The sequence below is a fragment of the Myxine glutinosa genome, chromosome 7, assembly GCF_964187855.1.
Source record: "Myxine glutinosa chromosome 7, kmMyxGlut1.1, whole genome shotgun sequence".
Classification (NCBI taxonomy): Eukaryota; Metazoa; Chordata; class Myxini; order Myxiniformes; family Myxinidae; genus Myxine; species Myxine glutinosa.
Genome location: NC_136267.1, coordinates 185,633,687 through 185,705,775, shown reverse-complemented (window position 1 = coordinate 185,705,775; position 72,089 = coordinate 185,633,687). Strand labels below are relative to the sequence as shown.

The 72,089-nt window shown below is 43.8% G+C and overlaps 1 protein-coding gene across 3 annotated transcripts; it reads left to right on the top strand.

Moving 5' to 3' along the window:
- Window positions 1-35,729: 35,729 nt before the first annotated feature.
- TMEM101 (transmembrane protein 101) lies at window positions 35,730-63,969 on the top strand. 3 transcript variants are annotated; one of them, XM_068123724.2, is made up of 4 exons: window positions 35,730-35,882; window positions 43,025-43,205; window positions 43,403-43,549; window positions 63,389-63,969. In XM_068123724.2, the coding sequence occupies exons 2-4, from the start codon at window positions 43,062-43,064 to the stop codon at window positions 63,692-63,694; spliced, it is 597 nt and encodes a 198-aa protein (XP_067979825.1). In that variant the 5' UTR covers window positions 35,730-35,882; window positions 43,025-43,061; the 3' UTR covers window positions 63,695-63,969. The 3 variants fall into 3 exon arrangements, with proteins under 3 accessions (XP_067979825.1, XP_067979823.1, XP_067979824.1); XM_068123722.2 differs by lacking the exon at window positions 35,730-35,882 and adding an exon at window positions 36,249-36,436; XM_068123723.2 differs by lacking the exon at window positions 35,730-35,882 and adding an exon at window positions 41,336-41,457.
- Window positions 63,970-72,089: the final 8,120 nt, after the last annotated feature.

Sequence of the window (72,089 nt, the reverse complement as noted above, 5' to 3'; positions counted from 1 at the left end):
TCGAACACAAATGACATATCGCTTCCCGAGCCGGACACACCGACTTGGGATGTTGTAGATTCCCGCAGAAGTAACACGTAGCATTTCGTCCAGGCTTTGGTCCTGCCGCTGCGGCTGTCGCCAAGCCGGAATCAGGGTCCTCCTCGGGAGAGGCCAGGGGTTCCGGCAGTGAGGTCGAGTCCGCTCCCGCGTCCTTGTCGGTAGCTCTCTCCGGTCGGGCTTGTTGAGAAGTCCCCGCAGTAACACGTGTGTGGTCATAGGCGTTAGATTGTTCCCAAGCCTCAGTGTATACGTGCGCCAGCCGTAAAGCTTCCGGGAACGTCAAGTCCGCAGTTTCCAAAAGTCTTTGTCTAATGGTTGAAGAGCTGATCCCAGAGACAAAAGAATCACGTACAAGATCATCTTGTACTTGCTCATGTGTGCGTACCTCTGGAGTACTATATGCAAGTAGACGTCGCAGCTCTTGGGTGAAATGGTCCAGCGTCTCAGTGGGCTGTTGACTCCACGTTGCGAGCAGATGCTGTGAATAAACCACACTTCGTTTCTTAATGTAAATTCGTTTCAGCTCCGTCACAGCTGCATTGAATGTCGTACACTGTTCGATTCCCCTGTAGACGCTATGGTGTACTTTAGTCTGAAGTATGTCTAGTTTCGTTTCATCAGTGACAGCGGTGTCCTGGGCTTTGAACTGATTGTCCAGTGTCTTGAGCCAATGCGTCAGCTCCGAGCCAGAATCCGCTGCTTGTGGGTCGGCTGCAAATAGCGGCACCTGAATCATCCTGTGTCCCGCCATGTCGTGCGCCTCTCGTTCTCGAGTGGATGGCGAGACTGATTGTTATTAAGTGTTGTAGAAATCAATCAAGTCCACAACTTTGTCCCATAGGTAGGTTTAATAACAATCAGATCTCTGGCATCATCCTGTAGAATACAATCATGCAATATATATCAGGATCCTGGCATCTTATAGAAAGGTTCGATAATATTAGCCAATGCAAGCAAGCCTAGAATATCTGCATATACGTACCATCCGAGTCTACATGTCATAGAGTAAATGTCGCAGGAGTGGCCCGGAGTCGCGGATGTCCGAGGTCTTATAGATGCCTCTCAGTGGTTTAAGTGAGCATCACACCTGGGTTCAACTTTGATACATTTTCACTACAAACACTTTTACTCTACCCGGGGTCTTTCCCTGCAAAACCATTGGCAAACTTACTCTATGCGGTTCTAAAAACCAATTCCCACTGACCATCTGTGGCGCTCACCAATTTGGGGTCTCACTCCCCCGATTCAACTCCTTGTGCCTTTGCACAATTTCCGGGCTGGGTCGTGTGGCTCACCAGCAGGTCTACTCACCTGCACCCCTCTGCCACTGTAGTTGCCTCCGAGCTTACCTGCTCCTTACCCGAACCAATCTACCTGGGGAAGGCCCTCTGGCGCTCTCCCCACTCGGTGCCCTCTCTGGCACTGGGCTACCCGGGTCCATCCTCCGGATCCTCGGGCCCCACTGAACAACTCCACTGGCTCCCAGAGCCCACCTGCGGCCTCACCTGGCCGACATCCTGACAGTTTTTTTTTTGTTTTTGTTTTGGGGGGGGGGGGGTCTCACCCCCAAAAGTTTTTTGGGGGCCACAGTTGCAGAGTGCCCATTCAACTACACTCACTAACAGGCCACATGCCCAGCCATTTCCACTTCACTAATGCACCCATCCAAACACCATTCTACCACACGCACCACAGATGCCAATATCCACCACAATTTACCTACTCCCTCTACCTACTTTTAAACTACCCTCCCCGGGTATTCGTGAAAGGGGTCCATCCTCCCCATCCACTCCTTTCGCACCAACCACTCCACTCCACATATTCCACACTACTCACTCCACACCATCCATTCCATACTCCATATATTCCATACCAGCTATTTCACACAACCATTCTCCATACACTCCATGCTCCATTCACTCCAGACCATCTATTCCATTCAACCATTCTCCATTCACCTGTGCTTTGTTTACACACCTGTGCCCACACACCTGGTGTCACCTGTACACCTGGTGGCACGAGCACCCGTCTTCCCTCCAGGACAATTCGCTCAATACAACTCACAATTGCACTTTTCACCATACGCTGCTCAATCACAATCATGCCACTCATCACGCTCACCACAAAGAACTTCCATACCCATTCCTCATTCACCTGTACTTTCATCACAAACACACTGCATCATCTAAGCTGGCTACCCCCCTTCTGAAACTCGTGCTTCCCAGTCGCCCCTTATACTATTGCGCTCCCTCTTTGTTATAATCCACTAACCTAATCTACATCCCCACTACTTGTACAATGTCACTACTTAATTCTACAGTTACCTTTGGTCATCTTTCTAAGTCCCTAACAATTATCCAAACCCTCCCTGGCTTGGTTTTCACCGCCATAACCCCATAACTATTGCTCATGTGCCCGGGTTGTGATGTGAGGGATTGTGGATTTACCATCCCTCTACATCGGGCATCTTTCACTATCAATTTTGCCCATCCAATTTTTTTTTTCCAATCAAATTTCAATTTTGCCAATCAAATTGGCCCATCCAATTTGCCAATCCAATTCACTATCCCTACCATCGTCCATTAAACTTGAGCCTCGGTGCGTCATTGCATTTTCATCACAGCTCGGCTTCGAAAAGCCGAGCGATGCATACGGGTGGTCTGTATCCTGCAGGTTGGGTCTGTCCGGCATTCGATTCAGGGGAGGTTGGGCCAAGGTTTAAAGCACCATCCCTACGCAGGGCCTTGCGCTCCCAAGCACGATGGGCTTGCCTTGCCCGGGTGGAACGCTGCCACCACAGGGGGGCACCATTCCAATCCTTCCTACCTTCCCTCGAACCAGGCCGGTCGCCTTGCCCGGCAAAGCGCGGACTCGACCGTGCGGGGTGAGGCCCGGCCCGGATCGTGCATGACGCTCCGAAGAGGAGCGACGCGTCACCGATCCCCGCCGGCTCCCGCAGTCCACACTGCCTGGCACGGACCAGGAGCTCGCGTCGGCTAAACGTCGGGTTAGACGCTAACCCAGTCAACGTGGATGCTTTACTCGCATGCTCACACGCATACGCGACCCCTTTTACACTCACACATCCAGGTGTCTCAGCGCCTCTCGTACATCCCACGCATTCTACCACTGTACTCGCTGTTACACACCACTCGCTGTTCGCACACTCCATAACACACCTTGGCGCACACCCATCGTTCGCAAACTTCTCGCGTGTACTCTCCCCCGTTACGTACTCCGCAACCACCACGGGCGTGCTCTCTTCCGTTACATCCCCTGTAACACTCCCCATCACGCACGCCACCACCAACTCAGGTGTGCCTTCTCGCACACTCTCTCCATCCATCCCAAGTGTGCATCCTCGCACCCACTCCTCATCCATCTCACTCTCCGTGTCAGACTCACCACACATATACTCCGACGTGCATTCTCGCTCGCACTCGGTATCACTCCCACACTTTGTAACACACTCACTCTTCGACGCACACTTTTTCCTCACACGCGTGCCATTGCCATCCATAACGCGCACCACGGACCTTTTACGAGCGCCTGGGTTACGCCTCGATCCCAAGCACGCGAAAATTATTTTTACACCAAACACAGACCGACTCACCTGTGCGCTTCTTCCTCCTCGCTCCAACACCTGCAAACTTTCCATTTGGTTAATAAGCACAGCATCACGATGCGAATCCAGACTTTGTGCAATTTCCATTCCTTCACCCCGCGAGTGCTCTTCTACGTCTGCGGTCTCTCCAATTCCAATTTCCACCACTATTGGTTCGATTGATTCGATTTGAATTTCTTTTTTCTTTCCCTCGACGACCGCTGGTCCGAATAAAATTTCCTTTTCTACCTCGGCGGTCGCCGGCTTCCCTATACCCCGGGTCACGATTTCTACCCCGGTCCAGTTACCTGTGCCTTGCTCCGCCTCGCTCAATCCGCGCTCCTCGAGTCGCGTTACCTCATCGCGTACCCGTGTGCCTTTCCCACTCAACATGCGATCCATGCTCTCCCCACATTTTTGTATGCTCTCCCCACATTTTTGTATCTGGTTTCTCAATTCTTTCCTTTCCCGGGTGGCTCTATCCCCCTTGGTGTCCATTTTTGCCATTAATCGGTCCATAAAAAAATCGCATGCACCCTGGTATTTCGGGTTCGGCTGCCGCGACCTCGTGCGAGGCGCCGCCATCTTGTGCGCCTGCAACCCCCGCTACCGCACCCTCATTGCTTTCCTCCTCCAATTCCTCCCTGGGGTCCTGGGTTGCCTTTAACCCCTCTTCTACCTCCCCTACCGGCATCCGATCGCCTTGATCATCCATGGTACAATTTAAATTTGGTGGTGTAAATACAAATTTCGGCCGCTCCAAATTTTGACCAAATTTTTAGATGTTCTTTTAAAAATTTGGTTCGGGTCCAAATCCCAACTCCTCGACACCAATTGTTACGCATCTCTGTTTCGGCACTCCCCTTACCGAGGGGGGTTCAATCCCCTTGTCTTTTAAGCTGGCCGTCTGAGTCCTGGAACTATCTCGCCACTTCCGGTCAGCGCTGAATAGGGTAGTCGACCAATTATTCCTATGACCAAATTACCAGCGCCTTCCGGTAAGCGAGGAAATGAGCCCCGCCCGAGCTGCGACTGTAATGGACACGCCGAGTGAAGCGAGCCACGACTCAGGCCGTTAACAAAAGACTAACCCGATTATAAAGCGTTTGGCCAAAATCGGGCCACCGGTACACAATGGGGAAAAGACTAAAGCGATCGGGGAAGAATGAAACCAAAAGTGTAAGACATAACAGACATTTATTAATTACTAGCAGAAGTACCCGGCATTGCCGGGCGGGGGAGGGGAGGGGGGAGGGGAGGGGAGGGGAACGGGGGGGGAGGGGAGAAGAGGGGGGGAGGGGAGAAGAGAGGGAGGGGGAGAGGTGGAGAAGAGGGGAGGGGGAGGGGGAGAGGGGAGAAGAGGGGGGATGGGGAGGGGGAGGGTGAGGGATGGGATGGGAGGGGGAGGGGGTGGGAGGGATGGGAGGAGAGAGGGGGGAGGGGGGAGGGGGGGGGGACATGACCGAAATTTCGGTTGCTCACCTGGTTGAGGGTGGATAGAGCCAATGAGGCGGTATACCTGGCCTTGCACCTTGAATGTAGGCATGAATCCTTGCTCAGTGACGACGCGATCTGCTCCAAACGAAGTCATTTGGAACGAAGAGTTGTAATTACGGATTTCCTTCAGGAAGTGTCTGGATTGAGTCGTAGTTGATTGAAGTAGTTCTTTCAAAGGTTCCGGTGGAGATTGGAGAGAAGGCAAAAGGACATTGCCTCCCCTGCAACACATTGCTGGTGTTTCTCCCTTCCATTTCAAGGCATGGCAAAACTGACAGGTGAACGACATGGAGCCAATATCAACGTTTGAGGAGTAGTCAGTGTTCGGATTGTAACTGAATGCAGCCTTCTCTCATGCAATGGCCAGCTGCCGTCTGCCTGATGGTTGCCAGTTGTTGAGTCGTTTTTGGCGCTGTTCTGCTGTCTCCTGCTGTCTGGCCCTCGCTACACTTTGTTGATTGGCGTTTAGACGTGCCTCTGTCTCATCTTCTGTCTCTCGCTGTCTGGCCCTCGCTACACTTTGTTGATTGGCATTCATACGTGCCTCTGTCTCATCTTCTGTCTCTCGCTGTCTGGCCCTCGCCACATGTTGTTGATTAGCGTTCAGACGTGCCTCTGTCTCATCTTCTGTCTCTCGCTGTCTGGCCCTCGCCACACGTTGTTGATTAGCGTTCAGACGTGCCTCTGTCTCATCTTCTGTCTCTCGCTGTATGGCCCTCACCACACGTTGTTGATTAGCGTTCAGACGTGCCTCTGTCTCATCTTCTGTCTCTCGCTGTCTGGCCCTCACCAGACATTGTTGATTGGCATTTAGACGTGCCTCTGTCTCATCTTCTGTCTCTCGCTGTCTGAATCTAGAGACACGTTCTTGATTGGCTTGTCGATGGTGAAAAGTACCTTCATCGGCTTCATGGAGTCTCCGATCAGCGATTTTCCTTGCTCGGGAGGTTGAACGTGACAAATTTCTTTTCTTTGGTGCCATTGCCTTTATCACAGTCAGTCTTCCAGTCACTCACTCGTAGACAAATTCAAAATACCAAATTCAAAATACTCGTAGACAAAATACCACGTTTACACGTGGTAAGAAACGACGCAAACGCACGATTGTAACTCTGCGTCGTGTCGTGGGCGTGGCCAACGTGGCCTCATGCTCCCAGGTGATTGGCTAACTCGAGCTCGAGAGAGCCATAATGCGCTACATTATGGCAAAAAATATGGATCTAAAGATGAAAGAAAAAAAAACCTATGTGGTGTGAATGGCAATGTTTCTCGCTGAAATGTGAAAAAACGCAATCGCGCGGCAAGGAACATCACGTGATCGCTCTGAGTGATCGATTGCAACTCTGCGTCCTGTCGTGGGCGTGGCCAACGTGGCCTCATGCTCCCAGGTGATTGGCTAACTCGAGCTCGAGAGAGCCATAATGCACTACGTTATGGCAAAAAATATGGATCTTAAGATGAAAGGGAAAAAACCTATGTGGTGTGAATGGCAATGTTCGTCGCTGAAATGTGAAAAAAGGCAATTGCTTTTCGCTCTGAAATACGTGCGAACGCGTAACTGAGTTAATGGCGGGAAGAAACATCACGTGATCGCTCTGAGCAAATCAGCGCACTGCTCTGCGACCGGTCAGATTCCGTGCATAATATTCCTCGCTGAAATGCGCTGGGGTAAAAATATGGTTAAAAAATATTATGAAATCAATTTTTAGGTCGGCCATGTTCTTACCAGGCTCAATGGCCATGTCTGTGCCAAATATCAAGTACGTGAGCCTCTCCATTTAGGAGTCTATCGGTAACATTACACACACACACACACACACACACACACACACACACACACACACACAAACTGTGTTTTATATATATAGATTTACAAAACCAAAGAAACCAAAGGAGAAACGAAAGCAATATACAGAAGAAGAAGAAGACACAGGGCAAGCCTGAAGCAGTCTTACTCTACGACCCCAGACAAACATACACACTCACACTGGGATTGTAGCTGGTAGGGTGGAAGGTCCAGGTGGATGGTCCAGGCGACGGGGTCCAGGCTCCGGCGAAAACACGGCAGGCAGCTTCACGCATATCGTTCAACCGCGAGCGGAACTTACGTATAGCGGGGGGACTGGGATGCTCCGTATGTAATAAATGAATGGCTTTTGCCAAACGCACCCTCTCCAAGGTTCTCTTATAACGCCTTTGCAATGAGCGCCGCTGTAGAGTTCTTTCGCCACTGCCGTGTGCACGCCAATCCTGTTCAAGAGCGCCGCCTTATGGTTCTTTCGCCAGAGACGTCCCCGCGCAGTTCTTCCAAAAGGAGCCCGTCAAAAGAAGTCCGTCAAAGGGCTCTTCACGCGCTCTTTTATAATGCGAGCCAAGATCACTACGCGCTCCTCCGAAACCACGCCTGCCACTGAGCTCATCTCAGCCCTGGTTGGCTCGACGAAAGGGCCACGCCTCGGTCTCGGCGCTCTGCCCCCCTTCTTCTCCGGCTTGACCGCGTGCGTAATGGCGGTGAATGCTGCTGGCAAACGAAGTACCACAATTTGGAGAGGGAGAGCAAAATGGACGGAATGGGGCCTATCTTATTTGATTAATGCAACGCAGATTCAACGACTGGGAACAGATCCTTAACTGAAACACATAATAATGAAATAACTACGGAGAGGTCCTATGGTTCACTACGTGTGGTACATGGACTAACTAGGGCGCGATTTTTAACCATCCAATTGATGGGGATTCTACAGGGGGACATTTATAAGGGATACATTTACTAAAATTTACTAGTGAAGGTTCTAAAAACCATAACAATATGAATGTCAATAAACAGGATCCCATCTACAGACTAGGCATTTAATATGGAATATTTTTTTTTTCTTGACTTGGGTTTACTTTCTTAACCAGTATATCAATCTAGTGAGTTTCTTTTACACTTTGGTGATTTATTTGTTAAAAGAACCATGTCACTGATTGTCTGTCGCAGCAAGAAGTCAACAACAGGATTATATCACAGGTGGCGTGGCGAAATGTACGGACAGGTGCATTTGATGATTGGCTTCACAGTCGGGTATACAAGGGTTGTTGCGTTCTGTATTAGTGGAAAACAACTGCTGCACATCTCCAAAAGTTATTGCCGCTTCCTCTGGAGATGGTCCGTCAACTCGACAATGCTGTTTGTCATGGAGTGGTGGCTTTACGAAATTACGCATGAAACAGCGCGCTATTGCTTGGCAGTATGGCATCACTCAAGGTCAGGTGTCAAAGATCCTGAAACGAAATGCTCAGAGGGGTGTCCCTACTCCAATACCGAGGCCAGGGCGTCCCCGCAGAACCACAAGGAGGGATGATCGCCAGCTTCACCGGTTAGTCCGCAATGGCCGTACCAAGTCAGCTAATCGGCTTACGGCTGAGTGGCAGCAACTGACAAATGTGCCTGTATCCAGAAGGCTAGTCAACCAACGACTGGTTCAAGCAGGCTATCGTGCCAGGCGTCCCCTGAGAAAGCCACGACTGACCAGACAACACTGCCAGCTCCGATTGCAGTGGGCCAGAGAGCACCGTCAATGGCAACCAGGACACTGGAATCACGTCATCTTCAGTGACGAGTCTAGATTTCTGGTCTATCGTGAAGATGGCCGCGTCCGAGTGCGCAGACAAGAGCATGAAGCCTACAACAAAGATTGTTTAGTGCCAAGAGTCCAAGCTGGAGGTGGTGGGGTGACCGTTTGGGCTGCTTTTCATGCAGGGGGCAAAACTGACCTGGTTGTTCTGAATGGAAACCTGAACCAGTTCAAGCACAGGGCGATTCTGGAAGAAACATTGCTTCCATTTGCTCGTGCAGCCTTTCGAGGAAACATTGTCTTCAGGAAGTGAAGGTCAAGGGAACAAAGGTGAAGTAATAAAAAAGCTCAAAAAAAGTCAGATGACTTCTTTTCCAAATATATAAATGAATGATTTTTTACCCGTTTGGAAAAATAAGATAAAATTTAATAACCATAAAAATATTCCAAATTCATTGAGATGTCTAATAGTTGGTTCAAGCGGATGCGGAAAAACCTGTTTGCTTTTAAAGATGCTCCTTAGTCCTAATTTTTTAGATTATGACAATGCACGGCCTCATCGTGCTCGCATGATCCAACAGTTTCTTACTGACCGTGGTGTAGAGCATATGGAGTGGCCTGCCATGTCCCCGGATATGAATCCGATGGAGAACTTGTGGGCAGAATTAACGCGTCAAATCGACCACTTGGACCAGCAGCCGACCTCTGTGCGTGAATTGCAGCAGGCTATTGTCACTGCATGGCAAGCGATTCCTGTCCAAACCTTGGCAAATCTCGTGAACAGCATGCCTCAACGTGTACGTGCTCTCCTGAATGCTCATGGGGGTTACACGAAGTACTGAACTGTAATTTTACTGTCCGTAATCCCAGTCGTAATTTAACTTTTGTTTTTGTTAAAAAAAATTTGGCTAATGTGCAAAATACAGAGATACTTCTGGAAAACGTACAGAAGTTTAACACAGTACTGTCCATGAATTGAGTTCGATATCAGTTTACCTCACTTTCAAGGATCAATTTATTTGTTTCGAAATGTCAAATGTGGTTTTTGCTTCTTTTAAAGGTCACATTAACAAAATCTAGAATAATTTCAACATAATTCCAATGAACTTTTGGTTCTAAGACATCTTGAAAAGTAAGTTCACCCCCACAAAAAAAATATTCCATATTAAATGCCAAGTCTGTATATTGAAACCACTTCCAGTAATAGTATGCTCAGGTCCTTGTTCTTGCTTGATCAGTTGATCATAAACAGGATTGACCTGATTGTATGTTGTTATAAAGTGTGTGTCTGTTCTCATGTAAGCTGTATCAGTGAAAACATCACCAGTGAATGGATCTTCTTTTGAGATTTTCATTTTAATACCCATATAGAACTTGATTGATTTCAACTCAATAAAAGTATTTTCAATAAAATCTTTCACAGAAGGTTTGATGATATCCACAGCCTCAACAATTGAGTTGGGGCCAGGAGGATGAAAGTCAAATATGTGTATTCTGATATGATTTTTGAAAGCACCATCAGTATTCTTAATAGTAAACAATTTTGACAAGTGTTTGTTTGTTTTAAGATGGGCTTTAATCCCCTTATTGACGGTGGTTGTTTTACAGACCTTACAATATTTTGTTTTAGGTGGAAGAGGCGAAAGTTTGTTAAGAATGTTGTGTGTATGTTTTGCGGTGGGAATATGTTGTTTATAATATTTTACTTCCTTCTCGCAAGTATCACAATAAACCATATTTATAGCGTGAGAAAACGTGGTGTTTTATATATATCGCTGTGCTTAAAATAAAACACTTTTGAGCTTTACAGGTCCGTTTTATATATATCGCTGTGCTTAAACTAAAACACTTTTTCACTCAGAATCATCTGAGTCATAACTACCACATGAATACTCAGAATCATACTCAGAGTCATCAATAAAGCTACTCTCATAACTATCATTTGAGCACAAACCATTAGTATCATAACTATCATCTGAGTTCAATGAAATACTATCATCACCATCGTCCGAGTTCAATGAAATATTCTCATCACTATCGTCCGAGTTCAATGAAATAGTAAAATCTTAACTGCTGTAATGACTCATATTTAATTAGCAGAAAAATCCTTTCCATCTCTACCAATATACTTTCTTTCATTAACGGATTTAATCACTACATTTTTAATATCGAAAGTTATCTTAAAATAATCTCTAAATATCATAGAACGAAATTACATTTCACCAGAAATATTAACATCATTCATTTTACTTAGATCTACACCATTTGGATTATTAAAGAAAATACAAATTTCTCCACGTGTATTGTTGATGGTCTTATCATTCATTTTAAAAACCCCACTCATATCGCGTCCGATCACTTTTTCAAACTTTGAATAAATTGCCAGGAGTAGAGGAGAAACTTTTGTTAGATTTACTTTAATGGATGTCTTTCCAGGTATAGTTAGAGCTCTTCCTTTGAATGAAATAGAGGGGCTCATGTTATTTTCCATAACTGGTTTTACCCAAAAATTCCCATATTTATCTTTGTTCAATTTAACATCTTTGACATATTTTTCTATATCTTCCACCGAAGTAGAGATTGATTGAAATTTGTCTTTTGTGCTTTGAAACATTGTATTTATTAACTAATAAACTTGCGTTTAGTTTAAGTAAAAATTTACTGTTTAAATATGATAAATTCTGAAGGAGATTTAGAATTTCCAGACTCTCCATATGATAATTTAGAAATCTGCCGCCATTGTGGTAGAATAGGGCTTAATAATGAGGGTTCGTATAAACAATGTATTTTGTATATGTTCGTATAAACAACGTAGAAACAAACAATGTATAAACAATGTATTTTCTGTGATTTCATTTTAATTAATGATCATAAAAATATATATAAATATATATAACTCTTTTAAATAAGAACCAAAAATGAATTACATTACAAGATTAATAAGAGAGATAAATGTTAAGCATTATGATGATAATACACCATTTCTTTCAAGGGAAGAGACTATTTGTATTGAGGAAATGTATAAGGGTTTAATGATATTTATTATTCAAAATAATTTTAATGGAAATGTTAATACAAGATACTATATAAATAAAATAATGAATTATTTTGAAATTAAACCTGAACTCAGGATAAAATATAGAGTTTCTAAAAAAGCTCAAAAAAAGTTAGATGACTTCTTTTCCAAACATATAAATGAATGATTTTTTACCCGTTTGGGAAAATAAGATAAAATTTAATAACCATAAAAAATATTCCAAATTCATTGAGATGTCTAATAGTTGGTTCAAGCGGATGCGGAAAAACCTGTTTGCTTTTAAAGATGCTCCTTCATCCTAATTTTTTAGATTATGATAATTTCATAATTTTTACGAAGTCAAGTTTTCAACCTGAGTATCAACTACTCTCACAGGGTTTTAATGCGGGTCTTAAAAAGGAAGACATTATCAGTTTATTTAAACTTCAAAACAAACGAAATGATTATAATATTGAAGATATAATACAATTATTTTGTGATACACAGAAATCAAAACCGAAACCAAAACCCATAACTTGTATTCTCAGTGATAATACGGATGATATACCTTCACCCCAAGATTTAGATAAATCAAAAAAGAACCTCGTTATCTTTGATGATTGTGTTAATGAGAGAAACCAAACAGTAATGGATAGCTACTATACAAGAGGGAGACATTCTTCTTGTAATTGTATTGATCTTAATCAGTCATATTTTCAACTCCCTCGGCACTCAATAAGAAACAATGCTCATACTTTTATTTTATTTAAGTTGAATTCAATAGATACAAATAATTTTTGGAGAGATAATTGTTCTACATTATGTAGTAAGAAGGAATTTGAAAATTATATGAAACACACGATTGGAAAATATAAATATATTGTTGTGAAACAAGATGAGATACTAACTGATATTTTACACACATAAATGACAACTATTATTATTAATCTTGTGGGTAAATCTGCTTCAGGAAAGAACTTTCATAAATCTAAACTCTTGAATAGTAAAAATGAAAAGATTGTAAGTTTTTTTTTTTTTTAAACACCCTATGATTCGTTTTGTAGGTACAACAACCAGAGCAATGTGACCAGGAGAAGTAGAAGGGAAAGATTATTACTACATTTCAATGGAGGAACATATGCGATTGAGGAACGAAGGTGAAATATTTGAGGAGGTCTCTCTTGGTTCTACAAAATATTCACATTGTAAGAGTGAGTTAAATAAAGTAAAATCTAATGGTCTTGGGATTTTAGAAACTAATCCTGAAGGAATGAGACAAATTATTAAACATTTGCGTGGTGATGGAGTTAAGATTTTATCATTCGGTTTTGATATCGATGAGGAGACTCAACGCAAACGTATGAAAAGCAGAGATACAAGTATTAGTGAAGAAGAAATAACAACTCGTATTAATACCAATAAAGAATTTGATGAAATATTTAAAGAAAAGGATATATTTCAACACATTTACTATAACGACGAAGAAAAGGAAAATTTTCCCATTGACCTTTACAATTCATTAAATGATATTTTTCAATAAATAAATACAGAAAATGAATACCGAAGAAAGAGCAAGAAAGTTTAAAGAACATCAAGAGTTGGTTTCAAAAGTTGTAAAGCAACAGGAAGAGATAAAGAAGAAACGGAGACAGAAACTAACTGGTGAAGAAGCCTTTCAAATAAAACAAGAGAAATTTTTTTAACCACTTTTAAAAACTCAATAAACGATTTCACCTACAGTTCCCATGATAGAATTTACTCCGAAGAAACTTCAAATGCTCAAAGATTTTAGTCAAATGACAGAGCAAGAACTTGGAGAATTAGAATATGATGATGAAGGATTATTTCGGAAACTTGAGGAGGTAAATCAACCCCCGAATTACAGACTTGGCATTTAATATGGAATATTTTTTTATGGGGGTGAACTTGCTTTTCAAGATGACTTAGAACCAAAAGTTCATTGGAATTATGTTGAAATTATTCGAGATTTTGTTAATGTGACCTTTAAAAGAAACAAAAACCACATTTGACATTTCGAAGCAAATAAATTGATCCTTGAAAGTGATGTAAACTGACATCGAACTCAATTCACGGACAGTACTGTGTTAAACTTCTGTACGTTTTCCAGAAGTATCTCTTTATTTTGCACATTAGCCAAAAAACATTTTCAACAAAAACAAAAGCTAAATTATGACTGGGATTACAGACAGTAAAATTACAGTTCAGTACTTCGTGTAACCCCCACGAGCATTCAGGAGAGCACGTACATGTCGAGGGATGCTGTTCACGAGATTTGCCAAGGTTTGGACAGGAATCGCTTGCCATGCAGTGACAATAGCCTGCTGCAATTCACGCACAGAGGTAGGCTGCTGGTCCAAGTTGTCGATTTGTCGCGTTAATTCTGCCCACATGTTCTCTATCGGATTCATATCCAGGGACATGGCAGGCCACTCCATATGCTCTACACCACGGTCAGCAAGAAAGTGTTGGATCATGCGAGCATGATGAGGCCGTGCATTGTCATCTTGGAAGACAAAGTTTCCTCGAAAGGCTGCATGAGCAAATGGAAGCAATGTTTCTTCCGGAATGACCCTGTACTTGAACTGGTTCAGGTTTCCATTCAGAACAACCAGGTCAGTTTTGCCCCCTGCATGAAAAGCAGCCCAAAGTGTCACCCCACCACCTCCAGCTTGGACTCTTGGCACTATACAATCTTCGTTGTGGGCTTCATGCACTTGTCTGCGCACTCGGACGTGGCCATCTTGACGATAGACCAGAAATTTAGACTCGTCACTGAAGGTCACGCGATTGCAGTGTCCTGGCTGCCATTGACGGTGCTCTCTGGCCTACTGCAATCGGCGCTGGCTGTGTTGTCTGGTGGCTTTCTCAGGGGACGCCTGGCACGATAGCCTGCTTGAACCAGTCGTTGGTTGACTAGCCTTCTGGATACAGGCACATTTGTCAGTTGCTGCCACTCAGCCCTAAGCCAATTAGCTGACTTGGTACGGCCATTGCAGACTAACCGGTGCAGCTGGCGATCATCTCTCCTTGTGGTTCTGCGTGGACGTCCTGGCCTCGATAATGGAATAGGGACACCCCTCTGAGCATTTCGTTTCAGGATCTTTGACACCTGACCCTGAGTGATGCCATACTGCCGAGCAATAGCACGCTGTTTCATGCCAGAATTTCGTAAAGCCACCACTCCATGACAAACAACATTGTCGAGTTGACGGACCATCTCCAGAGGAAGCGGCAATAACTTTTGTAGACGTGCAGCAGTTGTTTTCCACTAATACAGAACGCAACAACCCTTATATATCTGGTTGTGAAGCCAATCGTCAAATGTACCTGTCCTTACATTTTGTCATGCCACCTGTGATATAATCCTGTTATTGACTTTTGCTGCAAAGACAATCAGTGACATGGTTCTTTCAACAAAGACATCACCGAAGGGTAAAAGAAACTCACCAGATTGATATACTGAGTTCAGAAAGTAAACCCAAGTCAAGGAAAAAAAATATTCCACATTAAATGCCAAGTCTGTATGTTGTGGAAGCTCTTCAAAACAATGAATATTCGGTGGGTTCAAAAACCAGAGCAGGTCTCATTCCAACAGAAGAACCAGCACAGTTCCATCTTGTGAAAGAAAAGTTATTGATATTTAATGATAAATTGGTGTTCTTAAGTTCTGCTCAACCAAATGTTGAATTAACTCCAAGATTAATGTTTCTTCTAACAAACTCCGGATTCAGCGGTTCAAAATATTTTGATGAACCACTTCATATGGAAAGAGAGGAAGATAGAGAGTATATTGAGTTGCTAAACACACTTGATTATGGAATTTCTGTTGCTGGTAAAAGTAAGAAGAATGAGAAGGAGAAACATATTATTGATGCTTTAAGTAAGCTTGGTTCGGGTGTTAGCTTTCTTCCAAATGACCCATCACAATTAGTTAATAGGCTATTATTGTTGTTAGGTATAGTCTAGTAGGAAGACTAGGTCCCCCTGCACCCCCCGGAGATATACTTCTAATCAGTGTTTCTAGATTGGAAACAATGTGTAGAAAATGACTAGCTATGGCCCCAAGCTGAAAAAATGTCCCACATACCATTTTTATGCAAATTACTGCTGCAAATTTTATGCAAAATTATGCAAATTTTATGCAAATTTTTGATGAGGAGTAGAGTTGAGGGGTCTTTGAGGGCTTCATCGAGGTGCTCTCGGTTGCAAGACTGGGTCATTCTGAGAAGCACAGCAGGGTCAGAGATCATGATGTTCTCCTCCTCAGTGAATCTCTCCATCAACAGCCTCTCCATTGCCTCACACACTGTTTTGAGGCAAAAGAGGGACTTTGCGTAGGCCTTTCCACTGAGAACACCTTTGAGAGATCCACTTGTTACTAGTTGTGCCTCAAAGAGAATCTCTGCATATCCAGAACCACGCATCTTGTGTCCAGTGAGCATCCCGATGTAGTTCATGGATGTGTGGAAGGGTCCAATCGTTACTACATGACTAGCAAATTCATTTGGCCAGCGCCAGATGATGGGAAGGGCTTTCATGCAGACACCCAGATCAAATGTATTCAGGACCCATCTCTGACCCACCTCAGCAGTTGCTGCCTCGGAACGCTTCAGTAGCTCACGAACAACTGCGTTGTCTGTGATCGGTTGGTGGATAGGCGTGCAGTAGTCGACTGTTGATTTGCTGGGTGGGGGAGAACCAGTTGCAGAGGTGAAACCCCCTAGCCCAGGCACAGGCTGCAGGCCATTGCCATGCCATGCAGGCACCAGGCACAGACCGATCACAGACAACGCAGTTGTTCGTGAGCTACTGAAGCGTTCCGAGGCAGCAACTGCTGAGGTGGGTCAGAGATGGGTCCTGAATACATTTGATCTGGGTGTCTGCATGAAAGCCCTTCCCATCATCTGGCGCTGGCCAAATGAATTTGCTAGTCATGTAGTAACGATTGGACCCTTCCACACATCCATGAACTACATCGGGATGCTCACTGGACACAAGATGCGTGGTTCTGGATATGCAGAGATTCTCTTTGAGGCACAACTAGTAACAAGTGGATCTCTCAAAGGTGTTCTCAGTGGAAAGGCCTACGCAAAGTCCCTCTTTTGCCTCAAAACAGTGTGTGAGGCAATGGAGAGGCTGTTGATGGAGAGATTCACTGAGGAGGAGAACATCATGATCTCTGACCCTGCTGTGCTTCTCAGAATGACCCAGTCTTGCAACCGAGAGCACCTCGATGAAGCCCTCAAAGACCCCTCAACTCTACTCCTCATCAAAAATTTGCATAAAATTTGCATAATTTTGCATAAAATTTGCAGCAGTAATTTGCATAAAAATGGTATGTGGGACATTTTTTCAGCTTGGGGCCATAGCTAGTCATTTTCTACACATTGTTTCCAATCTAGAAACACTGATTAGAAGTATATCTCCGGGGGGTGCAGGGGGACCTAGTCTTCCTACTAGACTAGTAGTAAGAAGGCTGGAAACAACAATTGTTTTCATGAAACATCCGCCATTTTAGATCAGTTGATGAATATGAAAATAATTAATAAATGTCAATACAAAGATATTTTATTAGATATTAAATAAGATGAGAAGCACAATTCTTAGTTTTAATTTCACAACGAGTGATTACACAGCTTCATTCCTTTACCCACTACAACTTGACCCCACAAAAGAATATGAGGCTTCTTTGTTGTCAATGGAAACATAAAATACCTTGTTTAATATCACAGAGAAAAACAACAAGTTTAGTTATAATCCAGGAAGTGGATATAAAACTATAACCGTTTCACCCGGAGCTTATGAGATTTCTCAAATATCTTCTGAAGTCTCTCGCCTTATGAAAGAACAAGGTGATGAACCAAAAAATATGGTAATAGATATTCAAAAACACACTTCAAAATCAACTATTAAACTTAAAAATAATTATAAAGTTGATTTCACGATTGAAAATTCGTTCAGAGGGCTATTGGGTTTCTCTTCAAAAAAGATTGAAACTAAAGGGACGTTTTTTTTTTTTTGTTTGTTTTTGTATACAGAGTCGAGGCTCGTGAAAGAGCTAACATTTATCAAACAAACAAATCAAACAAACAAGCAAACAAAGTATATAAAAACGGGAGCGGTCGACAAGATGGGGAGAGAAGGGGAGGAAGCACACAAACACAACATTTGAGAGCAGGGACATCGTGAGATGTTTTTGGAGGGAGAGGGCCTGGGGGGAGGCAGGATAGGTATAAAACGCAAGGACACCAAGGATTTCCAGGAAAGAAGTCAAAAGTCACCTCAAAAAAGTGGATTTGGGGTGAAATTAGCGGGGGTAGAAAAGATCAAGGTTTTGGATGGGGGAGGATAAGAGATGGTGGTGGACAGCTGTTTTAAAGACCTGGAGGGTGCAGTGGGATTGAAGAGAGTGAGGGAGTTTGTTCCAGAGGCGGGAGAAAAGAGGAATGAAGGAGTGAAGGTGAGCCTTGAAAGGCAGAATTGGAAGAAGAGGAAAAAATTTTATTATTGAAATACGTATTTTTAAAAAAGAAAAAAAAAGATTATCTTGTGTTAGGATTGCGTTGGGGTTGGTGTAGGGTTTTGTTAGGGTTGGGTTGGGGTTAGGATTTTGAATGTGAGGGTTAGGGTTGGGTTGGGGTTGGGGTTGGGTTAGGGTTGGGATAGGGTTGGGGTTGGGATTTTGAATGTGAGGGTTGGGGTTAGGGTTGGGTTAGGGTTGGGCTATGGTTGGGGTTGGGTTAGGGTTGGGTTGGGGTTGGGTTAGGGTTGGGTTGGGGTTGGGTTAGGGTTGGGTTGGGGTTGGGTTGGGTTGGGGTTGGGGATGGTTAGGGTTGGGGTTGGGTTGTGGTTGGGGGTTGGGATTTTGAATGTGAGGGTTGGGGTCGGGTTAGTGTTGGGTTAGGGTTGGGATTGGGATTTTGAATGTATGGGTTAGGGTTGGGTTAGGGTTGGGGTTGGGTGGGGGTTGATTATGCTCCCTGTTATATTATTATTATTCACTCACACACACCAACAAACAAAAGTTAACAAAGGAAATCAAAAGCCTTGACTGACTATTCAGTTGAGGATTCTGTGTTTGTGATTCACAGATCGAAGAACATCCCCCATTACACACATTATATATAGTATTGTTTATTTATGATTTTTAATACCTCAGTAGATGCCCCATGCTATACACCCCAGACTTGGTCTTCGAGTGTCCATAGCGGTGTATTGTAGAGGATTGTGAAGTGCCAACCCATTGCTTTCAAGGGTATTATCTGCTTAGTTGTGTCTTTTGTAATTCCTGTGAATAAAATGATCCCAAGATTTCTTCTCCATTTAAATCATATAATTTGTAAGTCCAAGGAACTGTATCCATAACATCAACAATTTTTTTTTAAGTTCATTAGTCCATCTCTTTGTACAACCTTTCTCAAAATGACTTTTCCATCTGTATATTCTTACAATATCACCAACTTTGAACTTGGGCTTTCTCAAATTCATCTCCTTTTCATATTCTAATTTTGTAAATGTTTCTGATGGTTTTGATTTTGTTGATGAATGAACTGTATTATTGTAATTATCTACAATATTCTGGATTAAATATACCCATTGTTGAGAACCGAGTTGTGTGAATTTTTTTAAGTCTCTCTTTCAAAGTGCGATTAAAACGCTCAATAACAACTGCCTTTCCTTCATTAAAGGTGCTGTATAATTTAATACCATTATCTTTAAGAAATTTCATGAATGTTTTGTTATAGAAATCTGTTCCCTCATCAGTCCATAACTTCTTTGCTTTCCTTTTGCTTTTACTAACTATTCCACTGAAAGCTAACATACGAGTATTACCCCTTTTGTTTTTCAAAGGAACAACCAATGCAAATCTACTCCTCAAATCAACAATGGTTAAAGCATATTTGTATCCCTTATCATTATTTAGTTCAATTAAATCAGCGGACCAGATGTGGTCGTGCCTTTAGAATAAACTTTCCTTCTTTTAAACTTTGTGATTATAGGTTTATGTTATGCATCAGCTCCTCAGTCTTGATAATATCATTAGAGCTTAATAGTTTTTTTGATAACCAAGACCAGGTCTCAATTTAGCACTTATCAACTTTTTCACGCCAAACCTATCAACTTTCTCTCTCAACATTGGATTTCTTATCAAAGACAAATTATACAACATTTCTCTGTCGGCTTCGTGTTTTTCATTCAACGTAGTGCTATTCCCATAATAAATATTGTGCTTCATACACACTTCATCAACCCTATTTAGAGGTTTAGACCAAGGTTTAGGATTGTCAGCCTCATCTAATCTTTTATATTTATCAAAGCTATCTTTATCAATTTGCTATCTTTATCAAAAACTCTCTTCCTCACTCGCCCTGCACTGCCCTCTCGACACCACACCCCCAGGAGTACCTCTGGCTACGGCTTCCCCTTCACTCCCACCTTTTGTTCATACTAGGGCATGCCCGTACTATATCTATATCTAAAATTATATCCCCCCCCTCTATTTACATGAAATGGTTTGGTCCAAAGCGAACGGCTTGCGAGTACGGTGACAATCCCCCCCCTCTATTTACATGAAATGGTTTGGTCCAAAGCGAATGGCTTGCGAGTACGGTGACAACCCCCCCCCCCCCCCCTCTATTTACATGAAATGGTTTGGTCCAAAGCGAACAGCTTGCAGAGTTTGGTAAAGAAATCGCCATAGCGTGCACAAAGCGCAGGAAAGCGAAAGAATCGCAAATTAGTTTTAATTAGTTTTAAAACATAGTTTAACGCCAACATAGCGGCAACATAGTTTGCCAACGTGAAATAAATGAATACGCTCTCAAATGTGCCGTCCGAGGCAGAGTCTGTTCGCCACGTTCGGCACACGTGATAACTCGCTGCTCTCTGATTGGTTGAATCGTTTTTTGGACATAGCTCGGTAACTACTTGTCCGATTAATATGAAACCTTGAAAAGGCACATCCTCGGGTCCCCAGCAATATACCTGGCAAGTTTCAAGTATATCGGACCCGTGGTTGTCGAGAAACAGCGGTCACAGACAAACAAACAAACATACACACAGAGATTAGTGGAATTATAGATAGATGTGTGTTGTACCCTCAACCAAACAGTGATGACTCCATCGACATCTCGCTGTCTGATAATATGGACCAACTTCTATCTACTCATCAAAACTTTCTCTTCCTCATATGTGGTGATTTCAATTGTCACCATGCCAGTTGGTTGGGTGTGGGTACCTCTCTCACCAGCCATGGCTCCTCAGCAAAGGACTTCTGCAACTCCCTGGGACTGACACAATCTGCCAATTTCCCGACCCGGATCTCATTCAACGGAGCATCTTCTCTTCTAGACTTGGTTACGACTAACTTCCCTGCAAATGTCTGCTGCTCTTCTTCTGCTCCAATCGGCTCATCTGATCATGGGCTTGTTAAAGTGGACATCTCTCTGCCCATTCTCAGAGAGCCTCCTCAGCGTCGACGAGTCTGGCATTTCACTCAGGCCAACTCGCACGGTCTTCAAGAAGCCAACAATCATCTGGACTGGTCTCCCATCTCTACCGCCTCTGACATAAACTCATCCTGGGAATTCTTCCAAAGTAAATTGCTCTCTCTCATGCACAGATTTATCCCATCTCGTCTTCAGTTGTCATACCCTTCCTCCCGTCCATGGTACACGGAATCTTGTGGTGAGGCAGTTGCCCAGAAACAACTTGCTGAAGCCTCCTGGAAAGCAAATCCAATGGAAGGAAATCTCATTTGCTTTCACAAAGCCCGAAACAAGTGTGTGTCCACCCTCAGGAGAGCCAGGAAACAATATCTCTCCACTCTCAAGACCAAACTCTCAAACCTGTCTCCCTCTTACAAATCCTGGTGGCATCTGGACAAATCCGTTTCTGGTGTTTGTTCTCCCTCCATCCCCGCCCTTACCTGAAAAGGCTACACAGCTGACTCCGCACGTGAAAAAGCTGAATGCCTCAACTCTGTGTTTGCCTCTAAAACTTGTGTCCCAAACCTATCCCTCTCTGTACCCACTGTACCCAGTCGCACCCAGCTGCTCCTGGACTTGGTGTCCTTTCCTCCTGACAAGGTGGAAATTTTCTGTCAACCCTCGACTCTGATTCTGCAACTGGACCAGACGGCATCAGCCCACGGGTCCTAAAATCCTGCGCTGCTGCTCTTTCACTCCCTCTCTCTGTTCTCTTCATCCTCTCTTTTGCTCAAGGTCATCAGCCAACATCACCGCTTTACACAAAAAGGTGCAAAAACAGATCCCTTCAACTTCAGACCTATCAGCCTTCTCCCAATTATCAGCAAAATCATGGAATCCATCATTGCTTCGGATATCAAATCTTTCCTCTTCTCAAATGGCTTGATCTCTGATCATCAATTTGGTTTCAGACCAGGTCAATCTACTCTGGACATGCTGCTTCTACTGTCTCAACAATGGATGGAGGTCCTCAATGCCAAACAGGAAATTAGAGCTGTCTCCCTTGACATACCATGTGCCTTCGATACGGTCTGGCACCCCGCTCTGCTCACCAAACTCTCCTCCTATGGTATCCACGGAAATCTCCACGCGTGGCTTGCGGACTTCCTCTCTAGTCGTAGTCAACATGTGGCCCTGAATGGGTTTCTCTCATCTCCCCTTCCTGTTCAGGCTGGAGTTCCCCGAGGCAGTGTTCTGGGCCCTGTGCTTTTTCTGGTCTTCATTAATGATCTCTCTGACTCTCTTGAAAATCCTCTCTATCTCTTTGCTGATGACTCCACTCTCTGCCGCTCCATTCCTCATCCCTCAGATCGGCAGTCTGTAGCCTCCTCACTCTCTGCAGACCTGGACAAAATCACAGACTGGTCAACAAGTGGAACATGTCTTTCAATCCTGACAAATCTCACACTCTTACTATGTCTCTCCGAAAAGACCGACTGGACAACCCTCCCATCCACTTTCTGAATAATCCTCTCCAAGAAGTTCTGTCACTCAAGCTTTTTGGTCTCACTATATGCCATGATCTTTCCTGGGAAAACAACATTTCAAATCTGGCCTCCAAAGCCAGTCGCCGACTGGGCATCCTCCATCGTGCGAAGTCCTTCCTTGGCACACCTGAGCTCATCACCACATACAAGGCTTTCATCCGCAGCTCAATGGAATACTGTTCTCCCCTCTGGGCCGATGCTCCTGCCTCACACCTAGCTCGGCTTCACGCTGTTGAAACCAAAGCTTTCAGAATCATTGGAATCTTCTTCGAATGAAGCTAACTCCGAGGGCCTTTCACTTAATCACCGCAAGCAGGTTGGTAGTCTTTCTGTCTTCTACCGACTCCTCTCCGGCCTTGGTCCCCCAGCTCTCTCTGGGCTCTGTCCCCCAAATATTCCTACAGGTCGCACAAGATCCGCCTGCAACCCTTTTATGGTTAAACTGCCAAAATCAAGACTCTCTGCTCACCTTCACTCCTTCATTCCTCTTTTCTCCCACCTCTGGAACAAACTCCCTCACTCTCTTCAATTCCACTCATCCCTCCAGGTCTTTAAAACAGCTGTTCACCACCATCTCTTGTCTTCCCCCATCCAAATCTTTGATCTTTTCTACCCCCGCTAATTTCACCCCGGATTCACTTTTTTGAAATACCAACTTCCTTCCTGGAAGTCCTTGCAGTGTCCTTGTGTTTTATACTTCTCCCACCCCTCCCCTCCTTCCTACGCCTCCTCCCCCCAAGCCCTCTCCCTCCCACAGATCTCCCGATGTCCCTGCTCTCAAATGTTGTGTTTGTGTGCTTCTCCTTCTCTCCCCACCCTGTCCACCTCTACCCTTATTATATGTTTTGTGTGTCTGTTTGATTTTTTGTGTGATAAATGTTAGCTCTCTTACGAGCCTCGATCCTGTATCCAAAAAAAACCAAAAAAAAACCATGTTTGTTCCTGGCCCACAGAAAGGATACCCCGGTAGGTGTAATTCCCCTTGTATTCCAGTTGTTGTATATTTACTCCTTGACAAAAATTTTTGTCTATCTCCCCCACTTTTATGCTTATGCTCTCCCCACCTCAAAATAGTGCTCAGGATTATAGAAAAGCAACAAACAAAGGTAATTGAAAACCATTGTCTTTATATTTGTGATATAACTGTTTTACATAATACATGATATTGCAAGTCCTTTGAAGTTATAGGTTGTTATAGGAAGTTATAGGTCGTATCAGATTGAACTATAAGTCCTATACACAGGATCTACGAGGTCTATACCGGAATATGCTTTTACAGATCTTCATCACTGTCCTGAGTGTCATTTTCGCAAAGGTGTCTACGCAAATGTAAACATTAATTTTTGGATTCCTCATGCTCTGAATATTCCAAAAATGTATAGTTTTGCTAATCTACCAAAATTTTGAACGAAAAAACATCGTGAACCTGACTAGAATGCCCTCACTCTCTCCTCCATTTATTTAGGGAAAAATATCTACATAAAACTTTAACTAAAGTCAATAACACCAATATCATCAACTACATAATCCTCTTCTACTTATTTACCTCCACTTTCTCGTTTAAACCTCCTCCCCGAAATTGTAGTTACCTTTAAAATAATATTTTCATGATACTTTTAATTTCTTTATTTTCCTCCTCAGTGTGTTGAGTTTGATTTATTTTCTGTAATTCCTCAAATCTTTTATTAATCTCACTGGTTTCCATATTTTTCGTCCCTCTCTCTTTCCTCCCTCTTTGTTGTTGTTGTATGCAGATGTTGTATGTATGCAGATGATCTGGTGTTGATTGCGGAAAGTATGGATGGACTGAAGGAAAAGATGAACACGTGGAAGGAATGTATGGAGACAAAAGGTCTGAAGGTGAATATCGGAAAGACGAAGGTGATGGCAAGTGGTAAAGCATGTGGTGAGGTGGAAAGAACTGGGAAGTGGCCATGTGCTGTGTGTAGGAAGGGTGTCGGAGTGAACTCCATTCAGTGTACAATGTGCGCTGAGTGGGTTCATCAAAAATGTAGTGGTCTGAGAGGGTCATTAACCAGTGTGGCAGCTACATTCAAATGTAAGGTGTGCACAGAGGGAGCTGCAGATGGAGGAAATGTTGAGTTGGATCTTGGAGACGGCGTGAAGCTGGAAGGTGTGAAAACATTTTGCTACCTCGGAGACATGCTGAATGGAGAAGGTGGATCAGACTCGGCAACGGTTGCTCGAGTGAGATGTGCATGGAAGAAGTTTCGGGAACTGAGTGGCATGCTGATGATGAGGGGAGTGTCGTTGAAACAGAAGGGAAAGGTGGATGCTGCATGTGTGAGAAGTGTTATGATTTATGGGAGCGAGACATGGGTAATGAACGTAGAGCAGCAACGAAGGTTGGAAAGGGTGGAAATGCGAATGGTTCGACGGATGTGCGGAGTATCGTTGAGAGAGAGGAAGACAAATGATGAATTGCGAAAGATGATGGGAATAGAGCCTGTGATTGATGCCGTGAAGAGGAACAGCTTGAGATGGTTTGGTCATGTGTTGAGGAAGGATGAAAGTGACTGGTTGAGAAGAGTGATGGAAATGAATGTAGAAGGAAGTAGAAGACGGGGAAGACCGAGAAAGACTTGGCTAAAGATGGTGGAAGAAGAAATGCGGGCAAGGGGATTAACAAGGAGAGATGCAGAAAATAGGGCAAAATGGAGAAGATTGTCATGGGGACCGCAAGGCTAACCCCCGCTCTAGCAGGGAAAATGGCCTTTAAAATGCATGTTGTGTTGTTGTTGTCTCTTTCCTCCCTCTCTCTTTCCTCCCTCTCTCTTTCCTCCCTCTCTCTTTTCTCCTTTGCTTCCTTCTCTCTTTTCTCCCTTTCCTCCCTCTCTTCCTTCACCCTTGCCTCATTTTCTTCTTCAACTCCTTCCTCATCCCTTGCTACCCTTGAACCATCTCCCCATGGAATATCAAACATATATTCATCTGGATTTCCTGATATTCCTGTATCCAAAATAAAAAAATTTAAAACAGGAAACCAATAAAATTTATTCTGAATTTCTGAAAGACCTTTGTATTTTATCAACTTTAAAACCTTTTCATTATTTAACATTTTAATTAAATCTACATTTGTCGGTTTATTAACATCAGTGTAAAACCAATCTTTTATTGAAAAACTCCCATTCCTATGTTGTATAACATATTTATTAAAATACCGAATACCCTTTTCTTGTCGGTATGCTTAGATACAGAAATGATAATTTTCTTGAAGTCTTCTCCTTGTCATTTATGTATCAGAAATATATGAGAGATTTATATGACAACAGGTAATACCTCCCTATCTTCCTATTGTTAAATCAGTTTGTATTCCCGGCTTGCTATATAAAACCCTGTTCTTTGTGTTTTCATTAAATAAACTATGGCGAAACTGTCATATAGTTTTCTATTCCTGAAATCGTGTATTTGTTGTTTGCTAACTGTGCTTGCAAATATCTCATTATCCTCACCAAGTGGATAATAATCCTCTTTATGTGATTGATTTAATCTTTGTAAGTCTTGTAGGTTTATTGAAAAAGACCAGTTATACCCTATATCAGACATATCATACCCCCAATGTTATATTCTCATAAAAACTATACGTCCTTCTTTATGAAAGTTAATTTTAATTGGGACTTTGAATTGTGTATGACCTGGGGATGTATTCAACATTTCTACATCTTTTGAATATATAGCCATTTTATTTAAAGATATATATTGTGATAAATCATTTTATCGAACTAAGTCATTGGCATCTGTGGGGCTTGGATAATTGATTAATTTATAAGTATTTTTTATATTAATATTTTTTCTTATATTATATTTTTGTCGTTCAGCCTGTGCCGGGACATAGTTTTCGTTTTACACCTGCCTGTGCGACAGAAGAAAGCATATCTCCAACTAACAATCTCGCTTTATCAGGTAGACTTTCAAGCTTTTCAGCAAAATCTACAATTACATCACTTCCACTCATTTGTTTTCTCCAACTCTTTATTATGTCTTTCCAATTCTTTTTGAGCTTGTAGTTGTGCCTTCCTTTCGTTAGCGGTTTTTACCGCTGCTGAAATACCACCCGTCAATGCTTCCGCCGCACTTAAACCAGCAAATAAAGGAATTAGAAGCGGAGAAATGCTCCACTCGTTTCCCTTGTTGAATATTTCTTTAACATAGGTTTTGTCATTTTAATTTTAAGTGAGCCAGTATCATTCAGTGTTTTCACCAGTAAACAATTATTTGTTGGCTCTCTATATGAGTTCAAAGAAAATATGGGGGTCTATTGAGGATTTAACCTTTGTTAATGGTTTAGATGGGAAAGGGAGAAATAGATGGATGTTTTGGGGTTTTTCGGTGGGTGGTCCTTAAGTTCCAATGCACTTTCCCCATTCACTTACATGTAAAATTAGGTGTGTTTTAGAACCCCCATTCTCCTACACTACTACACCATCAATTTGGATAATCAAGGACGACGTGAACAGATCGAAATGGCAAGGACGTCGAGAGAGTACAGCATGATGGGAGGCCACGTTGGGCAATACCTGTCGAGTGAGGTAATCATACGGAAGTTGGGTCAGCATGACAAAGACACCACAACGCGGGAATGGTGAACTGCATCAGTTGACTGTATCCGTTTATTCGAAATACAAGTTTCGTTTCAACCGTTACTTTGCTTTCTGTGTTCATTGTACAGTCACCGAGACGTCACAGACACCGTCTGACAAAGATCCATTTTATTGATAACCGATCTCAACGACCATTCATACTTGCGAGTCCATACCTTGGACTTGCATTCATTAGCGAATGAGCTGGGTTCGGCTACCCACTGCTAGCCCCTAACCCTAACAACAATATTTGATGACAAACACGTGTATTAAAATATTGATTTGGAACAAAATGTGTGCAAAACGTGCTCAGAACAAGCAAAAAAACAACGTTTCTATTAGGCAAATGATACTCAAAAGCGTCCGAACCCATTTCATGAATGTCTGTGACAAAATATTGCACCAAAACTCAAAGCTCACCAGGTGATTCTCTTCAAGGGTGCTTCGAAAACCGCTTCGAACAGGTTTCATGAGAACCTGCAAAAGGATATCGTGCTGAGACCCAGCTTGAGGGCAGCTCCTCCCACCTCCCACGGCTGAGGGGATGGGTGAAGAGGAGCGTGAGGGAGATGAGCCTCTATAAAAGGCTGTGCGTAGATCTTCTGGGAGAGAAAGGTGTAAAGGAAAGTTGGTGTCAAAAGACTGGGAGGCCCGGAGAGATTCAAAGCTTGAGAAAGTTACGGATTCGGTTGGGAAGTCGATTATTATTAATCGCACGAATGTGAGGGTCCTCTCATCTTTCCCTCTTTGCTTCCTTCTCGCTGTCATTATCTCCGCCAACAAAGGTGGATGTAGGTTATGTTTTCATCTGTCTGTCTGTCTGTTTGTTTGTTTGTGAACAAAATATCTAAAAAAGTTGTGGACTGATTCTGACGAAATTTGGCAGAGATGTAGCGCATGTCACAAGGACGAAATTATTAGATTTTAGTAAAGATCCGGATTCGGCTACTAGAATTTTTAAAGTGATTCTTCACCATTGGGAGATAGGGCCTCAAACGATATATAGCAGGATATATCAAAAAGTTGTGGACGGATGATTTTGATTAAATGTGATTCTGTATTGTGATTTTCTGGTCTACCCTGGGATAGAAAACGTAAACTGTTCACCTGGCAGAGGTGTGCTCTCTACTGAGTGTCGTTCTAGTTCCTTTTGCTTTGCTTGTTCACTCATGTTTCTTTATTTCACTACCTGCGCTTTGTCGATTCAGTGTTCGTCATTCATTATTTCCTGAATCTTCCGTCTCTGTTATTTCGCTCTCTTCCTGAAGTCGTCGCCTTCCACCCTTGTACACCTTTGCGTTCGCCTTCCCATGTCCGATAGCTTCGTCGCTGAACCCTCTGCCTCATCTAGGGCGCCCAGGCGTCCTGCAAGGAGACACATTTTATACTGCCGCGAGTGACGTCACTGCACCAAGGGGAAACACCAGAGCCATAACTGTGTGAAGAGCAGGAGGGGAGTGGAGTGTGGAGGATCCCGGTTTCTGTCAGGACGTGGGAACCAGAGTCAACAAGTGTAAGGTGTGCAGGGTGTCCCTCCTCCCCCCATATATTTATCTCTATCATCATCTCTTCGCCAATCACTGGTCCCATCATTATTTGCCAATCACCCGTGTCTCTCTTCCACATCGAATACATGATGCCGGCATACGATACTTGAGGGTGTTAATTGGTAAGGATCCGAAGGCGGGTCTGTCACATAGAGGATAATTCAGAAAGTATCCGTGCTGTGAATAATTGTTGTACATATACGTATGTCATTCAATTGTTTTCTTTCCATGTAAATACCTGTTTGCCTGCCATTGTAAATACTTGCATTTTATTACTGCCAATAAAGGCCATTTCTTCAAGAAACTGTGTCCTGACTTATTCTTTCCATTCTGATGGCGGCAAAAATCTGCTGAGGCATTTGGCCAGCTCGGATTTGTTATCGAAGTTCAATCTCAGATGCGGTTACGTGACTTTGGTTCCGTTAGGCCAACTGAGTAATGTATGTTGCGTAACCGCCAGCACGGTTACCCTTTTACCTTGCTCAACTGACCTCTACGGTAAACCAACCATGTGTGCGAAGATCCGGAAAGAGTTGAGAATTGCAAACGGCATCCGTGGTCTCTCGGAGATATGCCGTCCTCTCGGAGTTATCTCCTGCCTCACACCTAGCTCGACTTCACGCTGTTGAAACCAAAGGTTTCAGAATCATTGGAATCTCCTGCGATGAAGCTAACTCCGAGGGCCTTTCACTCACTCACCGCAGGCAGGTTGGTGGTCTTTCTGTCTTCTACCGACTCCTCTCCGGCCTTGCTCCCCCAGCTCTCTCTGTGCCCTGTCTCCCAAATATTCCTACAGATCGCACAAGATTTGCCAGCAACCCTCCTTTGGTTAAACTGCCAAAATCTAGGCTCTCTGCTCACCTTCACTCTTTCATTCCCCTTTTCTCCCACCTCTGGAACAAACTCCTCCACTCCCTTCAATCCCACTCCTCCCTTCAGGTCTTTAAAACAATTGTTCACCACCATCTCTTATCTTCCCCCATCCAAAACCTTGATCTTTTCTACCCCTGTTAATTTCACCCCAGATACACTTTTTTGAAATTCCAACTTCTTTCCTGGAAGTCCTTGCAGTGTCCATATGTTTTATACCTCTCCCACCTCCCCCCAAGCCCTCTCCCTCCCACAGTTCTCTCGATGTCCCTGCTTTCAAATGTTGTGTTTATGTCCTTCCCCTTCTCTCCCCATCTTGTCTACCGCTCCCCTTATTTTGTGTTTTATGTGTCGGTTTGACTTTTGTGTGATTAATGTTAGCTCTTTCACGAGTCTCGATCTTGTATACAAAAAAAACCTATAAAAAAACGTTTTTCTCCCTATCTCTCAATGGTGAAGAATCACTTAAAGTTATCGTATCCGGATTCGGATCTGGATCTTCATCTAAATCGAATCAGTTGGTCCTCGTTACAAACTAAACTGTCCGCTAAGTCTAACCTGTCCACCAAATTTCGTCCGAATCTGTCCACAACTGTTTGAGATATCGTGGTAACAAACAGACAAACAAACAGAGGTGAAAACATAACCGACGTACACATTCGGTGTCAGAGCTAATAAGCGGTACAACATATGTGAAGGTGTCACTTTGAGCAATCACTCACCTGAACTAAGAGAAAATAATAAAATATTCTTACCCAAGTTTGATTATAAACACAGATGTAGGTGAAGGGTAGGGTGGAGTAAAAATATCATTTTAAATTTTTTTATAAGCTAGTATATGGGAAATGTGCCAAATGACCATAGAAACAATCCTGCAAAATTATAATTATTTCTGACCACTCCTTCATCGCCCTCAATCTGATTGAAATTTTGGCATATTATCGCATTTCGACATGTATCACATTTCGTGATACATACTTTGATCCGCCATTGACCACGAGGTGACTTGGAGAAGAAGGGGGGCGGGGCGCCAGAACAGGGTGTGGCCCACCCCAGCGTCATCAAAGGCGTGGCCACAAAGCCCTCAGCCAGCCAACCAGGGCTGAGGAGCGTCACCGACTGGGGTGGTTTGGTGAGCTGCGTAGTGATACGCACCCCGTTTATATTAGCACTGGCTGGGACTATTTATGCCAGATGAGACGATTTGCTGCACTTGGGCGATTGCTGCACTCCTGCCACCCCCCTTCAATTCGTGTGAGTGAGTTCGTGTTGTTTGTGCTGTCTGTCTGTCTGTCTGTCTGTCTGGAGAACCCTAAGTTAAGCCTGTAATAAGTTGTTTTTGTTTGTTTTCAGAACGATGGCGGTCACAAGAGATCAAGTTACATGCGTGATATTTGGAGCTCCACGAAACATCCAAACTAACGTTCTCCCAACGTACGCTGATGTCATGAAAGGATACCTTCAATCTCGGCAACAGCTTAGGACGGAGAATGGCAAATACCCTTCATTTGGTGACATATCTCACAAACTGTGCTATGAAATTCAAGAGGTATGGGAAACGGCCTCTCTTCCAACGGTATCGCACGCGCAAGCAATTGAAAAACTCAGATCTTTCCATGACAAGTACAATTCAATCCTAAAAGTCTACAAGGGAAGAAAGGATCAAGCCACCTACAAACAACGACTCACAGACTTTCTCGACAAATCTAACAATCTGTTTGATCTTAGCAAATGTAAATGTTCTGACATGGTGTCTAACTGTAACTGCTTCAAAGAACATAAAGTGCCGCAAAAAGAGCGAGAGTTCCTTCAAGACCAGAGAGGACCGAGGAACATGGTAATTGGCGGAATAGATCAAGAAGAGACATCAAGATTGAAGAGGAAAGCGGAAAGAGAAGAGACCAATCTCAAACGAATGAAAACTCACTACGAAGATGCCAAAAGTCAGATTGCTTCTACGTATGACGAAAGCGAAGAAGACTACGCGGACAGCACGACTGACGATGAGTATATTTCTGAATCAGTCAATCTCCAGAGCACACCAAAACCGGTTCGACATCAGCAACAAATGACGATCTCACTACCTTCGCTCGCTAAAGCCTGCGACCGAACTGGTGTCTCTGACAGATCAGCTGCTATATTAGCTACCTCAGTTCTACACGATCTCGGCGTAGTTTCACCAAAAGACCGTTCTAAAATAATTGATCGCAGCAAGATCCGCAGAGAACGTAGCAAAACTCGAGAAGAACTTCAAAGTGATGTCTGCACCGTCATAGAGGGACTATACTTTGATGGCAGGAAGGATAACACCATGACTCAGGTTCACGGCACTGACAACAAGAATCACCGAACAACAGTCAAAGAAGAACACATCAGCATCATCGCAGAACCCGGTTCATCGTACTTCAGCCACACAAATCCATCATCAGGATCCAGCAAAAGCATTGCAGAGTCTTTAGTCGCTAGTCTGAAGGAACGGAATGTGAAGACAGTGGACATCAATGTAGTCGGGTGTGACGGCACTAACGTGAATACGGGACATACATGAGGTGTTATACGACAACTGGAAGAAACCTTCAATCATCCACTGCAGTGGCTGCTATGTCTTCTTCATGCCAATGAACTTCCGCTGCGGCATCTGTTCGAGGAACTCGACGGCACAACTACAGGCCCGCGTGGATTCTCAGGACCCATCGGAAAACCTCTATCAACGTGTAACGAACAGCCTGTAACATCGTTTACGCCAGTGAAACTGAGTCAGGCATTGCCGAATGTGGACCCGAGAGACTGGAGTACAGACCAGCGATATCTCTTGGAAATGTGCAATGGCATTAGCGAAGGTGAATGCAGCGTCGATCTGGCCCTACGAAACCCTGAATGCCTGAATCACTCTCGGTGGCTTACAACAGCTAATATAATACTCCGACTGTACGTCAGCATCAAGACACCACCCGAGAAGTTGAAAACCATGGTGACATATATCATTCGAGTGTATGCTCCAATGTGGTTTTCCATCAAAGTCCACTCGTCATGCAAAGATGGAGCCAGGCACATCCACCAGATGATCGTCAAGTCACGATACCTTAGCGCTAAACACAAGAAGATCGTTGACCCTGTTATGCACCGCAACGCATACTTTGCACATCTGGAAAATATACTCCTGGCCATGATAACTGACCATCGACCTCAAATACGAGAATGGGGCTTGCGGCGAGTGATGAAAGCCAGAGCAACAGACAGACAGCCTACTGGACAGATACGATGGTTCAAGGTCCCCGCTAAACTCAACTTTGACGCAGTGGAGTACTTTGACCTAATTGACTGGGGAGCGTGCGCCATCTCGGAGCCTACCGTGATCCGAGGCATGTCAGACCCTGAGCTGAAGGAACTTATCACGATGGATGTCACCCCAACTGTCCTCTTCCCTAAATTCCCTTGCCACACACAGGCTGTGGAAAGGACTGTGAAACTCGTGACCGAGGCCGCTCGAGCTGTGTGTGGCAAGAAAAGGCGAGACGGCTTCATCCGTGCCCGTGTCACCTCGCGACAGATGATGCCATCGTTTGAATCGAAGCGCGACTTCACACACTTCACATTGTAACTGTGTGACTGTAACATTCTGAGACAAACTATAATAGACCTATGATTTGAATGCATCTATGAGCTGTTTTACTATGTTGCATAGTATAGTAAAATACAAAGTTACTGAGGGAGATCAAAATATTGTTCAATTTTAATACAATTTTAACACAGTGCTCTATAGATGTAATGGCACCTTTTGGCATATCTAGCTAGTTAAAATTCAAAAAAAAAAAATTTGGGCTATTTTCACTCCACCGTAGTGAAGGTGTCACTTTGAGCAATCACTCACCTGAACTAAGAGAAAATAATAAAATATTCTTACCCAAGTTTGGTTATAAACCCACATGTAGGTGAAGGTGTCACTTTGAGCAATCACTCACCTGAACTAAGAGAAAATAATAAAGTATTCTTACCCAGGTTTGATTATAAACACACATGTAGGTGAAGGTGTCACTTTGAGCCATCACTCACCTGAACTAAGAGAAAATAATAAAATATTCTTACCCAAGGTTGGTTATAAACCCACATGTAAGTGAAGGTGTCACTTTGAGCAATCACTCACCTGAACTAAGAGAAAATAATAAAATATTCTTTCCCAGGTTTGGCTATAAACCCACATGTAGGTGAAGGTGTCACTTTGAGCAATCACTCACCTGAACTAAGAGAAAATAATATAATATTCTTACCCAGGTTTGGTTATAAACCCACATGTGGGTGAAGGTGTCACTTTGAGCCATCACTCACCTGAACGAAGAGAAAATAATAAAATATTCTTACCCAGGTTTGGTTATAAACCCACATGTAGGTGAAGGTGTCACTTTGAGCAATCACTCACCTGAACTAAGAGAAAATAATAAAATATTCTTGCCCAAGTTTGGTTATAAACCCACATGTAGGTGAAGGTGTCACTTTGAGCCATCACTCACCTGAACTAAGAGAAAATAATAAAATATTCTTGCTGAAGTTTGGTTATAAACCCACATGTAGGTGAAGGTGTCACTTTGAGCAATCACTCACCTGAACGAAGAGAAAATAATAAAATATTCTTGCCCAAGTTTGGTTATAAACCCACGTGTAGGTGAAGGTGTCACTTTGAGCAATCACTCACCTGAACTAAGAGAAAATAATAAAATATTCTTCCCCAGGTTTGATTATAAACCCACATGTAGATGAAGGTGTCACTTTGAGCAATCACTCACCTGAACTAAGAGAAAATAATAAAGTATTCTCACCCAGGTTTGGTTATAAACCCACATGTAGGTGAAGGTGTCATTTTGAGCCATCGCTCACCTGAACTAAGAGAAAATAATATAATATTGTTACCCAGGTTTGATTATAAACCCACATGTAGATGAAGGTGTCACTTTGAGCCATCACTCACCTGAACTAAGAGAAAATAATAAAGTATTCTCACCCAAGTTTGGTTATAAACCCACGTGTAGGTGAAGGTGTCACTTTGAGCCATCACTCACCTGAACTAAGAGAAAATAATAAAATATTCTTCCCCAAGTTTGGTTATAAACCCACGTGTAGGTGAAGGTGTCACTTTGAGCCATCACTCACCTGAACTAAGAGAAAATAATAAAATATTCTTCCCCAAGTTTGGTTATAAACCCACATGTAGGTGAAGGTGTCACTTTGAGCCATCACTCACCTGAACGAAGAGAAAATAATAAAATATTCTTGCTGAAGTTTGGTTATAAACCCACATGTAGGTGAAGGTGTCACTTTGAGCAATCACTCACCTGAACGAAGAGAAAATAATAAAATATTCTTGCCCAAGTTTGGTTATAAACCCACGTGTAGGTGAAGGTGTCACTTTGAGCCATCACTCACCTGAACTAAGAGAAAATAATAAAATATTCTTCCCCAAGTTTGGTTATAAACCCACATGTAAGGCATCAGTTTTCAGAAGTCGGCCTCCACATATTCAAACCTATGCTGTTACAAAATTATAAACTACAGGGAAAGTTTTGTTGTTGTACACATCTTCACTACCAATGAGGGTAACGTGTGGTTACATTTACACCAAGGGATCTTCTGTCACTCAATGCACACCTACTAACTAGCTTGGAGCAAGTAACAAACTTTACGCCAATTCCTCGCTGCCATTTTGAATTGCAGATTGATTGCAATAATTTAATTTCAAAAACAAAGGAAATGTTGGAGAAAGTGCTGTAGATGGAAAGTTCAATAAAACTATTCGTGATTCCGGATTCGCAACTCCACAAATTTTCCGCAACCCCAGATCGCACTTTTCTTCTTCCTTTTACGGTTGCAGAACAGGTGAGAATGAAATCCTGGCTGTTTGGTGGGGGAGTCGTGCCGCTGATGCAGTGCCCCCTGCAGGGTAGGGCAGGAATTTTGAATTTTTTCAGGATGCCGGAAATAACTGGTTCATTCTTCGTGAAAGACACCGTGGAACATCCACCAAGTACCAACAAATTTCAGCAGATGAGACACCAAGTTTGACGTCCATCCGAGGAAGGCACACACTGTCGTCTTGCCCTACGTGCGAAGCACCAAGACAGCGATTTATTCTGAGTCGGGATTCGAACACAGTTACCCAGGTAAGAGAACTCAGAGAATGTGCATTCCTCTCGGACATCCTACCACAGCTTTCCCCCACTCCCCGCCCCAAACCAAACGCACGACCTCAAACCCAGTGCGTACGTCATATATAGAGATTTATATATATATATATATATAATATATGCCCCCTTTGCGGATTGATCACTGTGGCTTTGTCGATTTATTTTTCATTAACTTATTAGTTAAAAAGAATATTCTTTATGCACTCTTTGCTATAGTTTTAATAAATTTTATTTCGCTTCTTGAATTTCAGCAACATCCTTTGAGTTTTGTTCCTACCTATTTATAACAGAAAAACAACAACAACCACAACTATAGAAGCGTAACGCCGCCTCTGCGTCGACAATTTGGTCGTCTGCGCATGCGCAGTTAATTCCACTTCCGCTTCCGCAAGTGCGGCCAAGTCGTCCATGGCTTTGGGTCGAGCGACCTGGTTGCTTACCCGTGCTGGTGTGATCCTGTTGACGCGATTTCCTTTCTGGAATGCGTTCAGTACGCTCATGCTTTATGGAGAACGTGCGTCAAGTAACCGGTAATGCTCACAAAACGCTCGGACTTTGCAGACCAGCGTTGCCATGTAGATACCAGTAAACACACCTCCTCATTCCTCCCTGTGTTTCATTGTCACACGAGCAGTGCGAGCTGCCTTTTGTTTGCCTCCTGAGTTTAAATTTAATTTTCTAAACTTCCAGACCATTGCTCAATCGCTTACAGAATTATTTGGTTCACATGCTCTTGTTGGCTCCATGATTTCGTGCCATTTGCTTTGTGTGCGGCTTTGCCGAGTTAATATTCATATTGAATACATGGTCGAGGCTCATGGAAGAACTAGAGCAAAATGGAAGGGGAAACAGCAAAGCAGGACAAGCTGTACACGGGCTGAATGAAACACAGGGAGAGGAATGGGAAAAAGGGATGAAACAGGAAAGGAACAAAACAACCATCAACTAGCAAACAAAAAGGGTCGAGGGAGAGGGGGGAATCCCAATAACCTGGGAAAAGGGAGTGCTTGGGAATGATTGGTTGATTTGGGGTGCAAGAGATCATGAGTATGGATGGGGGATGACTGGAGCTAGTGGTGAACAGTTATCTTGTAGCCATGGAGGGAGGAATGGGTCTGATCAGACTGGGGAGGTTGGTTCCACAGGTGGGAGAGAAGAAGAACAAATGAGTGCAGGTAAGCAGTGAGTTCCACTGGAGGTAGATGACCGACAGCCCATGTGTGCCCTGCAGAACCTAGGGATGAGGAGGTGGGTGTACATGGGGGTAAGGGATGAAAAAGCAAAGGATGCAAGACCAGAGTGGAGGTGGTAGAAGACATAAGGTTTAGAAACCAGCCTGCGATATGAGAGTAAGACTCAGAGCCTCATGCGGAACATTTAATTCATTTTGAGGTATATATTTTGAGGAACGCAAATTTCTTCTGTTTGCCCATTTCTCCGGTTTTTACCCCATGTGTGGAGCGCATGGCAGGGAAAAGCAATTGGTTCACTCTGTGTTTTTGAAATATTGTGCGGGGTCTCGTCCCACACACACGTGCACAGCGGGGTAAAGCAATTGGTTCACTCTGTCTATGTTTATGAAATATTGTGCGGGGTCTCGTCCCACACACGTGCACAGCGGGGTAAAGCAATTGGTTCACTCTGTCTATGTTTATGAAATATTGTGCGGGGTCTCGTCCCGCACACACGTGCACAGCGGGGTAAAGCAATTGGTTCACTCTGTCTGTGTTTTTGAAATACTAGCAACAGTACCCGCCCTATGGGCGGGGCTTCAATTGGGAAGCTCAAATGAAAAGGTAAAATATCAGAAATTGAAGCCTTTTTTATTTTAAACGATTCATATAAACATCCGTTGAATCATATCACACCCAAATCATCAAAATCTAAACAGTACATGGCTAAACAGTACATGGACGATCACGTACCACGTACGTCTCGCGTCTCGCTCGCTCTCATGTTGTCCCGATAATGATCCTTCCGCAGGTTCACTGATGGAAACCTTGACGACGGATGTCAAACACTACCGTGAACACATACATCGTCACAATGAGAACATCGTCACAATGAACGTTATGCGAACGTGAATGTTATGCGGGAGTCAAAACCTGAGAATACTGGAGACCAAAGCTGAAATTGGGAAAACTAAATAGCCTATTTTACTCCTGGAGATCCCAGGATTACCCACCCAAAATATCTTTGCGATCGGTTCAGCAGTTTTTACGGTACCTTCGAACAGACAGACAGTCGGACATTTGGTGAATTATAGTAAGATCGTCACAATGAGAACATCGTCACAATGAACGTTATGTGAACGCGAATGTTATGCGGGAGTCCAAACCTGAGAATGCTGGAAACCAAAGCTGAAATTGGGAAAACTAAATAGCCTATTTTACTCCCAGGGGTCCCAGGATTACCCACCCAAAATATCTTTGCGATCGATTCAGCAGTTTTTACGGTACCTTCGAAAAGACAGACGGACATTTGATGAAATATAGTATGATTGTGTGGGGTCTCGTCCCGCACACACGTGCACAGCGGGGTAAAGTAATTGCCTCACTCTGTGTGTTTATGAAATATTGTGCGGGGTCTCGTCCCGCACACACGTGCACAGCGGGGTAAAGCAATTGGTTCACTCTGTCTGTGTTTATGAAATACTGTGCGGGGTCTCGTCCCGCACACACGTGCACAGCGGGGTAAAGCAATTGCTTCACTCTGTCTGTGTTTATGAAATATTGTGCGGGGTCTCGTCCCGCACACACGTGCACAGCGGGGTAAAGCAATTGCTTCACTCTGTCTGTGTTTTTGAGATATTGTGCGGGGTCTCGTCCCGCACACACGTGCACAGCGGGGTAAAGCAATTGGTTCACTCTGTCTCTGTTTATGAAATATTGTGCGGGGTCTCATCCCGCACACACGTGCACAGCAGGGTAAAGCAATTGGTTCACTCTGTCTGTGTTTTTGAAATACAGTATTGTGCGGGGTTTCGTTCCGCACACATGTGCACAGCGGGTTAAAGCAATTGGTTCACTCTGTCTGTGTTTTTGAAATATTGTGCGGGGTCTCGTCCCACACACACATGTGCACAGCGGGGTAAAGCAATTGGTTCACTCTGTCTGTATTTATGAAATATTGTGCGGGGTCTCGTCCCGCACACACATGTGCACAGCGGGGTAAAGCAATTGATTCACTCTGTCTGTGTTTTTGAAATACAGTATTGTGTGGGGTCTCGTTCCGCACACATGTGCACAGCAGGGTAAAGCAATTGCAATCAATATGTCTGGCAGTGAAACATTTTTAAAAATCTTTCCAAACAGGAAAGTTATTGTTTTTAGGGATGTCATAAAATACACAAACGACAAGCATGGATAACGAATTTAACGTGTTTAATAAGGTGCCGTTACTCAAAAAACGTTGTTTCCGAAAATGTATCAACAGCGGTAAACTACCGACAGTAAACTAATTGGGTTTTTTTCTACAGCCTTTGAAACCTTTTTTTATTTCGATTGAATTACATGTAGAACAGTTCACCTTGTTTGTACTTCCAAAAATGTTCAGTTTGGCAGTAATTTGGTAAAATTGTATGCTGTCTCGACCAATCAAATTTGCTGCTCGCACTCTGAGGGTGGCAGAACATCGCAATTCGGACAAAATGGCGGCCCAAGCAATGCAACGCCTGAGCTAACTTTGCCCAAAATTTTTTTATCTGTTTGATGTAACCTTTTTCGAAGATCATTCCAAAATCTTCAGTTTGTCCGAGAAAAGTTGGCAGAAGGTTTGTGATTGCGTAAATGCATGGATAAGCCTTGATGGTGACGGAAAATGGATCTCAGCGGAGCATCGTCAGCTCTGGACAGTTCCCTTTGACCCATCGACTTTGTATGGTTGCCATCGCACATGTTACTTAAGGTTCATGAACAAAGCTAGTACAGGCCGTGCTCGGAAACGCAAAGCAAGAGTCGGAAAGACCCTTCCCATGTCCCTTTTCTCAAGACTGTGGGGGAGATGAAGATGGAGTGGGCAGTGGGGGGCGTAAGGGGGGACGGGGGGGGGGGTGGTAGGGTGTTCCATAAATTCTCTAATGTTACACACAGTAATGATGTATCAGCCTGAGATTTAAACTTTAATAAATTTCCCTCTCAACCAAATGTGGCATATTCCCTCTTGTATTCATTCTGCTTTCCACTTTGCTGCCCTTTGACAGCAGAATTTGATTACTGCTTTGTCTGTATTTATTTTATTCATCTTCCTTTGAATGCAGCATCCAGCTCTTCTTCCAGCTGTATCCATTCTGCTTCCTTTGACCATAACACTGGATTCAATCCCTTCCGTTCTGAATGCTTCATCTTTGCTTGCATAATATAGTAAACCCTCATCCATCACGCGGGGGTTCTGTTCCTGGAAAATGGCGAGTTCAGCAAAGCCGCGGAGAGGGGAACGTGGCCACAGAACGTAACATACAGATAATTATTTTATAGCCGGCGAAGCCGGTGTTGTGAATAAACGCGTACGTATTATGTTGAAAACCAGATTATGCTGGATCCCTTGGCTTGAGAATTCCGAAGCTGTGACGCACCAAATCGCTCAATGGAGGCCGCCGTCTTGCGGATGCGGAAGTATGCATAACAAATTGATAAAGGTTCAAGAGGAGTTTGTTTCACCCGTCTTTGTTTGATTCACAATCTTATGCACCTCTAATTTGTAATTAAAATACTTTAAAACCAACCTCGGCCCGCACGGGCCTGGTTATCTTCAACGAAAATCGTCACCAAACACCGGAACCAATGAGATTCGAACATTTCAAAAATACTTCAAAAAAGCTTATTACGCGTTTCGGAGGCTGAAAACGGCGTCAAATATTCTAAAATTGACGAAGAATTATTTTTTAGAAATCTCGCGGCCGTAGGGGATAGTTTTTCACGGCCGGAAATATCCGAAGTTGAGACGGAATTCACCGAATTAATCAAGAAGGAAATTTTATCAATTTTAATCTCATCCAGAATGCAAATGGTGTCATTTTGAACTAGGTGCGGTACCTACTACACCTACCTACTACCAACTACATAACCTACTGATGCCATAGTGATGGGTAAAATAGTGGCAAGAGGCTTTGGCTTCGCCGGCTCATTGCGGCTTTGCAGTCGGGTACTAGTACGTTTATTTGTTAATAAAAATCCTCAGAGGAATGCTTATACATATACAGTATATACTGACACACTTTGAAAACGCAAAGCGGACTTTGGATGCAATAATATGACAAACAACCAGTGGAACTGAAAGGTGTTTACTATGGAAGGAAAACAGGTTAATCAGTCGACAAACCACAAAAGAATATTGTCCTGACAGCAATCCCATAAGATGTCACACGTCATCAAACAGTCCCACCCTCCACCTCAAAGTCAGTATCTGTTGTGTCCACCATTTGCACGTGCACAAGTCTGATAATGGCATCAGGGATGTTCCTCCACTCATTCTGCAATACCGGACCCAACGCAGCAACGTTGTGTGGTGGCGGCTGACGTCGGCGTACATGTCGCCCTAACTCATCCCAAAGGTGCGCGATAGGGTTTAAGTCTGGGGACAAAGCTGGCCAATTGTTAGGGTTAGGGTTAGTTGTTAGGGTTAGGGTTAGTTGTTAGGGTTAGTTGTTAGGGTTAGTTAGGGTTAGTTAGGGTTAGGGTTAGTTAGGGTTAGGGTTAGTTAGGGTTAGTTGTTAGGGTTAGGGTTAGTTGTTAGGGTTAGGGTTAGTTAGGGTTAGGGTTAGTTAGGGTTAGGGTTAGTTGTTAGGGTTAGGGTTAGTTGTTAGGGTTAGGGTTAGTTGTTAGGGTTAGTTAGGGTTAGGGTTAGTTAGGGTTAGTTGTTAGGGTTAGGGTTAGTTGTTAGGGTTAGTTGTTAGGGTTAGGGTTAGTTGTTAGGGTTAGTTAGGGTTCGGGTTAGTTGTTAAGGTTACGGTTAGTTGTTAGGGTTACGGTTAGTTGTTAGGGTTAGTTAGGGTTAGTTGTTAGGGTTAGGGTTAGTTGTTAGGGTTAGTTGTTAGGGTTAGTTGTTAGGGTTAGGGTTAGTTGTTAGGGTTAGGGTTAGTTAGGGTTAGGGTTAGTTAGGGTTAGGGTTAGTTAGGGTTAGTCGTTAGGGTTAGGGTTAGTTGTTAGGGTTAGTTGTTAGGGTTAGGGTTAGTTGTTAGGGTTAGGGTTAGTTGTTAGGGTTAGTTGTTAGGGTTAGGGTTAGTTGTTAGGGTTAGGGTTAGTTGTTAGGGTTAGGGTTAGTTGTTAGGGTTAGTTAGGGTTCGGGTTAGTTGTTAAGGTTAGCGTTAGGGTTATACAACGTTGCGTTTTCAAAGTGTGTCGATATATAAATGTGTTGGGTGGGGTTAACTGTTTGAGGCAGGGGTATACCTGAACTCACACTTGCTAAACCTGCAATGGCGATCACGTGTTCATATAGGCTTTCTCTCGTATGGTCACGCCGTCAACCACCGAGCCCTTGTTGTTCATTGGTCCACACACTCAATAACATCTCCATCTTTTCAACGAGAGGATCTCTCAAGGAATGAGGATCTCTCCTTCTCTCCTGTTTGAATGTCCCATTTTAGTATGCGGCTAAATAACGTTGAGTTAAAGAAACATTGGCACAAACTCGCTCGACTGTGGTGCTGTGCAGACTGAAAACAGCGAGGGTGGTACAAGATAGCGGGTGACGTCACCTCTGTGCATGACGTAGTCACAGCGCCACATTCAAACCTGCATGTGTGTGCGTTCGGGAAACAAGTGTCGCCTGTTGTGTATAAACAAATCCGTGTTGTGAAGACCCACTTTGGAAGAGGGTTTACTGTATCCGGGTCGTCCTTTTTCGATGCGTCACAACAAAGCATGTCTTCTTGTCCAGTTATCTTTTGTTAATACAATACCTTGCCATTACCAAATTACAGTCGACCTTTATCTTAATTGTATTGAATAAACCATACTTTTTCTTTATGAGTTTTTTTTTTTTTTTAGCACAAAGTAATTGAGGTCGCCCCTCCCACTTTCCTTTGTGGTCTCTTCCACCCACCACCACGCCCCCTTCACCCCTCACAGATAAAAATAGAACAATAAACATGATTAATTGCTTTGTATTAACCGTAGGAAGCCAGACTTGGCACTTCCCTTCTTGTATGTCGACATGGCTGCCGCCGTCATTTGTGCCACCTTCATGTCGTATGGCATGAAGCGGCGTTGGTTTGCACTCGGAGCAGCACTTCAGCTATCCATCAGTTATTACCTGGCGGTAACTGGAGGCCATGCCCACTATCCCGAGTGGCAAAAGGTATTGGGCCTTTGTGGGAGTATTCCAACTTTGCGTTGTTTTCTTTTCATGAGAAATATTATTCTGTGACAATAAAATAAAGATTACATTGAATAGACTTGGCACTGCATATCCAGGAGTTATAACCATAAGTTTTGCTCTTTGACAAAATGTGACGCTTGAGCTATAACGCCATTAATGTGACTCTAAATTGACAGGTCCGAATGCTGTCACGTGTTGTGGCCCTGGTTGGTGGCTTCTTGGTTCTCGCGAGTGGCGCGGGAGAGTCATACCGACAAAAAGAGAGAGTCGCAGTCCTTCAGAGAGTTGGGCAGATCTTCTTGGGTATACACCTCTTCTGCCAGGTACAATACTTGTGTGGTCACTTTGAAATGCCATCTTTTTAAAGGTTTGTACATTATTTTGTTTATACAACATAACGTACACGTAGGTGAGATGTGAAACATGCTCTGTTGATTATGGTCGTGTTCCCTGATTTTGATGCGAACGATGCTGTAATCCGAACACTAGAGTGATCAGAAGCACATGATCAGAAGAACCGATTGGAGCAGAAGAAGAGCAGTAGACATTTGCAGGGAAGTTTGTCATAACCAATTCTAGAAGACAAGATGCTCCGTTGACTGAGATCCGGGTCGGGAAATTGACAGATTGTGTCAGTCCCAATGAGTCGCAGAAGTCCTTTGCTGAGGTGCCATCGCTGGTGAGAGATGAACCCACACCCAGCCAGCTGTTGACAGTTGAAGTCGCCACATATGAGGAAGAGAGAGTTTCGATGAGTTGATAGAAGTTGGTCCATGTTGTCAGACAGCGACATGTAAATAGAGTCATCACTGTTTGGAGGACGGTACAGAACACATATGAACAAAAGGTGGGAGCGGAGAGGAAGCCGTAGCCAGAGATCCTCCTGGGGTTGGGGTGGAGAGAGGGCAGTGCAAAGAGAGTGAGGACGAGAGCTTTCGATAAAGATAGCCACCCCACCACCAGGACGAGGCTCAGCTCTATCATACCGGAGGAGGGAGTAACCAGGAAGAGATATTAAGGAATCAGAGACATCTTTCTGATGGTCTCTTCTCCTTCTCCTTCCTTTCTGTTTGGTTTTTTACTTAATTATGTATTTTTGTCTTTTTTGTCTTTGTTTTACATACTATGTTACAGCGTCTTTGGGTTTCTTGAAAAGCGCTATACAAAATAAATGTATTATTATTATTATTATTATTAGAGTAGAATTTCTGATACGTTCCTGATTGGCTTTTCCCAATTTGTTGTTGAAATTGAACAGCTGCAAAACTGCATTTTGGAAAATTGTCTTTCTGGAAAATTTTGCATAATTAAAACATAAAGAACACCAACCCACATTGCTAGGAAGTTGGGGTGGAGGTGTAGGTCGGGGTTCCACAAGTCACATGTAATGGTTGGAAAATCTACTATGTAAGAGAGATGTCTGTCTGTGTGTGTGTCGCCATTTTTCTCAGAGATGGCTGAACGGATCTTCGTCGAACTTTCAGAGGTCATCAGTGAGTGCCTGGGAGTGTTTTAGGCAAAAAATATATATATATTGTTGCGGATTTGAGAATCCTGCACGTTGATAATTGTTGTAAATATCACCCTCTGTAAATAATAGTAATTCCTTGTAAATACCTCCATTAATTGTAAAGGTCAAAGGTCGTCCCTTTAGCTAGTCCATCGCATACACATAGAAAATCATAGGATCTTCTAAATAGTTATCTCTTTATTCCATGTCAGTATAAGGCTCTGTTTCCCATTAGTTGACTCTGCATTGCACCAAATGAAATAAGGTAGAATCCCCTTTCAATTGCCACCAAAACGCAATTGCCGGCAGCGTTCGCTGCCCTTTGGCTGGGGCTCGCTCTAATCGCCCCAAAACCTCCATTACGCACATGGTTAAGCTGGAGAGGAAGGAGGAGGAGCTGTCGGATCACGGGCGTGGCACCACCTCGTCATCAAAGGTGGAGCCAGCGAGCCCCCACCAGCCAACCAGGGCTGATGAGATACCATCACGGGCATGGCGCGCATTGATCTTGAAGCGCATTATATAAGCGCCCGCGCAAGCCTTTTCGCGGCAGATGCGTGACCCAGGAGATGCGTGACCCAGCTGAGTTTTTTTTTGTATACTGAATCGAGGCTCGTGAAAGAGCTGACATTTACTTCACAAACAAATCAACCAGACAAACAAAATATATAAAAAGAGGGAGCAGAAGACAAGAGAAGGGGAAGCACACAAACACTTGAGAGCACACAACATTAAGAGCAGGGAGATGTGTGGGAGGGAGAGGGCTTGGGGGGAGGAGGCGTGGGAAGGGGGGGGGGTGGGAGAAGTATAAAACACAAGGACACCAAGGACTTCCAGGACAGAAGTTGGTATTTCAAAAAAGTGGAATTGGGGTGAAATTAGCGGGGGTAGAAAAGATCAAGGTTTTGGATGGGGGAAGATAAGAGATGGTGGTGAACAGCTGTTTTAAAGACCTGGAGGGTGGAGTGGGATTGAAGAGAGTGAGGGACTTTATTCCAGAGGTGGGAGAAAAGAGGAATGAAGGAGTGAAGGTGAGCAGAGAGTCTTGATTTTGGCAGTTTAACCATAAGAGGGTTGCAGGCAGATCTTGTGCGACCTGTAGGAATATTTGTGGAACAGAGCCCAGAGAGAGCTGGGGGGCAAGGCCAGAGAGGAGTCGGTAGAAGACGGAAAGACCACCAACCTGCCTGCGGTGAGTGAATGAGAGGCCCTTGGAGTTCGCTTCATCGCGGGAGATTCCAATGATTCTGAATGCTTTGGTTTCAACAGCGTGAAGACGAGCTAGGTGTGAGGCAGGAGCACCAGCCCAGAGGGGAGAGCAGTATTCCATTGAGCTGCGGATGAAAGCCTTGTATGTGGTGAGGAGCTCAGGTGTGCCAAGGAAGGACTTCGCACGACGGAGGATGCCCAGTCGGCGACTGGCTTTGGAGGCCAGATTTGAAATGTGGTTTTCTCAGGAAAGATCATGGCAGATAGTGAGACCCAAAAGCTTGAGTGACAGAACTTCTTGGAGAGGATTATTCAGAAAGTGGATGGGAGGGTTGTCCAGTCGGTCTTTTCGGAGAGACATCGTAAGAGTGTGAGATTTGTCAGGATTGAAAGACATGTGCCACTTGTTTGCCCAGTCTGTGATTTTGTCCAGGTCTGCAGAGAGTGAGGAGGCTGCAGACTGCCGATCTGAGGGATGAAGAATGGAGCGACAGAGAGTAGAGTCATCAGCAAAGAGATAGAGAGGATTTTCAAGAGAGTCAGAGAGATCATTGATGAAGACCAGAAAAAGCACAGGGCCCAGAACACTGCCTTGGGCAACTCCAGCCTGAACAGGAAGATAAGATGAGAGAAACCCATTCAGGGCCACACGTTGACTACGACTAGAGAGGAAGTCCACCAGCCATGCGTGGAGATTTCCATGGATACCAAAAGAGGAGAGTTTGGTGAGCAGAGCGGGGTGCCAGACCGTATCGAAGGCACGTGATATGTCAAGGGAGACAGCTCTAATTTCCTGTTTGGCATTGAGTACCTCCATCCATTGTTGAGAAAGCAGAAGCAGCATGTCCAGAGTAGAGTGACCAGGTCTGAAACCAAATTGATGATCAGAGATCAAGCCATTGGAGAAGAGGAAAGATTTCATATCTGAAGCAATGATGGATTCCATGACTTTGCTGATAATTGGGAGAAGGCTGATTGGTCTGAAGTTCTGCACAAGAGAGATTTCTGCAGAGAGCCGCTTCAACCAGCCCCGTTTCAACCAGCCGCGTGAAGCCCTGACGGGGCAGCGAGTGACCCTGCCGGTGTGCGGTGTAAAGCCGAATACGAGGAACTGCCGGCTCTTCGCTTCCCGCCCGGAGCGGACCCGCTTGCTGTGCCCTCTGGTCCCACCTTCGCATCCTTCCCGCCATTCCTGCCTGAGAATTCCCCATTCGTGTACGTGAGTTTGTCTTGTTTGTTCTGTCTTGGGAATAAGTTAAGCCTGTAGATAAGCTAGAATTGCACTGTCTTCTTCCTCTTCTGTAATTATTTTCGTATCTTTCTTTCTCCCTTGGTTTCTTTGATTTGTACATAATTAGTTAATAAATCCCTGTTCTTCCTACCTTTGCCTTTTTTCCTTCACATCCGTTCGTCTTTGTGATTTCCCCCATTGAGTACCTGTGGCGCGATTTCGGCCAACGTTTAAGAATCGGGTTTAGTCCTTGTTAAATGGCTCGAACCGCGGGCTGCTAAAAACCGCTCGGCCAATAACATCTTGTCCGGGGTTCGAGCGGAGTTACCCCCCTGCCTTGTGGAGCGGGGTAGCTTCAGGATCTGAGACGGCCAGTGAAAATAGAAGGGGGATCAACCCCCCCCCCCCTTGCTAAGGGGGAGCGCCGTCCCCGTTTCCGTAACAATTGGTGTCAGGAGCGAGATTCGGACCCGAAGTGCGCTTAACGCACTCAAAATTACGAGCGGCCGAAATTCTATAAAACATTTAAATTAAATCGTGCCATGGATAATCAAGGCGACCGGATGCCGGTAGGGGAGCTAGAACAGGGGGTAGAGTCGACCCAGGACCAAGGGGAGGATTTGGGAGTAATGGAGGAAGGCAATGCGCATTCGGTAGTGGGGGTTGCAGGCACACAAAATGGCGGCCTTGCGCACGTGGTTGCAGAGGCACAAAATGGCGGCGGTTCGCACATGGATGCGGCGGCCATGCCCGCTGCACCAATGGGCTGGGTCCATTTTCTGTCACAAATGAGGGCCTCCATGGAAGAGTCGATGTATAATTGGAAGAGGGACGCCATGTCAGACGAATCCGGGTGTGATCTGGAAAAATTGAGGGAGGAATCCAGGTGTGAAGTGGAAAAACGGATAGCAGAGGCAAGAAGGGATAATAAAAAAATGATGGAGGACATGAGGCGCAGGTCGGGCGAGCAGGTCCCAAGGGTACGCGACGAGGTAACGTGGGTCGAGGAGCGCGGATTGAGAGAGCTGGAGCAAAGGGTAGCCAAGGCGACCAGAGCTATAAGGGACAAGACGCAAGATGTAGAAAAGCCGACGACCGTCAAATTGGATTTTAAAAATGTCGGGAGCACCGGGGAAGGTTGAATTGGAAGACGAAAATTTATGGGCGCCGACGGTCGAGGTAAAGCAAAGCGCATGTAACTGGACCGGGGTAGAAATCGCGACCTGGGGTATGGGGCAGCCTGCGACCGCTGAAGTAGAGAAAATTTTATTAAAGCCAGCGGTCGTTGAGGTGAATAAAGAAAAACAAGTAGTGGGAATTGATATTGTAGAGACGACAGACTTAGAAGAGCAACAGTTGGAGGAAGGAATGGAAATCGCCCAAAGTCTGTGCTCACATCACGATGCTGTGCTTATTAACCCAAATGAAAGTTTGCAGGTGTTGGAGCGAAGAAGAAGAAGCGCCCAGGTGAGTCGTGCTGTATATTGTGCGGGAAGATTTTGTAGAAGGATGTTTGGCGAAAAAAGAATTGTCGCGCGATTGGGGTCAATATGGCACCCGGGGGTTTGTGGGAGGTCCGTGGTGCGTGGTGTTCGAAAGAATGGCACTCGTGTGAGGAAAAAGTGTGCGTCGGCGAGTGAGTGTGTTATAAAGTGTGGGAGTAAAACCAAGTGCGAGCGGGAATGCACGTCGGGGTGTACGGAGTGTGACACAGAGAGTGAGAGCGATACGGAGTGTATGTGCAAGGGTGAGAGTGACCCGGAGAGTAAGGTGGTGGTGGAACGTGTGCGAGAGTGTACACCTGAGTTAGTGGTGGCGCGTGTGCGGGAGGGCGCACCGAAGCGCGTGATCGGGTGTGCAGAAGAGTGCACACCCATGGTTGTCACAGAGGATGTGACCGAGGAGTGGGCGCGAGGAGGTGTGTTGAGGAAGTGTGCGAACGGCGAGCGTGCGCAAGAGGGTGCGCGAGAGGTGTGGTGTGTAACAGGGAGTACAATGGTGGACTTGACGAAGTGCATGAGATGTATGAGCAACAAACGGAACAAGTGGTGTGAGCATGTCCGGGAGGCATCGACGTTGACCGGGGCAGCGTTCAGGGCGACGGATAGCCGACGCGAGCACTCGGTGCGCGGTGCGCTTTGTTTGCAGCGAGGACAGGCCGGGACCGTAAGCGCGTCGCTCTTCGGAGCGTCGTGCGCGATTCGGGCTGGGTCCCGCACTGAATGGTCGGTGCCGCGTCAGAGCGGCGATCGGCGCGATTCCTGGGGAGGGGGGCCAGGTCGGACCTTCGCCCCCTGGCGGGGACGGGGTTCCGACCAGGCGAGATTGAGCCATCGGGCTGGAGACCGCAAGGATCCGCGCCGAGATGGTGCGTGGAATCTCGGCCTGACCAAACCGCCTCCCCTGAACCGAATGCCGGACGGACTCAACCTGCAGGCGACCAAACCACCCGAATTCATTGCTCGGCTTTGCGAAGCCGAGTTTTAATGATGTCATGACATACTGAGAGGCTCAGATATAGCGGACTGTGATGATGATAGTGTTTTGATCCGAAATGGAGAATAGTGAATAGGATTGGCAAGATCAATGCGCGCCATGCCCGTGATGGTATCTCATCAGCCCTGGTTGGCTATAAGTGCCCGCGCAAGCCTTTTCGCGGCAGATGCGTGACCCAGGAGATGCGTGACCCAGCTGAGTTCTGCACAAGAGAGATTTCTGCAGAGAGCCGCTTCAACCAGCCCCGTTTCAACCAGCCATGTGAAGCCCTGACGGGGCAGCGAGTGACCCTGCCAGTGTGCGGTGTAAAGCCGAATACGAGGAACTGCCGGCTCTTCGCTTCCCGCCCGGAGCGGACCCGCTTGCTGTGCCCTGTGGTCCCACCTTCGCATCCTTCCCGCCATTCCTGCCTGAGAATTCCCCATTCGTGTACGTGAGTTTGTCTTGTTTGTTCTGTCTTGGGAATAAGTTAAGCCTGTAGATGAGCTAGAATTGCACTGTGTCTTCTTCCTCTTCTGTAATTATTTTTGTATCTTTCTTTCTCCCTTGGTTTCTTTGATTTTTACATAATTAGTTAATAAATCCCTGTTCTTCCTACCCTTGCCTTTTTTCCTTCACATCCGTTCGGCTTTGTGATTTCCCCCATTGAGTACCTGTGGCGCGATTTCGGCCAACGTTTAAGAATCGGGTTTAGTCCTTGTTAAATGGCTCGAACCGTGGGCTGCTAAAAACCGCTCGGCCAATAACATCTTGTCCGGGGTTCGAGCGGAGTTACCCCCCTGCCTTGTGGAGCGGGGTAGCTTCAGGATCGGAGACGGCCAGTGCAAATAGAAGGGGGATTAACCCCCCCTTGCTAAGGGGGAGCGCCGTACTCCGTTTCCGTAACAATAGATATATGAAAAAAAATATCGTTTTTTTGGAGTTTTACTCCGTTATCCTCTATGTTGTTCTGTCATGAAATAGGCTCTCGTGGAAATTTCATAGAGGTTCTTGACAATGTGTTTTTAGTTATTTTTGGTCTAAACTAAATAAATAACGTGTTTGGCAATTTTAATCTTGCCGTCTTAAGCTACTGGCAGCCATTTTGACAGAAGAACTATTAGCACCTACATGTTCCCTGTATAATGGTGCAATTGAGACATACAGAGTAAAATGTATTATAACCATTATAATTCAAATGAATGCAACAAAACGGCTCTTGCAACAAAACGGTACGTACCCAACCCTTGTGGGGTATAATCTAGATTACAGTAGATCTTCCCTCAGTTCTGGAAGTAAAACTTACCTCGGGGATGTCTGGATTCTTCCAAATTTCTTTGTTTAATGTTATAAACAACATTGGCGACTGTTTAAAAAGCGAATCGTGTGTGTTTGTGGTTTATAATATTTTACAAGCCCGGCTATGCAGCTGCTAGACTTTCGGTCTTGTTATGGGGCGGGTACACGGGATAAACTAGATGGACACTACAAGGACTTTCAGGAAATAAAATGGAATTTGAAGGGGGTGGATTCCCGGAGGTAGACAAGATCAAGGTTTTGGATGGGGGGAGATAAGAGATGGTGGTGAACAGCTGTTTTTAGAGACCTGGAGGGAGGGGACAAATTCACCCCACCCCTGCCATAAATCCGTCTCTTCCTGCACCCTCCCAGCTTGCCCCATATGCCTGCACCCTGCAAGCTCCCCACACCTCCCCCCGACCCCGCCTTCACACCCTCCCAGCTTCCCCAGCCCACCAACAGCCCCTTCTCCCATCTGCCGGACTGTGTGGACCTTAAACATCCGAGGCCTCAGCTCCAGCCTGATATCTTTCAATCTAGGTCATTGCTGATAAATCACACATCGTCTGTTTAACAGACTACCTCCTCGGTCAGGATATCCCTGACTTATTAGTGTCTCTTGCTGGCTATTGTCTCCTCCACTCTGATAGGCCTGAACCCAGTCATGTCAGTGGAGTTGCACCTTACATCAAAAACTCTCTCAGACAAAATGGACCAACTTTTGTCCACTCACCCAACTCTCGTTCTAAAATGTGGTTATGCCAATTGGATGGGTGTTGGTACTTCTCTCACCAGCCATGCCATGGCAGCATAGGAATTCTGTGGCTTCATGGGCCTGACTCAATCTGTGAACTTTCCGTTCCAGATTTCTGCCAATGGAAACCTGCAAAGCCAGACCCCAACTGGGTACCCTCCGTCATGCTTCGTCCTTCCTTGGCACACCTGAGCTTCGATGCACCTACAAGGCTTTCATCTGCAGTACTGCTCTCCCCTCTGGTCTGGCTCTCCTGCCTCACATATTGCTTGACTTAACACCGTGGAAACCAAGTCCTTCAAGATCATTGGAATCTCTCGCAATGAAGCCAAGTCTGTGGACCTATCACTTCGCCATCGCCGACAGGTCGTTGGTCCCTCTGTCTTTTTCTGCCTAGTTTTTTTGTCTTGCACCCTCTGCCCTATCTGTGCTCTGTTCCCCTGCCCCCCTTCCCCCCAAGTATACTACATGATCAAAAGTATGCAGACACCCCTTCTAATTAGTGAATTCAGTTGTTTCAGCCACCCCCATTGTTGACAGGTATATTTTATCAAGCACACAGCCATGCAATCTCCGTAGACAAACATTGGCAGGAGAATGGGCCGTACTGAAAAGCTCAGTGACTTTCAACGTGGCACCGTCATATTATGCCACCTTTCCAACAAGTCAGTTCTTCAAATTTCTGCCCTGCTCGAGCTGCCCCGTTCAACTGTAAGTGCTGTTATTGTGAAGTGGAAACGTCTCGGAGTAAGAACAGCTCAGCCGCGTAGTGGTAGGCCACACAACCTCACATAATGGGATCGCCAAGTGATGAAGCGCGTAGCATGTAAAAATAGTCTGTCCTCGGTTGCAACACTCACTACCGAGTTCCAAAATGCCTCTGGAAGCAACATCGGCACAACAACTGTTCATCGAGAGCTTCATTAAATGGGCTTCCATGGCTGAGCAGCCGCACACAAGCCTAAGATCACCATCCGCAATGCCAAGCATCTACTGGAATGGTGTAAAGCTCACCGCCATTGGACTCTGGAGCAGTGGAAACACGTTCTCTGGAGTGATAAAACATGCTTCACCATCTGGCAGTCCGACGGACAAATTTGCGTTTGGCGGATGCCAGGAGACCGCTACCTGCCTGAATGCATAGTGCCAACTGTAAAGTTTGGTGGAGGAGGAATTATGGTCTGGGGCTGTATTTCATGGTTCGGGCTAGGCCCCTTAGTTCCAGGGAAGGGAAATCTTCATGCTACAGCATACATTAACATTTTAGACAATTGTGTGCTTCCAACTTCGTGGCAACAGTTTGGGGAAGGCCCTTTCCTGTTTCAGCATGACGCCCCCGTGCACAAAGCGAGGTCCATACAGAAATGGTTTGTCGAGATCAGCGTGGAAGAACTTGACTGGCCTGCACAGAGCCCTGACCTCAACCCCATCAAACACCTTTGGGATGAATTGGAACACCGACTGCAAGCCAGGCCTAATCGCCCAACATCAGTGCCCGACCTCACTCATGCTCTTGGAGCTGAATGGAAGCAAATCCCCGCAGCAATGTTCCAACATCTAGTGGAAAACATTCCCAGAAGAGTGGAGACTGTTTTAACAGCAAAGGGGGGAGGGATCAACTCCATATTAATTCCCATGATTTTGGAATGAGATGTTTGATGTGCGGGTGTCCACATACTTTTGGTCATGTAGTGTATCTGCTGGACACACTTGATCCACCTGCAACCACCTCTTAGTGAAACTGCTGAAACCCAGAACCACTGCTCACCTCCACATATTTATTCCTCTCTTTTCTCGCCTGTGGGATCTCCTTCCACACTCTCTTCGATCCCATTCTTCCCTCCGGGATTTCAAGACAGCTGTTTACGACCATCTATTACTACCATACCATCAAAATGGTTTACTACCATATGGTTTACTACCATACCATACCATACTACCATACCATATTACTACCATAATATGGTTTACTACCATACCATATTACTACCATAATATGGTTTACTACCATACCATCAAAAGGTCTGAAGGTGAATATAGGAAAGACGAAGGTGATGGCAAGTGGTAAAGCATGTGGTGAGGTGGAAAGAACTGGGAAGTGGCCATGTGCTGTGTGCAGGAAGGGTGTCGGAGTGAACTCCATTCAATGTACAATGTGCGCTGAGTGGGTTCATCAAAAATGTAGTGGTCTGAGAGGGTCATTAACCAGTGTGGCAGCTACATTCAAATGTAAGGTGTGCACAGAGGGAGCTGCAGATGGAGGAAATGCTGAGTTGGATCTTGGAGACGGCGTGAAGCTGGAAGGTGTGAAAACATTTTGCCACCTCGGAGACATGCTGAATGGAGAAGGTGGATCAGACTCGGCAACGGTTGCAAGAGTGAGATGTGCATGGAAGAAGTTTCGGGAACTGAGTGGCGTGCTGATGAGGAGGGGAGTGTCGTTGAAGCTGAAGGGAAAGGTGTATGCTGCATGTGTGAGAAGTATTATGATTTATGGGAGCGAGACATGGGTAATGAATGTGGAGCAGCAACGAAGGGTGGAAATGCGAATGGTTCGATGGATGTGCGGAGTGTCGTTGAGAGAGAGGAAGACAAATGATGAATTGCGAAAGATGATGGGAATAGAGCCTGTGATTGATGCTGTGAAGAGGAACAGGTTGAGATGGTTTGGTCATGTGTTGAGGAAGGATGAAAGTGACTGGTTGAGAAGAGTGATGGAAATGAATGTAGAAGGAAGTAGAGGACGGGGAAGACCGAGAAAGACTTGGCGAAAGATGGTGGAAGAAGAAATGCGGGCAAGGGGGTTAACAAGGAGAGATGCAGAAAATAGGGCAAAATGGAGAAGATTGTCATGGGGACCGCAAGGCTAACCCCCGCTCTAGCAGGGAAAATGGCCTTAAAATGCATGTTGTTGTTGTGTTTTGTTTACTACCATCTCAGGTCACCCCCATCCCAACCCATGATCTTTTCGACACCCGTTAAATCACTCTCACCCCTCTCAAAATTTTGCTGATGTATCCATCTTGTCCACCCCTTGCGTTTTACCCTACTCCACATCGTTACCTGCGTTACCTGCTTGTTTGTCTGTCTCAGTCTACCTTCTCCCTCTGCCCTGCTATTGGCGTTTCCCCTGTCTCCTGCTGTTCCTTTATGTTGTGTCCTGATATGTTCTGTGTCCCAGCTCTTCCATGAGCCTAGACCATTTAAGAAAAAGAAAAGTTTTGTTGTAACTCGTCCACAACTTTTTTAGATATCATACTATATATCGTTTTTGGCCCCATCTCTCAATGATAAAGAATCACGAAAAAAATTATAGTATTTGGACCCGGATCTTCACTAAAATCGAATCAATTCGTCATTGTCACACACCCACCCTGTTCACCAAATTTAATCTGAATCCGTCCATAACTTTTTGAGATATCCTGCGCACAAACAAACAAACAAAAGACAAACAGACAGGGGTGAAAACGTAACCTCCATCCACCTTCGGTGAGCAGACATAAAAAGGAAAGATGCTGACTTAGTGACGATGATAACTCAAATTAGTCTGTTCTTAAAGACCTGCAATTTGGGAAAAGCTTCAATAATATTACAATTACTGTTTATTTGCTACTTTGCTTTATATGTTTCATCCCATAAAATTTTTTTTTTTTTTTTTTTTGTATACAAGATCGAGCCTCGTGAAAGAGCGAACATAAATCACACAGAAAGACAAACCGACACATAAAACATATAACATCGGGAGCGGTAGACAAGATGGGGCGAGAGGGGGAGGAACACAAACACAACATCTGAGAGTAGGGACATCGAGAGATCTGTGGGAGAGAGAGGGCTTTGGGGGTGGGGGGGATTGGGAAGGGGGAGTGGGAGAGGTATAAAACATATGGACACTCCCAGGACTTCCAGGAAAGAAGTTGGAATTTCAAACAAGGTGGATCTGGGGTGAATTAGCGGGGGTAGAAAAGATCAAGGTTTTGGATGGGGGAAGATAAGAGATGGTGGTGAACAGCTGTTTTAAAGACCTGGAGGGAGGAGTGGGATTGAAGGGAGTGAGGGAGTTTGTTCCAGAGGCGGGAGAAAAGAGGAATGAAAGAGTGAAGGTGAGCAGAGAGCCGAGATTTCGGCAGTTTAACCATCAGAGGGTTGCTGGCTGATCTTGCTGGCTGACCTGCAAGAATATTTGGGGGACAGAGCACAGAGAGAGCTGGGGGAGCAAGGCCGGAGAGGAGTCGGTATAAGACAGAAAGACCACCAACCTGCCTGCGGTGAGTGAGTGAAAGGCCCTCGGAGATAGCTTCATCACGGGAGATTCCAATGATTCTGAAAGCTTTGGTTTCAGTTATAAATTCAGTTCAATTTGAATCAGTTATAAAAGAATAATGAGATTAATGCTCAGAGGTTGACCAAACGAGTTAACCATCATTTGCGGTTCAGTGCATGTGGTCCCGGGTCCTGAGCCGGCAGCTCCTGCTGCTTTGCGTCTCCAGGTCTGTTCCAGCGGCCCGTTTCCATGGCCTGGGCACACGAACCACAGCGGTGCTCATGTGCCCTGGCCGAACAAATTAAGCCGTGGGGACTCCGAGCCTGGACACGTCTCACGAGTACATTGTAAATGGAGATTTTACTTTTTAAAATGTAGTGAAATACTGTACTGCATATATGTAAATTTTAAAATAGGCACAATACTGTACAAATGTACCTTGTGAAACCTATCCATGAAAATCATGGGGACAATGGCCCTACAAAGATCAGTATTGTTCATGATGATGATGATGATGAATTTTTGGCACTTATTCCCTAAAAACAAGTGCTAGTGTTGTTGTTGATGATAGGCCATCACAGGTTCAAAGAAACATTGCCTGCATATTTTATTTTTTTCACCCTGTGTTTACATTGCCATCTGATTCATACGACATAGAATGCCAAACATGGATTTTGATTCTCGAAACGTTTCACTTCACAGTTCCATTAAAAAATTGTAATTCTGTTTTACATGACAACACATGTGATTGCCCCTTCACTGCCTCTGAGCAGCTGGTTGCACTCTGCCCGTTTTGATGACAAGGGAAATGTTCAGGCTGTAATGCATTCTTCGCACCACTGGTCTCCCTCCTCTGACTTGCTCGTGTCCCATGACAATTACCAAACATCTTTGGATTTTGGATTCTAAAACTGCTTTGCCTCTGCCCAAGTCCCATGCAGCTGGTGTAGGCCACTATATATATATATATACACAGTGCATTCAGAAAGTATTCAGACCCCTTCACTTTTTTCACATTTTGTTATGTTGCAGCCTCATACTGAAATCGTTTAAATTCATTTTTCCCTCATCAATCTACACTCAATACCCCAAAATGACAAAGTGAAAACAGGATTTTAGAAAGTTTTGCAAATTTATTAAAAAGAAAAAACTGAAATATCACATTGACATAAGTATTCATACCCTTTGCTATGACACTTGAAATTTAGCTCAGGTACCTCCCATTTCTCTTGATCATCTTTGAAATGTTTCTACACCTTGATTGGAGTCCACCTGTGGTAAATTCAATTGATTGGACATGATTTGGAAAGGCACACACCTGTCTATATAAGGTCTCACAGCTGGCAATGCATATCAGAGCAAAAACCAAGCCATGAGGTCGAAGGAACTGCCGGCAGAGCTCAGAGACAGGATTGTGTCGAGGCACAGATCTGGGGAAGTCCAAAAAAAATTCTGCTGTATTGAAGGTTCCCAAGAGCACAGTGGCCTCCATAATTCTTAAATGGAAGAAGTTTGGAACAACCAGGACTCTTCCTAGAGCTGGCCGCCCGGCCAAACTGAGCAATCGGGGGAGAAGGGCCTTGGTACGAGAGGTGACCAATAACCCGATGGTCACTCTGGCTGAGCTCCAGAGATCCTGTGTGGAGATGGGAGAAACTTCCAGAAGGACAACCATCACTGCAACACCTCACCGATCTGGGCTTTCTGGCAGAGTGGCCAGACGGAAGCCAAACAGTTCAATCTTGGTTTCATCAGACCACAGAATCTTGTTTCTCACAGTCAGAGCCCTATAGGTGCTTTTTTGCAAACTCCAAGCGGGCTTTCATGTGTCTTTCACTGAGAGGCTTCCGTCTAAATTTCAAGTGTCATAGCAAAGGGTCTGAATACTTATGTAAATGTGATATTTCAGTTTTTTCTTTTTAATAAATCTGCAAAGCTTTCTAAAATCCTGTTTTCTCTTTGCCATTATGGGGTATTGAGTGCAGATTGATGATGGAAAAAATGAATTTAAACGAATTCAGCATAAGGCTGCAACATAACAAAATGTGAAAAAAGTGAAGGGGTCTGAATACTTTCTGAATGCACTGTATATACAGTGTCCTCCATGAGTATTGGAAAAGTGAAGTCAAATTTGATGTTTTTGTTATATACTCAATAAATTTAGATTTGAGATCAAAATATGAATATGAGGCCAGAGTACAGAAGGTCGGATTTTATTTCTTGGTATTTATATGCATTTATGTGTTACTATTGTAGAACAAGTGCACTTTGTATGTTCAGTCCCACTATTTCAGGTAAGAATAAGTATTGGAGCAAATGAGTGACAGGTGTTTCCTGTTGCATTGATTGTTCATATGGAAAAGAGCTGTGTTTGTCTAGTCTTGGTTTTAGCCTTTGCTTTTTCCTTGGGAGTCTGTCGTTGGAGTCAGTTTGCATAAATCAACAAGAAGACTATATGAAAGAAAAGCAAGCAATTTGGAACCTGAAAAAGCAGAATAATTAAATTAGAACCATAACACAAAAATTGGGATTAACAAATACAACAATTTGGAATATCTTGAAAAAGAAAGAAAGAACCAGTCTACTTAGCAATAGACAACGGTGAGGTCGGGCAAGGAAAACCTGCAGTTGAAAACACCTGCAGATGACAGAGAAATCATCAGAGTTGTGAAGAAAAACCCTTAACCAACTGTCAATAACATCACCAACAACCTCCGCAGTGCAGGGGTGAAAGTATCACAATCTATCGTTCACAGAAGTCTTCAACAGCAGAATTACAAAGGCTACGCAGCAAGATGTAAACCTCTCATCAGCACCAAAAATAGAAAGGCCAGATTACAATTTGCCAAGAACTACAGAGGTGTGCCGGTAGAGTTCTGGAACAAAGTTTTATGCACAGATTACACCAAGATAAACTTTTACCAAAGTGATGGAAATGTGAAAGTGTGGAGAAAAGAAGGAACTGCATTTGATCCAAAACATACTACGTCATCTGTGAAGCATGGTGGAGGTAGTGTCATGGCTTGGACTTGGCATGTCTGCTTGTGGAACTGGTTCATACAGCCTGGCGTTGGCTTAGCGGTTAGGGTGCCGGCTTGGGATCCTAGGATCCTGGGTTCGAATCCCGGTCGATCGCTCAATTAACGCCAGGGGGGTTGACTCAGCCTGTCATCCTTCCGAGGTCGGCAAATTGAGCACCAGCTTGCTGGGATGAATGATCACGGTGTGTACCCCGATTTAGAATAGGTACACCGTATCCCTGCACATCGTAAGAGGCGACTAAGGGTTGGCGTCAGGAAGGGCATCCGGCCATAAAAACATTGCCTCAAACAGGGAACCATGATTGTCATGGGGCCCGCAAGGCTATCCCCGCTCTAGCGGGGAAAAATGGCCTTAAAACGATCATTCATTCATTCATTCATCGTTTGGCATTCACCGTTTTTTTTACCCAAGTCATTCACGAACCGGCTGTCCATGCCTACTATCTATCGCGAGGCTACATGTTGTGGTGCAACTAACTACAACAACAACAACAACATGCATTTTAAAAGGCCATTTTCCCTGCTAGAGTGGGGGTTAGCCTTGCGGTCCCCATGACAATCTTCTCCATTTTGCCCTATTTTCTGCATCTCTCCTTGTTAACCCCCTTGCCCGCATTTCTTCTTCCACCATCTTTAGCCAAGTCTTTCTCGGTCTTCCCCGTCTTCTACTTCCTTCTACATTCATTTCCATCACTCTTCTCAACCAGTCACTTTCATCCTTCCTCAACACATGACCAAACCATCTCAACCTGTTCCTCTTCACAGCATCAATCACAGGCTCTATTCCCATCATCTTTCGCAATTCATCATTTGTCTTCCTCTCTCTCAACGATACTCCGCACATCCGTCGAACCATTCGCATTTCCACCCTTTCCAACCTTCGTTGCTGCTCTACGTTCATTACCCATGTCTCGCTCCCATAAATCATAACACTTCTCACACATGCAGCATACACCTTTCCCTTCAGCTTCAACGACACTCCCCTCATCATCAGCACGCCACTCAATTCCCGAAACTTCTTCCATGCACATCTCACTCGAGCAACCGTTGCCGAGTCTGATCCACCTTCTCCATTCAGCATGTCTCCGAGGTAGCAAAATGTTTTCACACCTTCCAGCTTCACACCGTCTCCAAGATCCAACTCAACATTTCCTCCATCTGCAGCTCCCTCTGTGCACACCTTACATTTGAATGTAGCTGCCACACTGGTTAATGACCCTCTCAGACCACTACATTTTTGATGAACCCACTCAGCGCACATTGTACACTGAATGGAGTTCACTCTGACACCCTTCCTACACACAGCACAGGGCCACTTCCCAGTTCTTTCCACCTCACCACATGCTTTACCACTTGCCATCACCTTCGTCTTTCCGATATTCACCTTCAGACCTTTTGTCTCCATACATTCCTTCCACGTGTTCATCTTTTCCTTCAGTCCATCCATACTTTCCGCAATCAACACCAGATCATCTGCATACAACAACTCCCACGGTAAACCCTCCTTTACGGTCTGAGCCAGCACCTCCATCACAGCTACAAATAGTAGTGGACTTAGTACCGACCCCTGATGCACTCCCACCTTCACCTCAAACTCATTCACCTCAAACACCTTCACCTCAGTCAAAAAATTTAATACAGCACTTACATTATTTGCTAACAGGTATCCCCACCCAGGTCATACGGTCCTCTTCAACGAAAGTATTAAACAAGCCCGGCTACGCCGCTGTTAGACTTTCGGTCTTGTTTTAACCCATCTCCCCCCTCTCTCCCGCCACCCCCAAGGGTGACCAAAAGTGTTAAAACATTTTATTTTATATGCTATGTGAGAGTATCTCCTGGCACTTGCTTGTGCCCCTAGCACCATAAATAGCTCCCTGTGGAGTGTTCTGCCTTTCAGCGTGATGTTTTCTTAAATAGACGAAAAAGGTTTCGCAATCTTCCACCCAATGCTGTAATACGAAACACAAGTTTAACGACGTTGAAAGCCTTTTCCTCTTTCATGGCATTTGGATGATGGGTTGGTTGAAATATGTGATCTGCAATCTGTCTTAAAATATCATCCTGAGGGAGATCTTCGTAACAGCTTATATGGTACAACCGCACTTAACACGGGGTGGGAGGGTGTATTTACAGCCCCATGGGCCGCAGTGCTACAAAAAATCTCACACATTACGTAGCAAGTATCATATGCACAGTGAAACGATGTGTATTCATTTAGTAACACTTCCTTTACTGTACGTTGTCTTTTTTTTAAACTACATCAGTATATTGTGTCTAAATAATGTACATCAGCATCTAGATGAAAGTCATTACAAAGATGGCATGGTCACTGAGGAGGAGACCACATCAAATAATGAAATTCCATTCAGTAGAATTGTGTGATTTCCACCTCAGAACTTTGAAGATGTGCTCCTTTTCCTCAGGCGATTAGCTGTCATTAAAAAAAATAATCTATAATTCATATAATACAGTCATTTTATTCGCCTTTTCTCACTGAACAAGAATCTGGGAATTTTGCTTAAATTCCGTCTTTCAATCAAATTATGGAATAAAAAAATTCTCAGATCCGGATCTTCATCACAATCTAATCATTTCGTCCTTGTCACATACCCAACCTACAAACCAACCTGTCCGTCAAGTCTAACCTGTCCACCAAATTTCGTCCGAATCCGTCCACAACTTTTTGAGATATGCTGTTGACAAACAGACTGGGGCGAAAACATAACCTGCATCCACCTTTGGTGGCGGAGGTAAAGAACAGTAGAAGGAGGAGGAGGAGGAGGAGGGTTGGGGGAGGAGGGCACTGACTGGGTAATGGATAAAATGTCCACAACATAGAAAACTAGAGCTTCCAGGGAAGCAGAACTCAACTGAACTGACTGGACAACTTTAAAGTAGGTCAGTTGTCTGTACTAGATTTGACTTAAATGAAAAGCCAACAACCTTGTGCAATAATTTTAAGGTCCTTGTATTCTTATACTTGTATATGCCGGCCTATGGCGGCCATTTTGTGACAGATCGGGTTGACATGCGATAGCAACCTACCTTGTGTGGTAAGAGTCTCACACACCAAGTTTGATCAAAATCCATAAATATTTGTGGACGTTAGAGTCTTAACGTCGTTTCGGAGCTGAAAACAATATGGCGGCCATTTTGTGACGGATCGGGTTGGAATGCAATAACAACCTACCTTGTGTGGTAAGGGTTAAACATTCTAAGTTTGATCAAAATCTGTTAATATTTGTGGACGCGAGAGTGTTAACGTCGTTTTCATGATCAAAAACAAAATGGTCGCATAAGTCCGCCATTTTTCAAAGGATCGGGCTGAATTGTAATACCAACCTGGTCCTCGGGGTAAGGATGCTGCACGTCAAGTTTGATCAGAATCGGTTGATATTTGTGGACGCTGGAGTGTTAACGTCGAAAAGTTAACGGACGACGGACGCCGGAGGGTTCAGTATGTGATGAACTCAACTGGACGGTAGTCCAGTTGAGTTAAAAATAGAGGGAGACATTGAGAAATAATGGATGTGAGGAAGAATGGGGGCTAGGAGAGAACACAGCAGGTGAATGAACAACATGGACAGAGCCATACACTCTCAATCAAAGAAGGGGGAAAAACTGGAAACTTGGAAAGAGGTGGGCTTGGGGAGGGTTAATGGGTGTAGAGAAGATCATGGTTGTGGATAGGGGATGACCTGAAATGGTGGTGAACAGCTGTTTTGAAACCCTGGAGGGAACAATGAGATTGACGAGACTGAAGCAGTTGGTTCCACAGGAGTGGAGGTGAGCAGGAATGAGTGGAGGTGAGCAGTGATTCCAGTTTTTTGGGGTTTCACCAGAATGGGGTTATTAGCAGACGGTGCCCTTCAGAATCGTTGGGAAGTGGGCATTGGGGGGCAGAGCACGAAAAGCGCAGAGGTTACAAGGCCAGAAAGGAGGTGTTGGAAGACAGAGAGACCAGTGACCTGTCTGCAGTGTGAAAGTGAAGGCCCAGAGACTCACCTTCGTCGCATGAGAAACCAATGATGCTGAAAGCCTTGGTTTCCATGGCATCAAGCTGAGCAAGGTGTGGGGCAGAGGTGCCAGCACAGAGGGGGTAGCAGGCCTGCATCAAGCTGCAAATGAAGGCCTTGCAGGTGGATAGTTCAGCTGTGCCAAGGAAAGATTTTGCGCGATGGAGGATGCCCAGTTGGCTACCGGCTCTATCGGAAGGAAATATGGGTTCGTTGTGTTTGTTGTCTTGAGAGCAGTTGGGCCACAGCGCGTTTATCCCTCTAGCACTTGGCCATATTCATATACCGTCTAATGTCATTTCTTGTACACATTTCTGATCATGATAGCTTTGCTAACATTCCCCCTGTTTCTTCACTCCACAGGCGTACGCGCTTCAGCACAGCACGGATGACCGTGCAGTGTATGGTGCCGCCATGGGCTGGGAGCTCTTGCCTTCGACCTTTGTCGCCCTCTACTCGATTTTGGCGTTGTGCTTGGTCGCTGGATGGCAGGTGCAGCGTGCCGGACAGCTGCTGGCTATCCTACTCCCTCCGGTCACTCTGCTCACCTCGGGGAACATGGACTACTGGCACGGTCGGCGCAAGTTTGAATTTTGGGGCCAGCTGAGACTCGCTGGCTTTGACGTCGGCATTCTGGGTGCCATGCTCGTGCTTGCCTCGGAAGGATGAAGCTGGTGCTACTTGCTGAAAACATTACCTGCGATGATTTGGTGCCATCATTTTACCACTGAATTCAATGACCAATGTAGGAATGAAACTCGCATCGTCAATTCACAACTGTTCCCATGATTTTGAACATCATTAATTGTAGTTGGAGGATACAATTGGTGCTGTGTCGGGAATATGATATAATATATAACTTTCTCCTCTTGTCAGCTTTTCTTAAAATGCATTATTTATTTATTTATTTAATTAATTCCAGTCGAGCCTGTGTCAGTAGTCCACCAGAAATGGCTTTTGGAAGACGTGCATGCTTGAGAGAGATTGTGTTGTAGGACGATGCGCTCACTCCGAAATGAGATTGTCGTGATTGCCAAAAAGACTTGTTATGGTTTCGCTCCTGCGAAATTCCAATACGATGAAACAGACAGGTATGCCACCTTGTTAATGAGCATCCGCGTGCTTATACACGGTTTGATTGTTGTTTTTATGCAGAGAAGGGAGAAGACGGTTGTGGGAAGTGGGAAGGACAAACTAGAGATGCTCCTTAAATTTGTACGTCATGTATATGTATGAAGCTCGTCGTAAATCTTTGGCCTACCCAACAGATTGTCTCGCCTTGTATTATTTCTGGTGCCTTTTCCAATTGCTTGTCCAAATGAGAAATTCCCCATTTAAATGCAAATGCTTTGAACGTCTCATCAAGGCCGATGTTTTTGAACTTGTATCGCACTATTTGTGATACCTTGTGTTGCACAATCTTCTTCTTCCTTGAGCAATATCATTGGAACTTGTCAGTTAATCATGTGCATTACCTCATAACAGTCATTTTACCCAGATCGCATTGAAGCTTGTTATGGGTAACGTTGTTACCATATTGAAGCTTGTTATTTGTGGCATTGTTACCATATTGAAGCTTGTTATTTGTGGCATTGTTACCATATTGAAGCTTGTTATTTGTGGCATTGTTACCATATGGAAGCTTGTTATTTGTGGCATTGTTACCATATGGAAGCTTGTTATTTGTGGCATTGTTACCATATTGAAGCTTGTTATTTGTGACATTGTTACCATATTGAAGCTTGTTATTTGTGGCATTGTTACCATATTGAAGCTTGTTATTTGTGGCATTGTTACCATATTGAAGCTTGTTATTTGTGGCATTGTTACCATATTGAAGCTTGTTATTTGTGGCATTGTTACCATATTGAAGCTTGTTATTTGTGGCATTGTTACCATATTGAAGCTCATTATTTGTGGCATCGTTTCCATATTGAAGCTTGTTATTTGTGACGTTACCATATTGAAGCTTGTTATTTGTGGCATTGTTACCATATTCAAGCTTGTTATTTGTCGCATTGTTACCATGTTGAAGCTTGTTATTTGTGACATTGTTACCATATTGAAGCTTGTTATTTGTGGCATTGTTACCATATTGAAGCTTGTTATTTGTGACATTGTTACCATATTGAAGCTTGTTATTTGTGGCATTGTTACCATATTGAAGCTTGTTATTTGTGACTTTGTTACCATATGGAAGCTTGTTATTTTTGGCATTGTTACCATATTGAAGCTTGTTATTTGTGACATTGTTACCATATTGAAGCTTGTTATTTGTGACTTTGTTACCATATGGAAGCTTGTTATTTTTGGCATTGTTACCATATTGAAGCTTGTTATTTGTGACATTGTTACCATATTGAAGCTTGTTATTTGTGGCATTGTTACCATATTGAAGCTTGTTATTTGTGGCATTGTTACCATATTGAAGCTTGTTATTTGTGACATTGTTACCATATTGAAGCTTGTTATTTGTGGCATTGTTACCATATTGAAGCTTGTTATTTGTGACTTTGTTACCATATGGAAGCTTGTTATTTTTGGCATTGTTACCATATTGAAGCTTGTTATTTGTGGCATTGTTACCATATTGAAGCTTGTTATTTGTGACATTGTTACCATATTGAAGCTTGTTATTTGTGACATTGTGACCATATTGAAGATTGTTATTTGTGACGTTACCATATTGAAGCTTGTTATTTGTGGCATTGTTACCATATTGAAGCTCGGTATTTGTGGCATTGTTACCATATTGAAGCTTGTTATTTGTGACATTGTGACCATATTGAAGATTGTTATTTGTGACGTTACCATATTGAAGCTTGTTATTTGTGGCATTGTTCCCATATTGAAGCTTGTTATTTGTGACTTTGTTCCCATATTGAAGATTGTTATTTGTGACTTTGTTACCATATGGAAGCTTGTTATTTTTGGCATTGTTACCATATTGAAGCTTGTTATTTGTGGCATTGTTACCATATTGAAGCGTGTTATTTGTGACATTGTGACCATATTGAAGATTGTTATTTGTGACTTTGTTACCATATGGAAGCTTGTTATTTTTGGCATTGTTACCAAATTGAAGCTTGTTATTTGTGGCATTGTTACCATATTGAAGCTTGTTATTTGTGACTTTGTTACCATATGGAAGCTTGTTATTTTTGGCATTGTTACCATATTGAAGCTTGTTATTTGTGGCATTGTTACCATATTGAAGCGTGTTATTTGTGACATTGTGACCATATTGAAGATTGTTATTTGTGACGTTACCATATTGAAGCTTGTTATTTGTGACATTGTGACCATATTGAAGCTTGTTATTTGTGGCATTGTTACCATATTGAAGCTCATTATTTGTGGCATCGTTTCCATATTGAAGCTTGTTATTTGTGACATTGTTACCATATTGAAGCTTGTTATTTATGACGTTACCATATTGAAGCTTGTTATTTGTGGCATTGTTACCATATTGAAGCTTGTTATTTGTGACTTTGTTACCATATGGAAGCTTGTTATTTTTGGCATTGTTACCATATTGAAGCTTGTTATTTGTGACTTTGTTACCATATGGAAGCTTGTTATTTTTGGCATTGTTACCATATTGAAGCTTGTTATTTGTGGCATTGTTACCATATTGAAGCGTGTTATTTGTGACATTGTGACCATATTGAAGATTGTTATTTGTGACGTTACCATATTGAAGCTTGTTATTTGTGACATTGTGACCATATTGAAGCTTGTTATTTGTGACATTGTTACCATATTGAAGCTTGTTATTTGTGGCATTGTTACCATATTGAAGCTCATTATTTGTGGCATCGTTTCCATATTGAAGCTTGTTATTTGTGACATTGTTACCATATTGAAGCTTGTTATTTATGACGTTACCATATTGAAGCTTGTTATTTGTGGCATTGTTACCATATTCAAGCTTGTTATTTGTCGCATTGTTACCATGTTGAAGCTTGTTATTTGTGACATTGTGACCACGAGCAACGGTACCCGCCCTATGGGCGGGGCTTAAATTTGGAGGTGCGATTTATATAAACATCCGTTAAATATCACATGCAAATCATCAAAATCTAAACAGTATTTTTAGAATTTCAATTTTAAAAAAACCACATCACTGTTCATATCGGCAAATATTATTCCATCGTGTTTCAAATCGTGACATCAACTGTACGCTTTTCTTTAGGTAAAAAAAATGGAATGATTTTGTACCTCTTCTTCAGCTTAGAACTTCAGGATAGACGACATTGCTGATAAAAGTTCCTTTTCTCTCTTTGAAGTTCTTGGCAAACATTTTTATATTGTCACTGCTGCCAACGCGACACCATGGCATTATTCATTCATTCATTCATTTCATGATCATTAAACATTATTCTTACGCTGTCATATATTCTTATTCTTACGCATTATTCTTACTGATATTTTACCTTTTCATTTGGGCCTCCCAATTGAAGCCCCGCCCTTAGGGCGGGTACCGTTGCTAGTATAATGCAATTTATAGTTTGTATTGATGTTAATAACAGAATGTATAGCTTATATTGTTCTATATAACACAATTTATAGTTTGTATTGATATAAATAACACAATGTATAGCTTATATTGTTCTATATAACACAATTTATAGTTTGTATTGATATTAATAACACAATGTATAGCTTATATTGTTCTATATAACACAATTTATAGGTTGTATTGATATTAATAACACAATGTATAGCGTATATTGTTCTATATAACACAATTTATAGTTTGTATTGATATTAATAACACAATGTATAGCTTATATTGTTCTATATAACACAATTTATAGTTTGTATTGATGTTAATAACACAATGTATAGCTTATATTGTTCTATATAACACAATTTATAGTTTGTATTGATGTTAATAACACAATGTATAGCTTATATTGTTCTATATAACACAATTTATAGTTTGTATTGATATTAATAACACAATGTATAGCTTATATTGTTCTATATAATACAATTTATAGTTTGTATTGATATTAATAACACAATGTTCTATACGACATTGCTGAGATGTCGTTCTATACGAAATATCATTCGTTACATTACGTTCGTTACGAGAAATATCGTTCTATACGGTTGAGATATCGTGAAAATTGTATTTTTCTGTAATGGCACTAATTTGCATAAATTTGCATTAAAATGATACGTGGGACACTTTTTGAATTTTTTAACATCGCTGATCGTTTTCTACGCATTTTTTCTGATATAGAGACATTCAGGAGTTGATTTCAGAGGGGTGCACAGACCACCCTTCTACCCACTAGACTACATCGAATATATATTGGAGAGCCCATTGCCCAAATTTGAAAAAAAAACACCTTTAGAGGCCATTTTTCCCCGCAAGCGGGGGTTGGCCTTTTTCGGGAACTGTGGTTGTTGTTGTTTTTCGGTCCCCTTTTTGAAGCAATGTTTTACGGCCGGATGCCCTTCCTGACGCCAACCCTTTTTGCCGCCTTTAACGACAAGCAGGGAATTACCAGTGAACTGGTACTCAATTTGCCGACCTCGGAAGGATGACAGGCTGAGTCAACCCCCCTGGCGTTAATTCAGCGATTGACCGGGATTCGAACCCAGGATCCTAGGATCCTAAGCCGGCACCCTAGCCGCTAGCCCAACACCAGGGCTCCCCAAATTTGAAACACGATGGAATAATATTTACCGATACTAGCAACAGTACCCGCCCTACCGGCGGGGCTTCAATTGGGAAGTCCAAATGAAAAGGTAAAATATCAGAAATTGAAGGCTTTTTTATTTTAAACGATTCATATAAACATCCGTTGAATCATATCACACGCAAGTTATCAAAATCTAAACAGTACATGGCTAAACAGTACTTGGACGATCACGTACCGCGTACGTCTCGCGTCTCGCTCGCTCTCATGTTGTCCCGATAATGATCCTTCCGCAAGTTCACCGACGGAAACCTTGTTACGACTTTTACTTCCTCGAGACAGTCAAGTTCGCTCATCTTTTCGGTACACCGGCATGAGCCGAGAACGGCCTGTGCAGGGGCTGATCCGAGGATCTCATCAAACCGTCCGATCGGTAGTAGCGACGGGCGGTGTGTACAAAGGGCAGGGACTTAATCAACGCGAGCTGATGACTCGCACTTACTGGGAATTCCTCGTTCGTGGGACACTGTCTCAAGCCCCAGTCCCCATCATGGATGGGGCTCAGCGGTTTACCCGAGCCTGACGGTGAAGGGCAAGGTACACGCTGGCCCATCCAGTGTAGCGCGCGTGCGGCCCCAGACATCGAAGGGCATTAAACGTTCATTAAACATTAAACGTTTATTAAACATAAAACGTTCATTAAAGGATTACAAAACTAAAAACATTACGAAATTACGTTCACACCGTCACGTCAAACACTACCGTGAACACATACATCGTCACAACATCGTAACAATGAGAACATCGTCACAATGAACGTTATGCGAACGCGAATGTTATGCGGGAGTCCAAACCTGAGAATGCTGGAGACCAAAGCTGAAATTGGGAAAACTAAATAGCCTATTTTACTCCTGGGGATCCCAGGATTACCCACCCAAAATATCGTTGCGATCGGTTCAGCAGTTTTTACGGTACCTTCGAACGGACAGACGGACGGACATTTGGTGAATTATAGTAAGATATTGAAGTTTATAAGCCCGGTCCCTGCAACAGCAGGAGATGGGGTTTTGTTATCACTTGTGTGTGTGTGTCTGTCCGTGTCTGTCTGGGCTGTAACTTTTTTACCATTTGAGTTTTGTCATCAAATTTTCACCAAATATTTATTATGATAATATGGAGAAGGCAAATTAATAACTTTATCAAAAGGTGAAAAGGTTAAAGGCCAGTGTCACCTAAAATCATCAATTTTCATCCAATTGAACTGAAATTTCAATTTACCATTTGAGTTTTGTATCAAATTTTCAACAAAGCTTTATATGGGAGAGAATATGGAGAAGAATTATGAGAACATGGAGAAGAATTATGAGAATATGGAGAAGGCAAATTAATAATTTGGTCAATGGTCAGCATCACATCCATCACCAATTTTCACCTGATTGACCTGAAATTTTAGGAATTTGCATATTGAGTCACACAATTGGTTCACTAATCAAAAGGTAGACGCTGATTATTGTTTTACATCTGAAGCTCAAATGTCATGGCTACATAAAATCTTCAATTTTAACATTGTACTTAAAAAAAAACTCTTTTCGTTATTTTGAGCATATGGAAGAAGAAGAAGACGTCTGAATATAAACGGATGCAGATGCATTTTCAGATGCTTTCTAGTTTGTATTGAATTATATCAAATAGTAGCACGATGTAGACGAAGCAGATGCATTAATTTGTTGTGTTCGTGAAAAGGATTAGTGTTTGATCAAGTGTGGTGAATACACTTTTTAAAATATTCATTTTCAAAGTAACCCCAGTTAGAATAGATATAACTTTGAACACCAGAAAAAAACCTTTAAAACATTAACTAATCCAGGTTTAAATAGTGCAAAGTAAAGGTAATTCTTGGGGAAAATGCCAGGGGCATAGAAACGGCCCCTTTGTATGGTACTAGCAGGAGTACCCGGCGTTGCCGGGCAGGGGGAGGGGGTGGAGGGAGGAAGGGAGTGGGGGGAGTAGAAGGGGGAGGGATGCGAGAGGTGAGGGGAGAGGGAGGGGAAAGATATACTACATATATATCTTTTGGGGGGTGGGGGGCTTTGACAGGCCCCTCCATTTTGGGGGAGGGGGGGATGAGAGATGAGAAGGGGAAAACATGTACCTGTGCAAAGAGTGCTTTAACCTCAGTGTTGTCCAGGTAAAAAAGGAAATTGTAATACCCTCTGCCACCATCACCAGGTGGCGCTACACGGTACACATTTACATAGAGAATGTACGCCCCTCTCCTGGTCCCCCACACCCCCGCATAAGGTTGTGGCCACATAGCCTATGTTACCCCCCAGGCAAATTTGTATTTGTACCCCCAAATAAGTACATCAGTGTTTATTGCTGAAGTACCCGGCGTTGCTCAAGAGAAAAAGAAACATTAACATATTTGAAATGAGAGAAAATATAATGTGAAAGCAATTACATCCAAATCAGAATCCATCACAAATGTCAAATTATCATTTTACCTTTTTGTTGAATATATGCTGCTGAATGGGGAAAGGGGATTGGGAACTGAGTACCCTCGTCTCTCTATACAAGGGGAAAGGTGACCCTCTGGACTGTGGCTCGTATCGAGCGATAAAGTTATTGGAGCATGGAATGAAGGTATTGGAAAGGGTGTTGGAGAGGAGGATAAGGAAGAAGGTGAAGATTGACGAAATGCATTTTGGATTTATGCCAGGAAGAGGAACGACAGAAGTGCTTTTTATTGTAAGGCAGTTGCAGGAAAAGTACATGGAGAAGAGGAAGAAGTTGTTTCTTGGGTTTGTTAATCTGGAGAAAGCATTCGATAGGGTTCCCCGCGAAGTATTGACATGGGCATTGAGGAAGTTAGGAGTGGAGGAATGGTTGATCAGAGTCGTGATGGCAATATACGAGAGAGCGCGCACAGCTGTAAGGACGAAGGACTGGAACAGTGGTGAGTTTGAGGTGTAGGTGGGAGTGCATCAGGGGTCGGTACTAAGTCCACTACTATTTGTAGCTGTGATGGAGGTGCTGGCTCAGAACGTAAAGGAGGGTTTACTGTGGGAGTTGTTGTATGCAGATGATCTGGTGTTTATTTGGGAGAGTATGGATGGACTGAAGGAAAAGATGAATGTATGGAGACAAAAGGTCTGAAGGTGAATATCGGAAAGACGAAGGTGATGGCAAGTGGTACATTACATGGTATTTTGGTACATAACATGGTATTTTGGTAAATAACACATGGTATTTTGGTACATAAAGCATGGTATTTTGGTACATAACACATGGTATTTTGGTACATAACACATGGTATTTTGGTATATAACACATGGTATTTTGGTACATAACACATGGTATTTTGGTACATAACATGGTATTTTGGTACATAACATGGTATTTTGGTACAT

Bases quoted from the DNA above. Each gene is read 5' to 3' on its own strand.
- TMEM101 (XM_068123722.2), top strand. From the start codon at position 36,315: ATGGCTTTGGGTCGAGCGACCTGGTTGCTTACCCGTGCTGGTGTGATC. The intron at 36,437-43,024 runs GTAATGCTCACA...TATTAACCGTAG, and splicing joins GAACGTGCGTCAAGTAACCG to GAAGCCAGACTTGGCACTTC. The intron at 43,206-43,402 runs GTATTGGGCCTT...CTAAATTGACAG, and splicing joins ACTATCCCGAGTGGCAAAAG to GTCCGAATGCTGTCACGTGT.